The 54,457-nt window shown below is 39.6% G+C and overlaps 2 protein-coding genes across 2 annotated transcripts in view; both read right to left on the reverse strand.

The window, feature by feature from the left end:
• Positions 1–1,410, reverse strand: part of LOC133559365 (ras and Rab interactor 2-like) — an 87,642-nt gene extending 86,232 nt beyond the window's left edge. The window contains exon 1 of the mRNA XM_061911074.1: positions 1,217–1,410. The gene's annotated coding sequence lies outside the window, so the exon portion shown is untranslated. The remainder of the gene's footprint in view (positions 1–1,216) is intronic.
• Positions 1,411–11,916: 10,506 nt separating this feature from the next.
• On the reverse strand, positions 11,917–46,329 carry fam98a (family with sequence similarity 98 member A). Its single transcript, XM_061911075.1, has 8 exons — positions 46,173–46,329; positions 41,779–41,927; positions 37,706–37,840; positions 36,489–36,670; positions 22,972–23,052; positions 22,780–22,896; positions 21,018–21,185; positions 11,917–12,915 (listed from the first exon to the last, which is right to left on the reverse strand). Exons 1-8 carry the CDS (start codon positions 46,208–46,210, stop codon positions 12,313–12,315), a joined length of 1,473 nt encoding a protein of 490 aa, XP_061767059.1. The 5' UTR covers positions 46,211–46,329; the 3' UTR covers positions 11,917–12,312.
• Between the last annotated feature and the right edge of the window lie 8,128 nt (positions 46,330–54,457).

Genomic DNA, 54,457 nt, shown 5'->3' on the forward strand with positions numbered 1-54,457 from the left:
TTCTTGGGATGCAACTCAGTATTCTTCTTCCTCCTAACACGACGAGTTGAGTTTATACCAAAAATACTCTATTTTGGTTTCATCTGACCACATGACATTCTCCCAATCCTCTGCTGTATCATCCATGTATCCATTTTGGTATAAACACAGCTCGTGAGATTTTGAGCCAAAACCTCCTTCCATCAGTGAGAGCTTTGAATGGTTGACCAAATACTTATTTTCCACCATAATTTACAAATAAATTCTTTGAAATTCCAACAATATGAATTCCTGGATTTTTTTTTTCACATCCTGTCCCTCACAGGTGAAGTGTACCTATGATGAAAATTACAGACCTCTGTCATCATTTTAAGTGGGAGAACTTGCACTGACTAAATACTTTTTTGCCCCACTGTATACACACACACATATATATATATATATATATATATATATATATATATATATATATATATATATATATATATATATATATATATATATATATATATATATATGTATACATATATATGCATATATATACATATATACACACACATACATACATACATAGATACATACATACATACACATATATACACATACATATACATACATATACACATACACACACATACATATACATACATACATAATGTTACAATTTTAAAGCAGAGAAATATGCAAATATGCAGAGCTGTGACTGCTGTACCACAAATTAGAGAGTTTTGTCCTGGACATGTTAACTGAACAATACATCCACACAACAACATCCTACATCTTATACTGTATTATCTAATAACATATCTCATTAATAAGGAATGCTTATGTTGCCAAAGACCAACAAACACCTAATGTAGGCAGCAAACGGCCAATTAACCACACTTTGGACATTCCAATTTTAAAAAATATTAGAGTTTTTAAAAAGACATTTGAAATTATTTCAATCACTCCACACATTTGTGAGCAAAACAAACCATTGGTATGACTTGGTCATGTTTATTATGCACTTGGCGGAGTAATTTGCATACCGGAAGAATGCTCCCTCTGTCTCCTCACAAATCTTGGAGTAAGGGCACTATTAAGCTTTAAAACAACATTATGTGAATAATTGATGCCATGTTATCTTTTAACCAGGTTGGGTTTTTGGCAACATTTGTTGTGTGAGGCGAAGCTGCAACATAATTGATCCAAACTAATGAACTCCATAGAAGCGAGTAGGAATAACTTTACTTACTTTTGTCACGAACAAACAAGATCCACTGCTCGACGACTACAGCATGATGGTCGCGTTATCCAATCTTTAAAGCTTCCCGACTAATCAACTTTTCTCATCGTTTCAGCGAAGGAGAGAGAAAATAGCTGGAGCTTCCATGACAGCCTTTTCTCCTTTCTGGGACTTTTTTTTTTTTTTTTTGGTGTGCGAGTGTGTATCTTCAGGAGACAACTTCCGTTTAACTTTTTCAGAATAAAAAAAGATTTACAAGGCACCGGCTGAGATTATTTTCGTGGCTGAATGTTACGTACAACTCACATCGTTTGAAGCCACTTGGTACAACAAATCTTGATTATAGAATGATAGTGAACTATCCTGTGGATGTATGAATGAATGCTACAGTCTATAGTATAAATACATTTTTTTGAATGGATGGATTACTATCATGGTTTCCTTCTTTGAGTCGTCATAAGGAAACGAATAAAAAATACATCAGCTTTCCGTAAAGTCAGGACATAAAAAAATGCATTTATTATGCAAGTAAAAATTTAATTTTAATATACCTTATGTTACAAATCTCACTTTTTTAAGGTGTTGTGTGAAATGTTGTTATTTTGTTCTAAACAATGTAAAAAAAAAAATATTTAATTGAAGTTAGTTTTCACGGGGAGAACATGCAAACTCCACACAGAAAGATCCCGAGCCTGGATTTGAACCCAGGACTGCAGGAACTTCGTACTCCGGCTTCCTCCCACCTCCAAAGACATGCACCTGGGGATAGGTTATTGGCAACACTAAATTGGCCCTAGTGTGTGAATGTGAGTGTGAATGTTTTCTGTCTATCTGTGTTGGCCCTGCAATGAGGTGGCGACTTGTCCAGGGTGTACGCCGCCTTCTGCCCGATTGTAGCTGAGATAGGCGCCAGCGCCCCCCGCGACTCCAAAAGGGAATAAGCGGTAGAAAAATGGATGGATGAAGTTAGTTTTCAAATATTTATTAAATCTATAATTTCGAATGCAACTATTTTCCGTAGCAATTATTAAAAAAAATAAAATATTACGTTAATTATAAAATAAAAATTGATATTTCGTAAAAATACATTTTTGTATTAAAATTTGATTATTTTTATACAATATAAATATATGCACTTTTTAGTTCTATTTCGATCTTTTTTTAATATTTACTTATCAGTTTGTGCACATATACATCCATCCATTTTGTACCGCTTATTCCCTTTTGGGGTTGCGGGGGGGCTGGCACCAATCTCACCTCGTCGCAGGGCCAACACAGATAGACAGACAACATTCACACTCACAATCACACACTAGAGCCAATTTAATGTTGCCAATTAACCTATCCCCAGGTGCATGTCAAACAAATATTTAAAATTATTTTTCTTTTAGCTTAATTAAATATACCTTATACCATATAAATCATGTTTAATACATGTATTGCACAATATAGAAAATATCACAATTATGAACATGAAAATCTTTAAAATGTAGATTTTTTTATTCTTAAAACAATTGTTCTTTGTATCCAAATTTACATGTGTGAATGGATGTGTACTTTTTTCACATTTTTATGTTAACATTTAATGTATTGTTGAATACACTTATTTAAATATATGTATTTAAATGCATACTGTATATACAATGAGAGAGACACAAATTATAGACATTTACATAAATTTTTTTAATACACTTCATTTAAAATATCCTATCGTCATTATTGAGCATTGTCTGTAGAACAGTGGTTCTTAACCTTGTTCGAGGTACCGAATCCCACCAGTTTCATATACACATTCACCGAACCCTCTTTAGTGAAAAATAAAATGTTTTTAAATCCAAGACAAAGTTATATGTTTTTGAGAACACTTTAGTATGGGTAACATATTCTAAGTATCAAAGACTTAATTTACAGTTATTTGAAAACTAGGGGTACATATTCTAGGGCTTCACGGTGGCAGAGGGGTTGGTGCGTCTGCCTCACAATACGAAGGTCCTGCAGTCCTAGGTTCAAATCCAGGCTCGGGATCTTTCTGTGACTGCGTGGGTTCCCTCCGGGTACTCCGGCTTCCTCCCACCTCCAAAGACATGCACCTGGGGATAGGTTGATTGGCAACACTAAATTGGCCCTAGTGTGTAAATGTGAGTGTGAATGTTGTCTATCTGTGTTGGCCATGCGATGATGTGGCGACTTGTCCAGGGTGTACGCCGCCTTCCGCCCGATTGTAGCTGATATAGGCGCCATCGCCCCCCGCGACCCCAAAAGGGAATAAGCGGTAGAAAATGGATGGATGGATGGGAAAATATTATAACTAATAAAGACTTCATTCAGAGTTAATTGGTTAGGGTTAGGGTCAGGGTTAGAGGGTTAGGGTTATAATAAGGCCATGCCGAATAAGGCATTAATTAGTACTTAATGACTAGATAAGAGTCAATATGTTACTAATTTGCATGTTAATAAGCAACTGATTAATGGTGAATAGGTCCCCCATACTAAAGTGTTACCATGTTTTTTTTACTGGTTCACAAAATGAACATCACCTTGTTCAAACAATAAAACCAACACAGTGCATAAACTCACAACAAATTACACACCTGCAAATCAGTCAGCTGTTGCCGTATCCGTAATATGCCGATAGGGAGAAGTTTGTATTTACACGATAAGTCGAGTTTTGACCTTCGCCGAACCCCTGAGGCCAACTCACCGAACACAGGTTAAGAATCACTGCTGTAGAATATTGAAGGATTGTGTGTGATATATTTATATATATATATATATATATATATATATATATATATATACATACACACACACACACACACACACACACACACACACAGTGGAGCAAAAAAGTATTTAGTCAGCCACCGATTGTGCAAGTTCTCCCACTTAAAATGATGACAGAGGTCTGTAATTTTCATCTTAAGTACACTTCAACTGTGAAAGACAGGATGTGAAAAAAAATCCAGGAATTCACATTGTAGGGATTTTAAAGAATTTAATTTTTAAATTATGGTGGAAAACAAGTATTTTGTCAACCATTCAAAGCTCTCACTGATGGAAGGTTTTGGCTCAAAATGTCACGATACATGGCCCCATTCATTCTTTCCTTAACACGGATCTATTGTCCTGTCCCCTTAGCAGAAAAACAGCCCCAAAGCATGATGTTTCCACCCCCATGCTTCACAGTAGGTATGGTGTTCTTGGGATGCAACTCAGTATTCTTCTTCCTCCAAACACGACGACTTGAGTTTATATCAAAATGGATACATGGATGATACAGCAGAGGATTGGGAGAATGTCATGCGGTCAGATGAAACCACAATAGAACTTTTTGGTATAAACTCAACTCGTCGTGTTTGGAGTAGGCCTTTAAAGATAGAGAAGACATGTTTGGAGAAATCACTTGATGCTGTTAAATTGGAGGAAAATGCTGCTGCGGTGATGGCTAAAGTTAAAGTATTAGAGGCAGCCATGGATAATGACAGTGACTACGGCGGCTCCAATATTGGTCTTCAAACTCAGGATGCAGCACAGCCTACAGAATAATATGCAGAAGAGCAAGTAAAGCACACTACCTATCAGTCTACCCCTGCATTAGGGGGAACCTCTACTGACAGTGTTGGCCTACTCGAAGACTGTGGTACAGCGTACACTCAATGTTGCTGGACAAGCTCGCTACCAGGATAATAAAACGAGTTGAGACCGTCATTGTCAGGAGTGCCTTTATTTCACACATTACAGACAAGAAACCTTCGGAGGCAAGTTTCGGATCGCAAGCATAACACAGAGTTGTTTACTGACAGAAATTATCCTTATCCTCAAGCTGAACTTGTGTCTTCGAGGGTTTTGCGGTTAACGATCGTCCTAAGCGTTATAGAGCTTGGATAGCGTCATTCCTGAGTGCTAAAAGAGGTCTCGACCTCACACAAAGTGAGAAAATGTGCCTATTTGTGAAGTGGCTTGGTGCGTAGTCAGCTGAACATGTGAGAAACATAAGAGATGAGCATGTCCATCGTCCCGGGAGAGGACTCAGAATGGTCTGGAATAAACTCTACAAGGTTTATGGGTTACCAGAGATAATAGAAAATTCACTGTTTGATATAATGGACAACTTCTACTCTTAATTTATCCAACAAGGATCACAGAAAGTTACGAGACCTTAAAAACTTGTTAATGGAGCTAGACACTGCAAAAACTGATGGGGATCTACCAGGACTTGCATACTTAGATGCAGCCCATGGTATTAACTCAATTGTGCAGTTGCTGCAATATAATCTACTGGTGAAGTGGTTTTAACATGGCTCCAGGTTCAAGATGTACAATGTTCCTTTTCCACCATTCAACTCCTTTGTGGATTTTGTTTGCCAGCAAGCCAAGATGTGAAATGACCCCAGCGCCAATTTTGCTCCTCGCTGTAATGAACCTCCTCCACAAATAAGAAAATCAGCCCTTAAGTACTAGTAAACGGAGGTCTTAGATTTTGCTCCACAAGACTGAAATGTCACCACATGCCTGCTCTTCGGCTGACCCATCACATGGAAGTAAAGTACGGTAGATCCTGCAAAGCAATGACCTGTACATAACAAACCACACCCTCTCCAAAAATGCTGTGGATTTAGGGAGAAGTCCCTCGAGCAGACGAAAGCCCTTATAAAGCAGTATGGTATGTGCTTTAAATGTTGTGCATCGTCAGCACATCCAGTCAAAAAATGTGACAAATATACAAAGTGTGCTGATTGTGGAAGCTAGAGCCATATCTCTGCAATGCATCCTGGACCTGGACTTGAGGTCATAGAGTCAATGGACAGCTTAAGTTTTATCAACGCCCTAAGAACGTTCCCGGCAATCCGTAGGCCAGTCAAACACATTTGTTCTGACCATGTAACACATTTTCTTGGAGCATGCAAGGATCTATGAATCCCTCAAATGTTGATAAAGATGTCGAGAAAAGATACCTTTCAGGAAAGCCATTCAACCCGCCTCATTCTTCCCAATTGGGGAGAGCATGGGAGAGTATAATCGGCATCATACGCAAAACCTTAAACTCAATGCTTCTTTAGACAAAGTCATGTAGCCTCATTTATGAGGTGCTTATTACCTTTATGACAGAAGTGATGCCCATTGTGAACAGACTCCTTAACCCTTCTCACTCCTGCTGCACTTCTCATCCCGTTCCTCCAGGCGAGTTGAAGAGCACAGACTTACACAAGAGACCATGGCGGCAGGTGCAAAACTTTGCACGTACTTTCTGGGACACAGGTTAAGGTACTTAATACTTTTCTTACATATATTGTAGCAAGAAATTGGACACTTTGTTTACTTTTTGTCAGTTTTACTCTCCTGCCAGTTGCCTCATTAGAGACAGTCAACTTGATACATCGCTGTCTGCGTGGTAATTGGGGATGGAATATATCTGCCTGTTATGAAGATAAAATAAAACCGTTACGCCCCTAAGGATAAATATTTTGGACCTCGTCGCAAAGCCCTCAGTATAGAGCTGTTCAATCTAAGTCTGTGAGCATTAACTGACGAAGATTCACTTTGAGGAGTACGTCGAACGTCTTCACAGACAAACGGAAGAGTTCAGTTGCAATCGATTTAATGCCCTGAGAACAGCGCCGGTTAAAAAGGCTCCTAATCTGGCTGCTAACGTATTCAGTAATATTTTGTCATTAACTGTTGCAATTAAATTTAATAATCTACTTGTTAAGTTCCTGTTACGAGTTAGGTTTTTTTTAGTTGTAACAGGTTTCCATCTACACTTCTGTTAAAATTCAATACACATTTTCTTCTGTTGTTTCAACATTTCACATTAGTTTTGGGTGATACTACACATTTTGGTATGGATCCAATTGGGCAGCATTGGTCATACTAATACAGATGCGTAAAATGTTCAACATCATTAAATTACAACATTTTTAATCAAAACTATAATAACACAAAAACGCAAGATGGAGGTGTAACAATATCAATTATTTAAAGTATTATCTACTATTGGCTTTGATATATTAGACATATTTAGAGACAAACCTATATATACTCAAATTGTTCAAGTTTTTTGAGTTCTAGATTTTAAATAAAAGTACAACTATATGAATATATAACCTATAAATGTTAAAATTGTGACGATTTTAAATCATATTTACATTTCTTACATCATTAATTTTAAGATTTAATCTTTATTAGGGACAAACGGTAGAAAATGTATGGATTGATGTTGAATCCATTTAGATAAGAGGTATAGAAAAAATATTGTCATATATATATATAAATACAACAACGGCGCAACAGTATATACCGTTACAGTAAAACCATGAAAATATCAAGCAGATTCATCAATCAGTTTTATTTATTTTAACCCTAGAGAAGCGGCTGGACATTGAGTAAAAATGCTTTAGGTGAAGCGTGGTATTCCCGTTAAAAAGTTATTTAGCGAGCCAATTTTATAAATGTACTTGAACATTTAAAGTAGATCTGGTATTAGTTAAAGGGTATTCGGAAACACATCTTACTATTTTTCTTACTATTCTTTCATGCAGTACATTTTTTTTTAGCAGCAATGAAAATATGAACATTCTTTATGATGGCTTTGCATTTTCTTTTCAAAATAGTAATGATTTAAAGAGATAGGAGCATGCAAACAAACAAAAGGAACAAAAAAACGTAGTTCATATTGATGTGTTTCCGGGTTTTAACTTCATTCCAGTTTTCAGACCATTGGAAAAATATAAGTTTTTGTTTTAAAAGTTGTATTGCTTTTCTTTATTTGAACACAAACTTGTATGAAAACAATGTGACCTCTTCCCAAGAACCAAATGAGATAAGCTGGATAATTTTAATAGCACATTACGGTATTTTTTTTGCATGAAAAATATCCAAGTCTCCACAACTGTTGGAAAAAAAACGTAGCAACAATGAAAATGAGATATTTTAAATTAAAGGGGAACTGCACTTTTTTTTTATCAAAACGTTGCCTATTATTTACAATCATGAGAGACTAGAGCACGTTTGTTTTTTTTGTAGGATTCTAATGATTACAAACGGCCCAATATAGCCTTCAAAGCCCTCGAAAACAACTTCAAAGCCTCTATTGTTAACGTTTTGTATGCACGCTGTAAGTCTAATGTAGCAACAGAAACTTTCATAATAGTATGAAATATGTACAAAATTTACCGTATTTTGGTCATTTCATGCATTTCCAGAACTTCTTTTCTTAGCGCATTTATTTCCGTTCCCACAGCAACGCCTTTCCGACTTCTGGCAACAAATGTGTGTTCCTACTTCCGTAAACAAACGCTTGTGTGTTTTCTAATTATGGCAGATTTGGTAACAGACAACAAAAACAGCTATTTTTGGACAAAATGAGGATTTAAAGCCTAGTCTTTTTTAACCTTAAAAATACGGAGGATTAACTGTTGGTTATAGAAGAGAGCGCACAAAGAGAGTGAAATGTTGGAGCAGACGGAAGCCGAGAGAGTGAGGTTGGTGTGACTTGACTGTGTAAATTTGGAACTAGGTGCCAAGCTATGCCGACAGAAATGGCTTCCATACCCAAAATCAAGTGGAAAACGTCCCTGGCCACACTGTAAAAAAAAATAATCATTTTTTTATGGTTAATTTACTCTTTATTTCTACTGTAAATTTTCAATTTTTTTCAAATAGGTTATAAAACGGTAGAATTGAAGACATTATCTGTAAAAAAACAAACAGCCTGTTATTTTAAGTAATATGACGGTAATGACAAACTATGTATATTTCAATTTTTTTTTACAGAACAATACCAAATTATACATATAATTTTCTGTTTTCTCAAATTACTTTCAAATTCATGTAATATTACAGTAATTACCTTTCATTAAATATGTAACTTGTTTTAAAAAGTCCATGTCCATACTAACAATGTAACAGTTTTATATGTAATTTTAAGGTAAATCTTATTTTTTTTTTGTATTTATGTGGATTTTTACATTCAAGTCAAAAAATATAGGTAAATCTTTTTTTTTTATATTTATGTGTATTTTTACATTTAAGTCGAAAAATATATGTAGCCTGTTGTATAAAGGTTTATGCTCATACTAACAATTTAACATTTTTCTCTGTAAAATGACATACGTTGGTGACTGCAAGACATACTTGTTCAACAGCCATACAGGTCACACTGAGGGTGGCCATACAAACAACTTTAACAGTGTTACAAATATGCGCCACACTGTCAACCCACACCAAACAAGAATGACAAACACATTTCAGGAGAACATCTTCACCGTAACACAACATAAACACAACAGAAAAAATACCCAGAATCCCATGTGTTACAATATACACCCCCACCACCACACCCCGCCCACCTCAACCGACACACAGAGGGGGGCGGTGATGTGGGGGTGGGGTAGGGGTTGGGTGGTAGCCCGAAAGAGTCTGCAAGGGATTCTGGGTATTTGTTCTGTTGTCTTTATGTTGTGTAACGGTGCGGATGTTCTCCCAAAATGTGTTTATCATTCTTGTTTGGTGTGGGTTCACAGTGTGGCGCATATTTGTAACAGTGTTAAAGTTGTTTGTACGGCCACCGTCAGTGTGACCTGTATGGCTGTTGATCAAGTATGTCTTGCAATCTCTATTATATGTCTGTCAGAGCCATACACATCACGCATTACAGTCGGCACGCTGTTGGTTCGGTGGATGAGCGAACGCAGAGGGCGACAAAGCGCTGTCACTGTACGCCCATAATATATTTGTCCGGGCGAACATCGAGTCAATCCTACAAGAGGGTCATCGAAAGTCTCGCGGTAAGATCGCTAAGTATGTTGTTAGGGCGGGATAGCCATTCATAGAAGGTGAACCTACTTTGCACCAAGTTCCTGCATCCAGTGGCCCCTCCAGTAAAGTGAATGTGAGACCCCTGATCCTAACAATTCAGAAAAAAATCTGTTAAATAATGGTATTTTCCTGTGGAATTGCCAGCATTGTCACTTCATTAAAGTGGTTGATCGTAATAATTTGGAAAAAAACTGTAGAATAAAGGTATTTTTCTGCAGAACTGTTTGCATCGTCACTTTATTAAAGGTGGTTGATCTTAATAATTTTGTAAAAATCTGTAAAATTATGATATTTCTCCGCAAAACGTTTCATGAACATTTCTGTAAATATAATGTTTTTGATCATTATTTGGTTTACAATGTTTTACTTTAATTTTATGGTTTTCGTTTGGCAGCCATAGCTGCCAGCAGATTACCGTTTTTTTACAGAATTTTTTTTTTACAGTGCAGCTGGACCAAACGGACAAATGTTAATCGAGTGAGTCTATTATATTGTTCATGATACGTGCAGCACATCATGCTTGTTAATACAACTACATACATTGTTAAACTAGCTGTGTACAAAGAAAACATGAAATGTTGGCTAATACTTTACAGATACTGCAATGATTGTTCATGTTTTTTAGTCAGTACTGATTGGTGTCCTGTCGCGTTGTGTTGTGCATTACAAACTCAAAAGCCATTCAGCTGCTGATGCAGAAGCTAGCTTAGAGCTAATGTTGCAGCAAGCAATTGCTAGTCAATGTGTGCGTACGCTACAAAAACACGTCCTCAGTGTTCGCTCTTACAATAACGTTGTTCAAACTTGGTAATTATACAGGTTACGTGATGTAAATTATGTATTGTTGGCAGTTTTTGGATGCATTTTAAAGAGCTTTATAGGCAGAATGGATTGCTCTCATTTGCTGCATTGCTCGACACCTAGAACGGAGCTGATTATTATAAATTAGAATGCAAAAAAACCCCAAAACATTTGACTTCTTGTCGCATAAGGATTGTGAACGATAGGCAAAACTCCAAAATGAAAAGTGCAGATCCCCTTTGAGATCAAATCAAATTGACTTTACATTTCTACTTCAATCTACAGGGATATGCAAGTATACATTTGTACTTTTATACTTTTAAGTACAGTGGAACCCATTCTGTCAACACTCTTCGGACCGGCTGACTCAAGTCGACACAAGCGGTTGCTGACATAATCAAGACCAGCGGTTGCCAAGTAAACACTTTGTGTTTTCCTTAATTCCTTCACATATACACACACACACACACACACACACACACATATATACACATACATATACCATATACACACACGTGTGTATGTGTATATATATATATATATATATATATATATATATATATATATATATACACACACACACACATTTACACAGTGTGTGTAAATGTGAGTGTATATACAGTATATATATATATATATATATATATATATATATATATATATATAGATATGTGTGTGTGCATGTGCGTGGTTGTCTATTTGTGATGGCTATAAGATGGGGTGGCGATTTGTCCAGAGTGTACTTAGCCTTCTGTCCGAGTCCAGCTGGGATAGTGAGTGTCTAGCCTCCCTCAGCGACCCCGAAAGGGAGAAGCAGCAGAAAACAGATAGATTATTTTCATATAATTATTTCTTATCCAACAGAGCTTTTGCTAATTTGCTTGTATGTTTTGATTATTAAATGACAAAGTTTTCATCCACGCACAAAGTTGTGGAAACTGGACTTTTCGACTCTCGTCTTAGCAGACTTCATCATTTCATGCTCGCAAACTAGATAGGACCACTCCAGTCTGAGGGAACGGTGTAGGATCTAAGTATTTAACCTCTAAAGTGGCTGATAATATAGAATAGATAAGTGTGCAATTTGTCAGTTCCTGTGGTAGAATCCAGGTAAAGACTGGGATGCTTTTATTTTGAAGAATACTTTGCATTGAACAGGAAGTCATTGAGTGCAGGTTTTAACATTGCGTAATCAGACCGTAGTTAGGTTGTGGCTTTATGAGTATATTACGACAAATGTCGACAAACTGACCTTTTTAATAGAAATCACCTCTTTGGCACTTTTTATGTCGACAAAAACGGTCCACCTTGAATGTCGACATCGCCTTAAGGGGCACTTTTTAGTAATAATAAGAAAATGGTGGCTATGTCAACATAAACGGGGTCAACTTAAGTGGGTTCCACTGTAAAAATATTAAGCGTGATCATGCTGAAGATTGCTTGATAAGGCCTAGAAAGGATGTGTGCACAAAGTCCTGCCCAAATCTTCAACTGGTGTAGTGGCGGCTTTGATTGAAGCCAGCTTGGTTGTAGTGCTGTCCGCCATGTTGAAAAAACTGTTCAAATTGTCCTCCTTGGTTCAAATTCAGGCCTCCTCTCCCCCCTCGTCCGCCTCGTCCCCCTCGTCCACGGCCACCTCTACCCCCGCCTCGCTCCTGATGCCAGCCTCCATTCTGGTGCTGATTGTCATGGTAACCTGCCTGGTGGCTGGACTCCTGGGGGGCTCCTTGGTAGTTTCCTCTATAAACACCTCTTGTTCCGCCTCCCCCATGATGAACCCCTGAATCTTGATACTGGCCCTGGTTGTAACTGCCTCGTCCTCCTCCTTCCCCCTCCCTCCAACCTCCTTGCACCCTCCCGCCTCTGCCGCCTCCTCCCCTGCTCCCCCTTTCGGTGCCACTCCTATCAGATCCCCCTCGCCCTTGAGAGTACTGATCATAACCTCCTCTGCTACCGCCGTGCCCCCCAGCACCATAGTGTCCACTACCTTGGGGGGCATCCTGACGCTTTTGCCAGGTCGGCATCTCTGGAGGGGGGGCCTCAATCTCACAGGGACGGCCTCCCCTGTCTGGCACTCGACCCATTAGAACCTGTTGGGAAACAAAAGAAGGAAAGTTTTTCAGAAAGGCCTTATGCAGAAACTACAAAAGCACTAGAACGTAGACCTCCACCAGGCACGACCTCCCAATAGTAAAAAAGTCCTGAATCCAGACAGTGATCTGGATCAGCCTCAAAATGTAAGCCTCTTTTTTTTTTTTAAATCACATTTCTAACATTTCCTGAAAGTGTAATCAAGATCCACCCATTACTTTTTGAGCTACAGTCTATATGGCGGAATGAAAAAAACATTGTGAATGTTCTTGTTATTCACCTAATCACTGTTTCTGTGGGTGGAGGCGGCAAAACTAGAACAAACACACAGAAGTTGAGCCTTGCAAAACAAGAGACATTTAACATCGTAGAAATTATGTCAATCAGACCTCCCAATCGCAAAAGAAAAAGTCCTAAATCCATACAGAAATTTGATCAGCCACAAAATGTAAGCATTTGTTCCTTAAGATTGTTGTCCTATCGCATTATGTTGTGCGTTACAAATGTAAGCGTGTTTCGTGCTGACGTAGAAGCTACCTTATCTCTTGTTCTAGTTAACTTTTACAGCTAATACCGAAGCACTGTTATGATAGAAAAAGAGTTCTTCAGTGTTCTCTTTTACAATAACAATGTTGCAACTGTTTTTGAATTCATTTTTAAAGTGATGGCTCCCATTAACTACAAACCCCGTTTTCATATGAGTTGGGAAATTGTGTTATATGTAAATATAAACGGAATACAATGATTTTCAAATCATTTTCAACCCATATTCAGTTGAATATGCTACAAAGACAACATATTTGATGTTAAAACTGATAAACATTTTTTTTGTGCAAATAATCATTAACTTTAGAATTTGATGCCAGCAACACGTGACAAAGAAGTTGGGAAAGGTGGCAATAAATACTGATGAAGTTGAGGAATGCTCATCAAACACTTATTTGGAACATCCCACAGGTGTGCAGGCTAATTGGGAACGGGTGGGTGCCATGATTGGGTGTAAAAGCAGCTTCCATGAAATGTTAAGTAATTCACAAACAAGGATGGGGCGAGGGTCACCAATTTGTAAGCAAATTGTCGAACAATTTAAGAACAACATTTCCCAACGAGCTATTGCAAGGAATTTAGGGATTTTACCATCTACGGTCCGTAAAATCATCAAACGGTTCAGAGAATCTGGAGAAATCACTGCACGTAAGCGATATTACAGACCTTTGAACCCTCAGGCGGTACTGCATCAAAAAACCGACATCAGTGCGTAAAGGATATCACCACATGGGCTCAGGAACACTTCATAAAACCACTGTCAGTAACTACAGTTGGTCGCTACATCTGTAAGTGCAAGTTAAAATTCTACTATGCAAAGTGAAAGCCTTTTATCAACAACACGCAGGAACCCCGCCGGCTTCGCTGGGCCCGAGCTCATCTAAGATGGAGTGATGCAAAGTGGAAATTATATTTGGAAACTGTGGACGTGGTGTCCTCCAGAAAAAAAGAGGAAAATAACCATCCGGATTGTTATAGTTCAAAAGCCAGCATCTGTGATGGTATGGGGGTGCATTAATGCCCAAGGCATGGGTAACTTACACATCTGTGAAGGCACCATTAATGCTGAATGGTCCACACAGGTTTTGGAGCAATATATGTTGTCATCCAAGCAACGTTACAATGGACGCCCCTGCTTATTTCAGCAAAACAATGCCAAGCCACGTGTTACAACAGCGTGGCTTTGTAGTAAAAGAGTGCGGGTACTTTCCTGGCCCGCCTGCAGTCCAGACATGTATCCCGTCGAAAATGTGAGGTGCATTATGAAGCGTAAAATACGACAACAACTGTTGAACAACTTACGCTGTACATCAAGCAACAATGGTAAATAACTCCACTTTCAAAGCTTCAACAGTTAGTTTCCTCAGTTCCCAAACGTTTATTGAGGGTTGTTTAAAGAAAATGTGATGTAACACAGTGGTGAACATGCCCTTTCCCAACTACTTTGGCACGTGTTTCAGGCATGAAATTCTAAGTTAATTATTATTGTGCAAAAAAATATATAAATTTATGAGTTTGAACATCGAATATCTTGTCTTTGTAGTGCATTCAATTGAATATGGGTTGAAAAGGATTTGCAAATCATTGTATTCCGTTTATATTTACATCAAACACAATTTCCCAACTCATATGGAAACAAGGTTTGTACATTGCTAGCCACCGAGAATGAACCAATTTTTAAGTTAGAACGCAAAAAAAAAAAAAACCTTTTGTCTTCTTGTCTCTAATGATGATTGTGAATGATAGGCAAAATGTTTTTAAAAAGTGCAGTTCCCTTCAGACAGACAGAGACAGACATTGATTCCTTCAGGAAAATAAAAAATATGACTTTCTGGATAAATGGTGTGTGAATACTGGAATACTGTGAAAGCTGAACGGTCATCAAAAAATGTGAGCAAAATATAAACTCAAATGCTTCCTTCTGCCCAAATGTGCAGCTGGGATAGGCTCCAGCACCCCATGACCCACGAGGGACAGGCGGTAGAAATATATGGATGGATGCTGATAAACTTAGATGTCTTTTATGAAGGAACTAAAGAACAGCACAGCCCGAAGACGCAACGTGGGTCAGCCCTCCAATGGGCGAACCACCCATAGCAGGAGCTATAGAGGTCGGGTGCAATGTGAGCTGGGCGGAAACCGAAGACAGGGCACTTGGCGGTCCGATCCTCGGCTACAGAAGCTAGCTCTTGGGACGTGGAACGTCACCTCACTGGGGGGGAAAGAGCCTGAGCTAGTGCGCGAAGTTGAGAAGTTCCGGCTGGATATAGTCGGACTCACTTCGACGCACAGCAAGGGCTCTGGAACCACTTCTCTCGAGAGGGACTGGACCCTCTTCCACTCTGGAGTTGCCGGCAGTGAGAGGCGACGGGCTGGGGTGGCAATTCTTGTTGCCCCCCGGCTCAAAGCCTGTACCTTGGAGTTCAACCCGGTGGACGAAAGGGTAGCCTCCCTCCGCCTTCGGGTGGGGGGACGGGTCCTGACTGTTGTTTGTGCTTATGCACCAAACAGCAGTTCAGAGTACCCACCCTTTTTTGGGAACACTCGAGGGAGTACTGGAAAGTGCTCCCCCGGGTGATTCCCTTGTCCTACTGGGAGACTTCAACGCTCGCGTTGGCAACGACAGTGAAACCTGGAGAGGCGTGATTGGGAAGAATGGCCGCCCGGATCTGAACCCGAGTGGTGTTTTGTTATTGGACTTTTGTGCTCGTCACAGTTTGTCCATAACAAACACCATGTTCAAACATAAGGGTGTCCATATGTGCACTTGGCACCAGGACAACCTAGGCCGCAGTTCCATGATCAACTTTGTAGTTGTGTCATCGGATTTGCGGCCTTATGTTTTGGACACTCGGGTGAAGAGAGGGGCGGAGCTTTCTACCGATCACCACCTTGTGGTGAGTTGGCTGCGATGGTGGGGGAGGATGCCGGAATGACGTGGGAGGCCCAAACGCATTGTGAGGGTCTGCTGGGAACGTCTGGCAGAGTCTCCTGTCAGACAAAGTTTCAATTCCCACCTCCGGAAGAACTTTGAACATGTGACGAGGGAGGTGCTGGACAATGAGTCCGAGTGGACCATGTTCCGCACCTCTATTGTCGAGGCGGCAGATCGGAGCTGTGGCCGCAAGGTAGTTGGTGCCTGTCGGGGCGGCAATCCTAAAACCCCTTGGTGGACACCAGCGGTGAGGGATGCCGTCAAGCTGAAGAAGGAGTCCTATCGGGTCCTTTTGGCTCATAGGACTCCGGAGGCAGTGGACAGGTACCGACAGGCCAAGCAGTGTGCAGCTTCAGCGGTCGCGGAGGCAAAAACTCGGACATGGGAGGGGTTCGGGGAAGCCATGGAAAACGACTTCCGGACGGCTTCGAACCGATTCTGGACCACCGTCCGCCGCCTCAGGAAGGGGAAGCAGTGCACTATCAACACAGTGTATGGTGCGGATGGTGTTCTGCTGACCTCAACTGCGGATGTTGTGGATAGGTGGAAGGAATACTTCGAAGACCTCCTCAATCCCACCAACACGTCTTCCTATGAGGAAAAAGTGCCTGGGGACTCTGTGGTGGACTCTCCTATTTCTGGGGCTGAGGTCGCTGAGGTAGTTAAAAAGCTCCTCGGTGGCAAGGCCCCAGGGGTGGATGAGACCCGCCCGGAGTTCCTTTAGGCTCTGGATGCTGTGGGGCTGTCTTGGTTGACAAGACTCTGCAGCATCGCGTGGACATCGGGGGCTGTACCTCTGGATTGGCAGACCGGGGTGGTGGTTCCTCTCTTTAAGAAGGGGGACCGGAGGGTGTGTTCCAACTATCGTGGGATCACACTCCTCAGCCTTCCCGGTAAGGTTTATTCAGGTGTACTGGAGAGGAGGCTACGCCGGATAGTCGAACCTCGGATTCAGGAGGAACAGTGTGGTTTTCGTTCCGGTCGTGGAACTGTGGACCAGCTCTATACTCTCCGCAGGGTTCTTGAGGGTGCATGGGAGTTTGCCCAACCAGTCTACATGTGCTTTGTGGACTTGGAGAAGGCATTCGACCGTGTCCCTCGGGAAGTCCTGTGGGGAGTGCTCAGAGAGTATGGGGTATCGGACTGTCTTATTGTGGCGGTCCGTTCCCTGTACGATCAATGCCAGAGCTTGGTCCGCATTGCCGGCAGTAAGTCGAACACATTTCCAGTGAGGGTTGGACTCCGCCAAGGCTGTCCTTTGTCACCGATTCTGTTCATAACTTTTATGGACAGAATTTCTAGGCGCAGTCAAGGCGTTGAGGGGTTCCGGTTTGGTGACCGCAGGATTATGTCACTGCTTTTTGCAGATGATGTGGTCCTGATGGCTTCATCTGACCGGGATCTTCAGCTCTCACTGGATCGGTTCGCAGCCGAGTGTGAAGCGACCGGAATGAGAATCAGCACCTCCAAGTCCGAGTCCATGGTTCTCGCCCGGAAAAGGGTGGAATACCATCTCCGGGTTGGGGAGGAGACCCTGCCCCAAGTGGAGGAGTTCAAGTACCTAGGAGTCTTGTTCACGAGTGAAGGAAGAGTGGATCGTGAGATCGACAGGCGGATCGGTGCGGCGTCTTCAGTAATGCGGACGTTGTACCGATCCGTTGTGGTGAAGAAGGAGCTGAGCCGGAAGGCAAAGCTCTCAATTTACCGGTCGATCTACGTTCCCATCCTCACCTATGGTCATGAGCTTTGGGTCATGACCGAAAGGAGAAGTTCACGGGTACAAGCGGCCGAAATGAGTTTCCTCCGCCGTGTGGCGGGGCTCTCCCTTAGAGATAGGGTGAGAAGCTCTGCCATCCGGGAGGAAATCAAAGTAAAGCCGCTGCTCCTTCACATCGAGAGGAGCCAGATGAGGTGGTTCGGGCATCTGGTCAGGATGCCACCCGAACGCCTCCCTAGGGAGGTGTTTAGGGCACGTCCAACCGGTAGGAGGCCACGGGGAAGACCCAGGACACGTTGGGAAGACTATGTCTCCCGGCTGGCCTGGGAACGCCTCGGGATCCCCCGGGAAGAGCTAGACGAAGTGGCTGGGGAGAGGGAAGTCTGGGTTTCCCTGCTTAGGCTGTTGCCCCCGCGACCCGACCTCGGTTAAGCGAAAGAAGATGGATGGATGGATGGATGGATAAAGAACAGCATTGTATGTGGGAGATATGTGACGTGGTAACCTTGATGTATATGGTGACCTCACATAGCCCACATGACCATACTTACAGCTGAAGGCAATATATACTAATGAGGGTGATTCCACTCAAACGACTGTCGTTGGCTGGCAAAGGTCTCCCTCTGTTGTATCATAACAAGCGTCGTTTTGCGTCCCTAAAGAGTGAAACCATTCTAGCTTAAAAAGGTACCGCTCACCTAAGAGGTTAATATACTTGGCGCCAACACCATGGCCTCAACTCAACCCTTTCTAGTCTGTGAGCATGAAATTATATTGCCTGATTAGATAAAACATCAATTCAATCCCCTGAGAAAACAACGACTTGATGAATGACAACATTTAAAGTTTACGTCCACATTTTAGAGGAATATCTAATAATGGGTCAATGACATGACATGCATTTTTGTGTGTCCAATGATTTTGTTTTTAGATTATGTAACTAGTTTACTTAACGTCCCAGTTTTTTGATTTGAATAAAGTTCCACTACATTGGAATATTATACATTATTTTAATGTTTTGGCATTTAGAACCCCCAGAATGGCATGTGGCATACAGGTCCACACAAAAAAACTTAGTATTATGTTTTTGTCAAATGTTGGAGTGTCTCAACCAAAAACACCAGACTTTTATTACAAAGTTAAAAGATAATACCTGTTAACAGGATGTTGCATCATTTATTCTATAAGACCCCATCTGTTGTTCGCTTTCAAATATTAGTAAAGAAGTTATTTGAAGTCACATGCACGTTGGTACGCTTCTCATGTCATGTGGTACACAACCAGTATTAAACTATGAAAGTGTTATTTTATCATTAACCTATTTATTCTTTGTAAAATTGATATGCATGAACGTGTTAGCTAGAGATAAAGCTACATTTATTACAGGTGTCCAAACAGGAGCCTGTTTAATTAAAAAATAAGTTGCAAGGTTCAGGAATGTTACAAAAAAGAATAGTTATTTAAAATTCTAAGAATACATCTTGCAAATGTTTTTTACCTGTGTGTTAATTATGTTCTCTTCATAATTTTATTGTCTATATTTTCTAGATGCCACGTAAATAAGTAGAAATCAGCGCACAGTTTTTAGAAGGTTAACTGTCACTGGCAGTTGTAATGTCTGTTTTTATAATAAGCCGAGATCCAATAAAAAGAAGTGAGCAGACTTTTGACAGACCACATGATATTTTCTCCCAAGTAGGTTTTTTTGTTGGTTAAAAGTATTTTTCTAGGGTTTTCACAAGTTTTTGTGACGATCCCAAATGGGACAAGCGGCAGGAAATGGATGGATGGATAGAACGTAACAAAATTATTTTCATGTTTGTTTCAAATTCGATCATGTTTCTTCTTTGAAGACTGCCTCAAAGTACCTTTTTAATTACCGTATTTTTCGGAGTATAAGTCGCTCCGGAGTATAAATCGCACCGGCTGAAAATGCATGATAAAGAAGGAAAAAAAACTATATAAGTCGCACTAGAGTATAAATCGCATTTTTTGAGGAAATTTATTTGATAAAATCCAACACCAAGAATAAACATTTGAAAGGCAATTTAAAATAAATAAAGAATAGTGAACAACAGGGTTCAAATCCAGGCTCGGGATCTTTCTGTGTGGAGTTTGCCTGTTCTCTCCGTGAATGCGTGGGTTCCCTCCGGGTACTCCGGCTTCCTCCCACTTCCAAAGACATGCACCTGGGGATAGGTTGATTGGCAACACTAAATTGGCCCTAGTGTGTCAATGTGAGTGTGAATGTTGTCTGTCTATCTGTGTTGGCCCTGCGATGAGGTGGCGACTTGTCCAGGGTGTACCCCGCCTTCCGCCCGATTGTAGCTGAGATAGGCGCCAGCGCCCCCCGCGACCCCGACCGGGAATAAGCGGCAGAAAATGGATGGATGGATGGATGGATAGTGAACAACAGGCTGAATAAGCGTACGTTATATGACGCATAAATAACCAATTGGGTAGGTGCCTGGTATGTTAACGTAACATATTATGGTAAGAGTCATTCAAATAACTATAGCATATAGAACATGCAATACGTTTACCAAACAATCTGTCACTCCTAATCGCTAAATCCCAAGAAATCTTATACGTCTAGTCTCTTACGTGAATGAGCTAAATAATATTATTTGATATTTTACGGTGATGTGTTAATAATTTCACACATAAGTCGCTTATGAGTATAAGTTGCAGCCCTGGCGAAACTATGAAAAAAACTGCGACTTCGTTCGAAAAATACGGTAAATATGATTTTATTTGTATTCTGCACCAGGACTTAACGAGTTATTCCACATAACTAGGTACGGTTTATTGGTTTGGCCATGCTTTTTCCTTTTACTAAAATATGTTTTAAAAAAAAATATGTACCTTTTAATACAATAATGTACAGACTCTGTTCCTCTCACCTTATTAATGGAACAAGCGGTCTTCTCCCGTGACTTGCCGCTGCTTGTTCGTAGGATTTTTGACATGTCTTGTCGAGCAGCAAGAAGGTGGGCAACAGAGACTTTGCTTTTGCTGCCAAGGGCAGAACGAAGGGGCTGATAAACTTTGACCAACTTTGCAGCGTGTGCCTGTGGTAGGAAGAACAATCAGGTACTTACCATAGTGACACAAATCTGGGACAGTATTTTTTCATCAGGGTGTCCGGATCAGATACCGATATGGGCTCTCAGTCTAATATCATTAAAAAAAACAACTATGAGCTCGAATGTAATATGTGTGATATAATCTCTGATACAAGCAGTCCTGCAGCGTTTTTTTTATGCAAAACTGGACAGCCAGTTATCTAAATGTCCTTAATAAGCACACAAGGTGGGTCTTTTCTTCATGATGTTTGCAGTGAGTAACAACCAGTGATGAAAAGCAAAAAAAAAGCCAACATGATGCATTTCTTAATTGAATGCGCCGCATAGGTTAAAAATGATCAAAAAACGTTAATAAAATGTTATTATAAATGTGTTTGTTAATACATAACCCATATATTTATATCATGTATATAAAACCTTAAAGGTGTTTGGATGTTTTTTAAGGGCATTGTAGACATAATTGCATGTCTCCCATAGGCACCATTGTAAGCAGGATTTTGATTGTATTTATTTAATATTTAGAATGCAAAAAATATTTCAATCAATCAATCAAAGTTTATTTATATAGCCCTTAATCACGTTTCTCAAAGGGCTGCACAAGCCACGACATCCTTGGCTCAGATAATAACATCCATCGTCATGTATTTCATAATGATTGTGAACGATAGGCACATTTCCAAATAATGTCCAGTTCCCCTTTAATGTCTCGTTTCACAGTTAGCATCTAAGCTAGCAAGATGGCGCCTGCAGTAATCAATCACAGTATTTGGATGATTTTGATTTGAAACAGTAATGCTGACAGTCGGGAGTTTTACCACGGTTATCATTAATACCGTTTATTGTTACTTCCCTATTTGTAATACACTTGTGTCATGAAGACTTTGTATTTGTAAGTAATACGCACCAATAATTATTTGATACTTGTTTCTATTAACAAATATGCTGTTTTTGTCTGCAAAATTGTTCAGTGAAGGACTCTTATTATGTACAGTAGTCTAGCTTGTTTGCTTAGCTGTTGTGTAGCTGGCAGCTCCCAGTAACCTAAAGTCAACCATGTATGACGCTTGTAAATGAAAGAAAAGACCAACATTTTGTGTTTATTGGAGGCCATTTAGATGTTACTGGCTTTCCAGCGTTGCACCAGAAAAAAACACAGCAGGAAATTATAACGAACAATTTGCATGCAAAAATTATATGATCCCATTTTTTTGCTGATATCACACTGATTAACATTGGATCAGGACACAGCTAACCATTACATGTCGAAAAGGCATGCCTTTATACCGTGATGGCAGTGAGATGAAAAAAATGTGGTTAATGGAAGGCAATAAAATATTTTTGGCCAAGAATGAGTGTTAGTCGCTGTAGAAAAAAAAAATTGTTGCTAATCTTTGACATATCCACGATTGTAATCGCTGTTAACAAGAAATGTCACTGCAAAGCGTGAAAAAACTAATTGATGCTTATTTTGAACACTAAGTTTCAAAAAATCCCTGAAGTCCTCTACCAACCCCACCCTCAGGGAGGCATGCCTCACTTTCACAAGCGTGGGTCTGGATGTCCAAATGAGGCCACATACCTTTGCTCTTTCTGACCAACCGAAAGACTGCACCGTCACATCTAGACGTTTCAGCAACATCTTTCTCCGCATTTCATATTCATTCACAAGTGCTTGGTTGACGGCTTCTATTTTTTCCTGGGAAGGGAACAGCCAACACAAAAATTATTTCAGTTGAGTGTATTTCAACTGGTCTATTTCATCATGCGTTACCATGTGCACAGGTCCAAAGGCCTTCTTCAGCAAAGGCTCTCCGATATGATGTGGCGGTAAGCGACATGAGGCATCTTTCAGCTAACATGTAATAGATGCACAGAGTGAGAAAACACAGTTAATATTTATTTGAACGGTTCTTTTGCCATAATAGAATAATACAACGTGCCATTTCATGAACAAGAATTAGGTGCACATTTCAAAAGCTATTATGGATTATTTTTAAAATCTCACATGGTCGAATTAATATGTAGCATTTTTCTTTGTTTCTTGCATTGAAAAAAGTGAGCACAGTCAAGAGTAAAATTCATTGTGTGTTAAACATACTTGGCCAATAAATTTGATTCTGATATACTGCACTTAATTTACGAGCATAAATAATTCCAGGACTAAGGTCGGAACTCAGAACACTTATCTCAACGCGGCTCCTTTCATTAAAATTAATTTAATCTATTCTTGATCCTCCCAAAACACCACCATTTTTCCATGTAAAATGCCTTTTCATTAATAAAAAACTAACTTTCCTGATAATAGTGTTTGGAAATCAATACAACAGAGTGTATTACAAACAACCACATTGTTTTATGCAATGATGTAATAATATTTTACAGCATTTGCCAGGGGCGTCACTAGCTTTACAGAACAGGGGGGGCTATCCTGGAGATGCACAGGATGCGAGCGAACATAGCGCAAAAATATAAATATAAATATATATATATTCTCGGGTAGCAAGTTGTAGTTAGCTTTGTGTATAATTTTTGCTGTTTGCAAATTCACTATGTCGTGGAATTTCAGTATCTTTGATTCAATAAATAAAAGGGTTCGTATGTTCTCTATATCCAATATTATGTATTATTCTAACTGATCTTTTTTGTAACAATGTTAGTGAATGAAGTGTACTTTTGTAATTATTTCCCCATATTTCTACACAGTAACTCAGATATGGTAACACTAGTGAGCAGTAGAGAATATGAAGTGATTTTTGGTCTAGAACATATTTAGCTTTATTCATTATTGACGTGTTTCTTGCTACTTTATGTTATATATTTTTTACATGAGATTTCCAGTTCAATTTATCATCAATCATTATACCTAATAATTTGGTTTCATTTACTCTTTCAAATTTCTATTCCGTCTATTTGTTTTTGTTTGACTTTCTCTTCTATTGTTACCAAATATCATTGTTTTACTTTTACTGAGATTCAACGATAGTCTGTTTTTGTCAAAACAATTTTTAAATTTGTTTATTTCTTCTGTTATTATTTGTATTATCTGCTGTGTTCCCTCCTGAACAAAATGCTGTTGTGTCATCTGCAAATAATACTAACTTTAAATCTCTTGTAACTTTACAAATGTCATTTATAGAGAGATTGAATAATTTAAGTCCTAGTATTGATCCCTGAGGTACACCACAGGATACATTTAGCGTTGTAGAAGTGTGTTCACCAAGGTTCACGTATTGTTTCCTGTTCGTTAGAAAACTTCTTATCCAGTTTAAGACTAACCCTCTGATATCATATCGTTCTAGTTTTTTGATTAAAATATTGTGATTACTTGTGTCAAATGCTTTAGTTAGATCCATAAACACTGCTGCCGCACATATTTTACTATCTATTGCAATTGTAATTTCTTCTGAAATTTCAATTAAAGCCATTGAAGATTAAACATTACCTCTGTATCCATATTAGTTCTCTACGAGTATTTTATTTTTATTTATGAAACTCTAATCTGTGATTGAACATTTTTTCAATGATTTTAGAAAATTGTGGAAGTAAAGAAACAGGTCTATAATTTGTAAATAGGTTTGTTTCCAGTCCTATAAATTGGTGCAACTTTAGCTATTTTCATTTTGTTTGGAAATGTACCCGTTTGAAATGATAGCTTACTAATATACATTAATGGTCCAGAGATCTCTTCAATAACCGTTTTTATTGTTTCCATATCAATTCCGTTACAATCAGTTAAAGTCTTATGTTTACATTTTTTCACGATTGTAACTATTTCCTCCTGTGTCACATTACTGAGGAACATGGAGTTGGGATTTCGCTCTATGGTATCATTATAGTCCTCAATTGAAACTGGGTCTGGAATCCTTTCTTCCAATTTTGGTCCAATATTTACAAAGTAATTATTAAAGCTTTTAACTACTTCCTTTATGTTGTCATTATGTTTATTTCCGTCTAAGAAGTATTGGGAGTAATCCCTCTCAGTGCCATTTTTAATAATGCTATTGAGGATGCCCCATGTTGCTGTCATATTATTTTTGTTCCTGTCAAATACTTCACTGTAATATTATTTTCTACATGATTGTAGTATGTTTGTTAACATGTTTTTTATACTTTTTGTACTTAATTTCTGCCTCTGTAGTTCTTTGTGCTATAACATTTATACAGTGTAGTCTTCTTACAAGCATGTTTTAATCCTTTTGTCATCTATGGTTGATTATTCTTTCTCTGCTTACTACTGAGTTGTTTCCATGGACAATGTTTGTCAAAGTATTATGAACTTGTTTAAGAAATGTTCATATGCTGCTTCAACCTCTTTTTCATTGTACACATTGTCCCAATCTTGCTTTTGTAGCTCAATTTTGAAAGTAATCATCCTCTTCTCTGTGCACAATCTTCAAAATGTCCATTTGTCTTCCATGTTCTTTTTGCAGTTACCATCATATATTGTAAAAACTGGCAGATGATCACTAACGTCGGTTATAAGTAGACCACTTGTAGTGTTATCAAAATCATTGGTAAAAATATTATCAATAAGTGTGGCACAGAGTCCTGTGATTCTGCTTGGCTTTGGGATTTTAGGATATAAACTGATGCTGTACATTCTATCAATGTTGATAGACTTTTACTTGTTAAAGTCACCGCATAAGAAAATTATTTTTTTACCATTGTCCATGTAAGTTACCTTGATCCATTCTTCAAATGTTTCTATACTTGACTTAGGTCATCTGTATATACAATTGATTAATATGTGTTTGCTTTTTTCCCGACATTTCTCAATGGTAATACATTCTAAGATGTTATCTAAAGCAAATGACATGTTTTTTACCACTTTGTAGTTCAGGGTCTTCATCACATACACAGCTACTCCTCCATTTTTGTTGGTTCTGTTGATGTAGTTTAGTTTATATCCTTCCCGATCAAAATCTATTCCTTTTTTTTATCATCAATCCATGTTTCTGTGACAGCGGTCACTTTGAAGGGTTTGTTGATGTGGTCCAAAAAGTTCTTAATGTTGTTGTAGTTTGCATACAAGCTTCTGCTGTTAAAATGATTAATTGACTATTTGTTAGCACATTTAATGATGCTATTGCTCATCTGTGTAGTAAAAACAATTGTCACTGATGTGGGAGAAAATTTTTTTTATCTGGATCTATATCATTTTCCAAATCCTGGTTTTTGTTGCAGAAGTTTTTTTGTTCCATATTTTCTTGTTCAACAATCTTTGAATTTGTTTCAATAATTTCTATAGGTATAGGTGGATGCAATCCTGAATCTAGGTCTTCTTTTTTAGTGGTCCCTTGGAGCATAGTAGTGTTGATGTTGAATTTACGTTTTTGTTTTCTGTCCATTATCATCGTTGTTGTGGAAGCTGTGTAAACTTTAAACATTGCCCGGGTCCTTGATGTCATTGACAAGTACTCTCTTGCTTCTGGACATCCATTCAGCTTGATGTAGATTTTACAGTTGGCGCTCCAAGTTCCCGGGATTTTTCCCTGCTTTCTCAAGTCGCGCGCTTTATTGGCGATTCCAGCATTACGTTTTGTGAGATGCTCATTCATGTACACATTTGTTCCATTCAGCTTCTTTCCCTGTCTCAGCAATGTCATTTTAAATTTTCTGTTTACGAGTTTCACAAGTACGACTGGAGTGGCGTTGTTGTTTCTTCTGGTCAGTGGAATGCATGTTTCAAATGGTATTAATGTCAATTTCAATTTCCTTTGATTGCAGAAAGTTGAGACAAAATCCATTTCATCTGGTTCACCTTCATTATTCACAGCTTTCGCATAGGATCTTGGTTTAATTTGGTGCCCTGTCACGATGATATCATTAATTTGTTTATCCTGCTCCATTTCATCTATGACATTCCACAGCATGTAGTTGTCTTCTTGAAGGGTCTTCATTTGTTGGCTCATGTCTTCTTGATGGGTCTTTATTTGTTGGCACATACAGTATGAGCGACTTCATTTTTTCTGGTGTTGTTCTGAGTTTGCAGACTTTTCACATCTTGTTTGTGTTCTGTTGTTGCTTTTCTCAGATCTTTTTTTATTTCTTTAATGTCTTATTTCATTTCTGTCATATCTTCTATCCATCCACCCAGCATTTCTTTCCATTCTTCTTTCATTTCTTCTTTAAATTCATGGAGTATTTTTTTGTAGTACCCCTTCTTGATTCCCAACAAGTCCCGTGTCCAGTCTCAAATCTTGTTCCCTGTTGTGTCCTGTGTCAGCTGAGACCGAACGTTTCGGGATTTCAGTTCCTTTCGCTATTGGCATCGCAGCAGGTCGATGACGTCAGTGCCTCTTATGTCTTAAACAGCAGTTGCTTTAGCAACTTGCGGCACTTTTAACTTGTTTGTTTCAACAAATTCGTAACTTGCGCCGTTCACAGGTCAATTTGAGGTGTCAGTCTGTCAACTTATATCACTCTGCGATGTTGGAAGCACGTTAAAACAGCTGTAAACTCGCCGTAGCCTTTGGTTGCTAGGCAACCGCTTTGAATTGCGGTAAGGCGTCGATGGCTTGAGGGTAACGGCTCTTCCAACTTGCCTTATTTCAGCATATCAATGCCTCTCAACTGACCAAAATCAGGTTGAAGATGCCAGGTGACTCTCCTGTGGCTATGATCGCAAATCAGTGGTCAAAATCTTCAGACTTCCGGTAGCGGAGCCTTTTTCTTTGCATCCTTTCACATTAACAGGAAGTGACGTGTTTGAGTGAATAATGACAGATTATATGATTATTTATTTAAACTCATATTCGGGCCACTTTGTAATTAATATGTCGGCATGTATTTGTAAAAAAATTATGAAAAAATAAAACACCAAATTATTTAGGGGGGCTTAAGAATATTTTAGGGTGGCTAGACCCCCCTAAAATATGCCTAACAATGCCAATGGCATTTGCCTTGAGGAGCGGACTAATGCGCATCTCTTTTGCTGATACTTTGTCCAACGTTGCCAAGTGGGAGTATTATCCCCTCATTGTCAGGGTATCTTCAGGTATCAATATCTAATTTATTGCTTTTTAATGCGACTTAAAAATTGGTTATGCCCATGTCCTACCGCGTATAGTTATGCTGAATTTCCCCAAGGGATCAATAAAGTACTTTCTATTTTCTATTCTATATAGTCGAAACTTACAATTGCCTGCATACACGCGATTGCAAGCATTTGACAATAATAATCTTGAAAAGTTGAAAATTTTACAATAACTGTCGTATATTAGAATTGCCTCACAAGACTGTTTCATCTGAGAATGTATTTTTATTTATTTAATTTGTCTGTAGTGGTATCAGCAGCTTACAGTTGTGGTAGTGACAGCAAAAGTGGCTTTGTTGGTCATGAGAAATAAATTTTGCACCATTTATTGCTGCCTCCCTTTTAATTGCCAACTTGTGCCCGAATGCAGCTGAGATAGGCTCCAGCACCCCCCGCTACCCCGAAAAGGACAGGCGGTAGAAAATGGATGAATGGATAATTAGCTAATAGCATGTGTGATATTTGTAAGATGCCCATTGAGCAAAGTTTGGACACATTTTGCACATGCTGCAGAACGCCTCTGGTTTTCACGATCGTCAGCTTGACCAAATTTTCAGAAGTTAGCCAGCCAGCCACTTTTGCAGTTTGTTATTTTCCCGACATGCATTCATGTTCAAGCTGTCGCCTCAGCAGGAGTACGTCCACAGTAGGGATGAAAACTTTCTTTGTGATGAACAATTCGAATCGCGTAGCTATACATGGGTTACGATTCGATTAAAAAATTATTTCTAAAACAGAACAATTAGTGTATGAACGATTCGATACGATTCGATTTAGTGTATAAATAATTCATCAAGATTCCAAAAGGTGTATAAATAATTGAATTCTATGATTAGCATTTGTTGATATACTGCAAAAATGCATTCTCTGAAAATATGCTTTATAGTAGCCCCAAACTGGAGGATATATTTTTCAATCAGAATACATTTTAAAAAATGTTAAAAAGGTTTTATGGAATAATAAATGAACATCATACTAGGAATGCAAATGATGCATGCGTTATAAAATGGGTGATTGATTTAAAGATTTCAGAAAAAGACTTTGGAAAAATGCCAGAGGTACTGTGAAAAGTAAGTTGAGTCAATTTACCATCTTGAATATTGTATTTTACACCCTCACAGTTGTTTTTAAAAGTGGGTACATTAGCTCGCAAGCTATGTATAAAGTTTCAGGCAGCTGAACAAAACTCTTACACATTTACCGTGTCAGAAAATAAAAGTTGTGGTCGGTTGTGAAAATTGTCTTAGTTGTCCATGCTAGGCCATGTAGGTCATGTGAGGTGCGTCTTGAGAGTTGCTAATGTTAGCCAAGTTAGCTCACATGTATTGATGTGGAGAATGGCATAAAAGGAGACGTGTATGAAACAAGCCCACCTTCCTCATTAACATGACATGGTGTCAGAGTTAAGGACTCCATGCTTATAGTGACGAAATAATGGAAACGCTGTTTGATTTTGCGATCCAGCAGATGTCCATCCGCTTTTAACGCTTCCGGACCTTATAGCAGACCTCTTGTATCCAGCTTGAAAGCCAGAAGTAGCAATATGAACGATGACCGCAACATTACTCAATTCATTTTTATTCATCGTTTGATGGATTGACGTACTGACTATTGTCCCAGTCATACAATTGTATTACATTTTTAAATGCATCACATTTAATGCTTTTTAATACTATTTAAGGCCTTAAATTTCACAAAATCATTTAATGACATTTAATGCTTTTTAATGTGCTGCGAAAACTCTTGTTATAAAATACTTGTTTTCATAGTTATTGCGTGTTTCTCCCAAGGCATCTGGCAACAAACACTGATGCTTTTGCGGGCTGGAAAGAAGAAAACAACACAACAAGCAAGCTGCATGTTTGTGAACCAAAGCTAATAACATAACACAAAAATTGAAACAGCTTCTTCAGCTTTTCAATATTTTTTATGGATAAATGTTTGTCGTTTGGACGCATGTTGCCCCATGCATTGGACACTGGCAGCAGCTTGTGTGATGTGGACTAACAATGCTGCAGCGGGGCTGACTCACTGAGGACGCTGCTCACTGGTCGGACGTGTTTTCTTTCTCTGATTTGGTCTTACAGGGGTCATATTATGTTTAAAACACTTCCTTTTGGTCTACATAACATATAATGGTGTTTTTTAATTTAAAAAAAAAAAATTGTGCAAAGATTATGTTTAAGAGACCCTTTTCATGTCCGTTTCTCACTGTCTCTTCAGGTTATGCCATTTTGTGGGTGGTCCTTTTCCATCCCAATATTATTCACATTGCTTCACTTTCTCCACATTTTCTTATGTTGCAAACTTATTCCAAAATGGAATGTATTCATTTTTGTCCCCAAAATCTACACACAACAACACCCTGTAATGACGATGTGAAAAGGTTTTTTTGAATGTTTTTTTTTTTTTTTTGCGAATTCATCAAAAAAATATCACAAGTACGTAAGTATTCACAGCCTTTACTCAATAGTTTGTTGATGCACCTTAGGCAGCAAATACAGCCTCAAGTCTTTTTGAATACGACGCTACAAGCTTGGCATACCTATCTTTGGGCAGTTTCACCCATTCCTCTTTGCAGTACCTCTCAAGCTTTATCAAAATGAATGGGAAGTGATGGTTTTGATCTATAATATCTCTGTATATAACTGCTTTCATGTTAGTCTAGTCAGGGAGATGACCAAGAATCCGACGGTCATTCCGTCAGAGAGGAAAAGAACCATCTCTGCAGCAAATCACCAATCAGGCCTGTATGGTAAAATTCACCTGAAAGACTCTCATACCATGAGAGACAAAATGTTCTGGTCTGATGAGACAAAGATTGAACTTGTTGGTGTGAATGCCAAGCATCATGTTCAGAAGAAACCAGGCCCATCATTAAAATAGAGCAAAAGATAAATACAACAATGTAAAGAAACATCCTGGATGAAAACCAATGTTTCCCATCCAACCTGATGGAGCTTAAGAGGTGCTGGAAAGAGCAATGAGCAAAACTGCCCAAAGAGGTGTTCCAAGCTTGTGACATCATATTCAAAAAGACTTGAGGCTGTAATTGCTGCCAAAAGAGCATCAACAAAATATTGAGCAAATTTCTGTGAATTCTTATGTACATGTTATTTTTGTTGTTTTTTATACAAACCCCGTTTTCAAATGAGTTGGGAAATTGTGTTGGATGTAAATATAAACGGAATACAATGATTTGCAAATAATTTTCAACCCATATTCAGTTGAACATGCTACAAAGACAACATATTTGATGTTAACACTGCTAAACATTTTTTTTTTTGCAAATAACCATTAACTTTAGAATTTGATGCCAGCAACACGTGACAACGAAGTTGCGAAAGGTGGCAATAAAAACTGATTAAGTTGAAGAATACTCATCACTTATTTGGAACATCCCACAGGTGTGCAGGCTAATTGGGAACAGGTGGGTGCCACGGTTGGGTATAAAAGCAGCGTCCATGAAATGTTAAATAATTCACAAACAAGGATGGTGTGAGGGTATCCAATTTGTAAGCAAATTGTCAAACAGTTTTAGAACAACATTTCTCAACAAGCTATTGCAAGGAATTCAGGGATTTTACCATCTACGGTCCGTAAAATCATCGAAAGGTTCAGAGAATCTGGAGAAATCACTGCACGTAAGCGATGATATTACGGACCTTTGATCCCTCAGGCGGTATTGGATCAAAAAAACGACATAAGTGTGTAAAGGATATCACCAGATGGGCTCAGGAACACTTCATAAAACCACTGTCAGTAACTACAGTTGGTCGCTACATCTGTAAGTGCAAGTTAACACTCTACTATGCAAAGCGAAAGCCATTTATCAACAACACCTAGGAACGCCACCGGCTTCACTGGGCCCGAGCTCATCTATGATGGACTGATGCAAAGTGGAAAAGTGTTCTGTGGTCTGAAGAGTCCACATTTCAAATTATATTTGGAAACTGTGGGCGTGGTGTCCTCCGGAACAAAGAGGAAAATAACCATCCGGATTGTTAATATGCGCAAAGTTCAAAAGCCAGCATCTGTGATGGTATGGGGGTGTATTAGTGCCCAAAGCATGGGTAACTTACACATCTGTGAAGGCACCATTAATGCTGACTGGTCCATACAGGTTTTGGAGCAACATATGTTGTCAACTAAGCAACATTATTATGGAAGGCCCTGCTTATTTCAGCAAAACAATGTCAAGCCACGTGTTACAACAGCGTGGCTTCGTAGTAAAAGAGTGCGGGTACTTTCCTGGCCCGCCTGCAGTCCAGACCTGTCTCCCATCAAAAATTTGTGGCGCATTATGAAGCGTAAAATAGGACAACAAGACCCCGGACTGTTGAACAACTTAAGCTGTACATCTAGCAAGAATGGTAAAGAATTCCACTTTCAAAGCTTCAACAATTAGTTTCCTCAGTTCCCAAACGTTTTTTGAGTGTTGTTCAAAGAAAATGTGATGTAACACAGTGGTCAACTTGCCCTTCCCCAACTACTCTGGCACGTGTTGCAGCCATGAAATTCTAAGTTAATTATTATTTGCAAAAAAAAAACAAGTTTATCTTTTATTTATCTTGTCTTTGTAGTGCATTCAATTGAATATGGGTTGAAAAGGATTTGCAAAAATTGTATTCTGTTTATATTTACATCTAACACAATTTCCCAACTCATATGGAAACAGGGTTTGTACTTGATAAGTTTGCTAAAATGTTTAAAACAACATTGTCAGTTTTGTTGTAGTTTTCACTATTTCCACATCGAGTCTACTGACATATAAAAGTTTGAAATATATGCTGCTTTGTATTAGAAATGGAAACAGGGGAGGACGCATGTGCATGTACGAGCCGATGTGCCCCACAACGAGAATAGAGAAAAATAAGGACTTTACGGACTAAAACAGTGGACTACAATGGCGTACTCGAACAAAGATTTTTGGGTGAAACTTTACCATATATGGAGATACCAGCTGACGTCACATCTTTGAAAAACATCACAAGTCAGGCAATTTCCAAATGGCTGGTTTTGAGGAAGTATGAAGGAAGGCAAGATTATTTTATAAATATCTCCGCAATGCCTGTGGTTTGTTTTTAAATTTTGAGGACTCATGCATATCCCAAATACAGAAACACAGGTGCCAACCAACTATAACAGCAACTTAAACCTTTAAACTTCCTCTAATTTGCACTAACTTAGTTCGCTGAACAGTCTGGGAGTGATAAATTCGGCAGAGGGTCGGTCACCTTCCAGCCACCGCTAACCTTAGCACAAACTAGTAGTGAGGGGGGTCTTCAATCAGCTTTGATTCATATTGCATTCTTTTTCAATGCAAAACAGTTCTTACTGGCATATTTTGAGCAGCCTCGCCCTGCTGCACCAACGCTGTGAATGACAGCCCCTCTTTTTACACTTTTCCAAACACCCACGGCGAGCCTTAAATTGTTCATCCATGCTGGGTTACAGCATGGTCACTTTTGGACATCAAGAATAAATAAAATAATTGGTGAGCTTTCTCTCAAATGATAGCCTCTGAAAATTCTACTGCCGGCAAGCATACACTATCAACAGCTGTTACACCAGGCCTTGCACTCTCTCTACGTTCTTGCGAAGATATTAAACTCCTTCGGCAAAGTCAACAACCCTATAAACGTCTTTTTTTGATCATGCTTGCAATTGTGTACTTATTTCAGAGCACACAAAATGAATACATTCAGAAATAAATTAATGCAGCGATTGTACATCCAGACATGCGTCACGCAACGAGGCATGGTCGCCTCGATCTAAACAGTCGTGACTCGAAAAGCACAGAAACATGAGCAAATAGCAAGTGTGATGCTGAAAGCTGATGAGCCTGTTATTGAAACAAGTAACAAACAAAAACATTCTGTACGCTTGCATGCAGTTTTATACACACCAGGGTTTAAGGAGGCGGATTTGTGCTCACGAGGCGAATACATCGCTTTTCGTGACCACTTGTATTTAATTACTGAATAAATACACGGTGCAAGAAACACTCCTCCTTTAACTTATATTACACACGTATCCTTGCTAAATATAACGCCAAGTCGCAAAATTGGCACCATCGAAGCCTTCTGCCGCACCTTCTCTGGCAAAGCAGATGTCTATGAGGTAGGTAGTAATGCGGATTAACGATGCATCCGCCACACTTAATTATAATTTGCTTGTGTGTGAGGGCAAACCCAGAAGCGCCAAGCCTTTAGTTATTCATTTGGGTGTGGCCACAAATAAAATAATACATGGGAACCACTGACGTGTATGTGTGGGGAGCACCGAATGTCTATGCAGACTGTTAGAATAATTATATATAAGTTATGACACAACTCTTATGCTTAAAGATCATAGCTATAGTTATCTCTTGTGCTCTTTTCTGCTTCGTGCAAGGGCACACAACTTGTTATCTTCCACGGCACATGAGGGGTGGCCTCGCTGCAGATGTTTTCTTTGTTATAGCCCACTAACAGCCAAGGACGTACCAGGACTTCAACGAAGATAAGGCGACAGCACGCAGACCAAGCCATACTTGCCAACCCTCCCGATTTTCCCGGGAGACTCCCGTATTTTAGTGCCCCTCCCAAATATCTCCTGAGGCAACCATTCTCCCGAATTTCTCCCGATTTCAACCCGAACAACAATATTGGGGGCGTGGCTTAAAGGCACTGCCTTTAGTGTCATCTCCAACCTGTCGTGACGTCCGCTTTTCCTCATATATAAACAGCTCAATCAATCAATGATTATTTATATAGCCCTAAATCAGTAGTGTCTCATAGGGCTGCACAAACCACAACACAAACCACTACGACATCCTCGGTAGGGCCCACATAAGGACAAGGAAAACTCACACCCAGTGGGACGTCGGTGACAATGATTACTATGAGAAACCTTGGAGAGGACCGCAATTGTGGGCAAGCCCCGCCCTCTAGGGGACCGAAAGCAATGGATGTCGAGCGGGTCTAACATGATACTGTGAAAGTTCAATCCATAATGGATCCAACACAGCCGCAAGAGTCCAGTCCAAAGCGGATCCAACACAGCAGCGAGAGTACCGTCCACAGTGAAGCCAACAGGAAACCATCCCAAGCGGAGGCGGATCAGCAGCGCAGAGATGTCCCAGCCGATACACAGGCGAGCGGTCCATCCTGGGTCCCAACTCTGGACAGCCAGTACTTTAACCATGGCCATCGGACAGGACCCCTTCCACAAGTGAGAGTGGGACAGAGGAGAAAATGAAAAGAAACGGCAGATCAACTGGTCTAAAAAGGGGGTCTATTTAAAGGCTAGAGTATACGAATGAGTTTTAAGGTGAGACTTAAATGCTTCTACTGAGGGGCATTCCAGAGTACTGGAGCCCGAACGGAAAACGCTCTATAGCCCGCATACTTTCTAATATATAAACCGCTTTTTCTCATATATAAACAGCGTGCCTTCCCAATCACGTAATATATGGGGCTTTTACACACACATAACTGAATGCAAGGCGTACTTGATCAACAGCCATACATGTCACACTGAGAGTGGCCGTATAAACAACTTTAACACTGTTACAAATATGCGCCACACTGTGAATCCACACCAAACAAGAATGACAAACATTTCGAGAGAACATCCGCACCGTAACACAACATAAACACAGCAGAACAAATACACAGAAACCCTTGCAGTACTAACTCTTCCGGGACACTACAATATACACCCCTGCTACCACCAAACCTCGCCCCCCCAACCCCATCTCTCGAATTCGGAGGTCTCAAGGTTGACCAAGTATGGACAAAAAAGAAACAAGGCAATCACAAGACCCCCAGCAAATTCCGTCACGTATTGTGTGTGTACTGGAGCTGCTTTGCATAATGTGTCCCTTAGAGGCAGCTTCAGTGATGTTATCTAGGGAACGCATTAATAAATACAACGTGTGGGACTGCCCCTCAGAGCGTAGTGGGAGACTGTAACTGAGTGTGCAGCCCAATACATTTCTCCTTATGAGGAAAATTTAACTCTGTCTCTGCCTGATTCCTTGCTCCTTGTCTCGTTTAATACATAGTTCGGTGTTCAAACCTGACAATAGCGCTCTGGCAAAAAGGAGCTAGGATGATAAAACAAATATAAATTTTCTTTTGTTCACATCGTCATACTTTAATATGGAACTTTTAATCATATTACGATTAAAAAAATTGATTAATTGTGCCGCCCTGTTTCAAATAATCATGAAGCAATAATAAGTAAAAAAAATTGACCAAACTGACCTTCCTCTCTACGCCACTGAACAACTGGAACATGGTGATGTTGGCTGGAGGCTTGGACATTCCCAACGTCACGCAAATGCCCTTCAGTTCTTGGAAGGCTGGGCTTTCCGACTCCTTGTCTTTCTTTTGGGGTCTGTTTACCAGGATCATCCTGGAAGCCTCAAGCTCCGACACCAAAAACGCTAAATAAAAAGTTACCATTGGTTATTGTGAATATTAGAAACAGTGATTTAAACCATTATACATCAGAAAGTAACTAAACAAGTATGCATCTCCAATAGATGCTGTCTTTGTTAACATATAAACAAGGTAATATGGTAAGAAAGATACCTGTATTTTTCTCACTAATTCAGTAATATTCATTAAAAAAAATACTAGGGGTGCAAAATATATATTGAGTAAAAAATTATTGGGCTGATATGAGCAATGATGACAAATCAAGTGCTTTTTTTTCTCCGACCTCATAGGAAGTCTTAAACTTTCGCTGAGCTCCTTGTAAACAAACTGGCTCAGGGTCGCTACGAGTGTTTCAAAAGCCTACAACGGGATCTGCTGCTAAAGAAGCTGCCCCATAACCAGCAGAAAAAAAAGGTGAGCACAAGGGATGTAACCATATGAAAATGTCATCTATCACGGTTATTGTGAGCAAAATTATCACAGTTATAATTGCTTATTGATGAATGTGTTCAAAAAGTATTTTAACCAAATTGAATTAGAGAAAAGTATTAAAAGAATACAAACAGGATACTAATATACTATCTTTGCAAAATAAACATTAATTAAGACGTTAATTACGCTTGTATTCATGTTAACATTCAAGCTAGCTAACGAGCTAGCAAGAGTCCGTCTACGAGTTTATCAAAGTGTGGTTATCGATCAGTTTTTCGATAATTTTATTTCAAAAAGATAATACTAACCGTGGCAAGTTTTACCATAGTTATCACCGTTTATCGTTACATCCCTTGTGTGCACAAACTTTAAATCTTTGTTATTGGTATCAGTTTTAAGAAGCAGGAAATTATCTGTATTGGCATGAAAAAAAAGATTGTGTATCCTTAAAAAAATACAGGACTTATACAGCTTGTCAGTTAAGATTTTAAAAAGATGAGGTGCCTTGTTTTCCTCCAAAGTATGAGACTTGTTAAGTGAGTGAAGATAAATGTGCCATTTAGCTTGTCTCATAAAAGGCAAAAACACAGCAAGAACGGTAATCCTACAGAGCAACAGGAGACAGTGGTTCCTGTTTAGAAACCGTTGGGTGACATCCCCACTGGTGAGGACGGAATAAGGACAAGCCAGCTCTGACAACAACCCGCTCATCTCCAGCTGGAAGCTCTCTGCCTCACTTGGACCTGCAGCACATAGAAAAGCAAAAATCTCGTAAACAGTTCCCTGTCAAATATTAAAGGCCTACTGAAACCCACTACTACCGACCACGCAGTCTGATAGTTTATGTATCAATGATGAAATCTTAACATTGCAACACATGCCAATACGGCCGGTTTAGTTAACTAACTTACAATTTTAAATTTCCCGCGGAGTTTCCTGTTGAAAACTTCCTGGAATGATGACGCGATGATGACGCGTGTTTGTGACGTTATTGGTTGGAGGGGACACCACTTACGGCTAAAAGTCGTCTCTTTTCATCGCGCAATTACACAGTATTTTGGACATCTGTGTTGCTGAATCTTTTGCAATTTGTTCAATTAATAATGGAGGAGTCAAAGAAGATGGAGGTGTGAATATTTTAGCCTTTAGCCACAGAAACAGACGGTGTTTCCTTGTTTAAAATTCCCGGAGGTGAAGCTTTACTATGGATCAGAGCGGTCAAGCGAACGTGTCAACATGTCAACCGGCAGTTTTCGGTGAGAAAATTGTGGAAATGAGTCGCCTGTTACCGGAGATCAGCGGAGCCAGCAACCTCCTGCAGCTGCCGTGACTTCTATCAGAAACTCTGGCGTCAACACACCCGTGGACACACCCCTCTGACTTTAAGGTACTATTTAACTCCCTAAAACACTAGCAACACAATACAAAGATAAGGGATTTCCCAGAATTATCCTAGTAAATGCGTCTAAGAACATCTGTATCGCTCTCACTGCCCGCGCCTTTTTTTTATGCCATTTTGTCTCGTTTAGTAAACAATAGTCAAAGCTCACGTTTCGCATGGACTGTTTAGGTGTTGCACAGCATGTTTACATCAGAGATCATACGTCCCCTGCACAGCACAACAGTGCTCTTTTAAATACGCTTGAGTTTGGAATACTTTTTTGCCGACATAACTCGCAATGGCAGACGCCGCAGAAAGCAGTGGACAAGACCCACAGCAAAATGAGGCAATTAAGAAGCGACAAAAGTTGTATATGGTGTTGGAACACTTCACACTAAAATCAAAGGAAAACACAGTAGTATGCAAACATTGCTAAGTGTAGCTCGCATACCACAATAGCACAAGATCGATGCCGTAGCACATGTCGAGAAAGCATCCGATTGAGGGACGTCCAGAGGCGAGGTAAGTTGTCTATTATCAAATGTAAACGCAAAAGTTATGTACAATAAATGTTATTCATTAGGATAACCAGGATGTGTTCTCTTGCTCCTGCAAAGACATCAAATCCCGCCAAAAGGTGTTGAAAACGAACAAAACTATCCGAGCTGTCGTGTTCAATTAGCCTTTTTTTAGTAACCCCACGAAAGTAGTCATGCAAAGTTATTCGGGTTATTCAAGTCATACAACCATATGCTACTTGGATAGCTTGGACAATGTTGGCAGGCTGAAAACAGCTCAGCGGATTTGCGTGGAGAAACCACCATTTAAACGGCACCGTATAATAATCATCTAAAACGCACGAGAGACATGAACTTCATTTATGTGGTCACACTACAAAGCACATAGGGCTGTGAGCACACTTCTTTTTATTAGCACACACAAATTGGCACAATCAACCACGGACGTATATTAGCTGTGCATGTCAGCCTTCAATAATGAAAACCGGCGTTTAGGAACTAAAAGAAAATTAGGCCAAACGCTATAAATGAGGGCACATCTTAAAGGCCTACTGAAAAGAGATTTTCTTATTTAAACGGGAATAGCAGGTCCATTCTATGTGTCATACTTGATCATTTCGCGATATTGACATATTTTTGCAGAAAGGATTTAGTAGAGAACATCAACGATAAAGTTTGCAACCTTTGGTCGCTAATAGAAAAGCCCTGCCTTTACCGGAAGTATGCGCGCGTGACGTCACGAGTTGCAGGGCTCCACTCATATTCACATTGTTTATAATGGGAGCCACCAGCAGTAAGAGCAATTTGGACCGAGAAAGTGACAATTTCCCCATTAATTTGAACGAGGATGAAAGATTCGTGAATTAGGATATTGATAGTGAAGGACTAAGAAAAAAATAAAATAAAAATAAAAATAAAATAAAAGCGACGGCTCCGGGCGGCGGCAGTTTGAGCGTTTCAGATGTAATTAGACACATTTACTAGGATAATTCTGGAAGATCCCTTATCTGCTTATTGTTTTAATAGTGTTTTAGTGAGATTTTAAAATTTGTAGAGACATACTTCGAGGTTGGATGGCTGCGGTGAACCCGCAGTGTCTCAGAGAGAAGCCGAGGAGCCAAGCTCACAGCTGCCTTTTAAACAGCTGCTGCAGGACGACGAAAAATCCAATGATTTCTCCGGTAAGATATATATCACAATTTCCCCATTCAAAAACATGCTGGTTGACGTAGAGAAAACATGTTCACTTGACCGCTGTGTTAAAGCTTCACAACAAACACAGAAACACCGGCTGTGTCTCTGCAATCCACCGCTTTCCTCCAACAGCATTGTTCTTTATAGTCTCCATTATTAAATGAACAAATTGCAAAAGAATCAGCAACACAGATGTTCAAAAATACTGTGTAATTACGCCATGAACAGAGACGACTTTTAGCCGTGTTTGGCGCAGCGATAATATTTCCTTACAGTCCGTGGCGTCACGGACGTTTTCAACAAGAAAACTCGCGGGAAATCTAAAATTGCAATTTAGTAAACTAAAAAGGCCGTATTGGCATGTGTTGCAATGTTAATATTTCATCATTGATATATAAACTATCAGACTGCGTGGTCGGTAGTAGTGGGTTTCAGTAGGCCTTTAACATGTTTAATTACACCTTAATTAAGCAAAAATATGATTTATTCGATCACTCGATTAATCGATCGGTATAGAATACTTGATTACTAAAATATTCGATAGCTGCAGCTCTAGATTTAACATGACGTTAGTTTATTTGCACAACCAGTTCTTCGTAGTTATATTTAGGCATAAAAAACATAAAATAACAAACTAATGTGATTTATTGCCCCTTCTCCACTTTTAGTTCTGCCATCAAACACTAATAACATAGCAGAAAATAAACTGGATTGCATCACAAAGTTTTGTCAAACAAATGAAATGTTCAAACATTTTACAAAGTGATCGCTGCAGACACAAGCATGGTCCTATTGAATTTCACTAGATGATGAAATTGATATTTTAGAGAGCAATTTCCTTTGACGCAATTTCGTTTTTTCATTGACTTTATTACGTTCATAAAACACTTAATTCAGGACTCTATGATTGCTCTTTCCCATCTTTCTGTTTGAATGACTGGAACAGCCAAGAACGGAACATCAATACGGCATTTTCTGATCCAACTCTACACACACACTTTCCCTTGCTATGCTCGAGCTGGTTGACCATCGTGTGAATTAAGCCGCGAAGAAGAAAAAGGGATATGACGTCATATCCAACAATCCTATAGTGGGAGCTAATACAGATGAACTCTGTTTCTGGCGTAGTGACACAGCGCCTTGTTCACAGTCAGTATGTGTCCATACACTAAATTAGTCGGACTTCTCAAATAGTTTGGCTCTAAATAAGCCTTCTATAGCCCATGGAAACACCTTAATCTGATCGTGTTCTATTTTTTAAAAGTCGGAGTAACACACCTGGATTATGTGATTGGAAACCAGATATCTTAAGGGAGTGTGCGGCAGGAAATGGCATTTTTTTTGCATTTTTTTTGCCATATCGCCCATATTGATGTTGGTATACAGACCAATACTTAAGGAGGAGTGAAAAAGTTGTATCTCTACCGTAGACAGTTTATTGATATGAACGGGACTGACTTACAGGAGACTGGTTCCACTGTATAACACTGTCATTCAAATGTGATTCATTTTCTATAGATATTCTAGTAAACATTGCAACTGTTATTTGAAGCTATTTCAAAGACGAAAAACACATTTTAATTCTTACAGTTTGTGGCATGGACATTCTCTCCCAGTTGACAGTAAAGTCTGAGCTCTGATACAATCCAAGCACAGAGCTTTGTAAACTCTGGTGAAGCAGCACCACCATTCACACTGGTATCCAGAGCCCCAGCCTTCAATAGTGGGCCTTGATACCTACGATGACACAAAATGTTCAAATATTCAGTGAAAGTTGCAACTTTAGTCTTTCCTTATTAATTCAGCATTGTTGTGCTGCTAATATATTCAGTAGTTGTTAGTAAGCTCAGTCAAGATAAACCATGAAGGCATTAAACAGGACAAACCAACAAAGAATCAGTAAAAAGTACAAGAAAAAGTACAAAAACAACAATTGTCCCAGGCATGCATGTAGAATGTGGTTAACTATTTACTATTAAAAATTAATAATTAGTGAAAAAGATAGTAATACCCACTGCTCAAGCAACAGCTCGTTTGCCCTGCATTAGAAAAGTTGCTTTCCCCCCCCCCCATGAAACCCTTTTGCATGTAAAAAATATTTATTTTGAACCTTCCAGTTTTCTCTTTTTCACAACTGGAAGGTTCACTGTAATGATCACAAGAAGCCTAAAATTGTCTACAACGGAGCATTTCCGACACCACGTGCTGTGATATTTGAATTTTTTATCAATAGATTTATTATTAGTATTTATTAAAAAAACAAAAAAGAATAGCTAACCAAGTAGTAAAAGGGAACAAGACTATTTAAATAAACAAGGTGTACATTTAAAAAAAAATAATCATATAATCGCTGCAATTACAACCACATTCACTCTTCTATCATTGCAATGAATGATTGGTGGCGCCACCAACTCCCATTGCATAATTTACTTTTTTAATATATATTTTTTTTAAACAAGGCACTAAACTTAAAACCAACTTTTCTTACCTCTTGGTATCTGTGTATTTCGGATCCGCGTAGGTCCCGAAAACTTTAAATGAAACCTTGGAGGCATTGCGGGGCTATTTATAAAATAATCTTACCTTCCTTCATACTTCTGCCAAACATTGCGGGGCTATTTATAAAATAATCTTGCCTTCCTTCATACTTCCGCCAAACAAGCTGTTACGAATGTGCACAATTGGGAAAACCGTCAGTGGATTATTATAAGGAGCGCTATCGCAAGTCCTTTTTACCCACTGCCATGAGACTCTACAACGGACTTATGCCATTACTGTGATGTTTTTTTTCGTGGTTTGCAATAGTGATTATAATGTTTTTTTTTGCTGTATTTTATCTTATATCTATACATATTAGTGAACAATTCATAGTATTTTTTTTCATCACGCTTTTCTTCTGTTACTGTATGTGAAAATGTGCACTGGAACAATGTAATTACCCCATTGTGGGATAAATTAAAGTCCATCCCATCCTATCCATATACGTTATAAATCTACCCCGAGTATGTTGCGCGCGTCCGGTATTGTAGTCCGCGCTGTAGTCAATAAGCTCCTTCTTTCTCCCCTATCCTCTTGTTATGAGGAAGACATAGATACATCTTCAGATATGCATCTTCAGCTTTTGCCATTTCTAATAGTAAAATAGCGTACCAGATGTATAGTTTTTACTTGTAGACTGTTAGCAGACCTGCGATGGAAATGCTAAAAACTACAACAAAATGGGCAGGGAGAAGATGCAGTCGAACTGGAGGCACGTAAATAAGATCGGCCAAAATAAGGCGCATCCTGAAAAGACGGTCAGAAAGCGGCTTGAAGATGGCCTATAAAACATAATCTTTGCAACATTGCAGCCAAAGAAACACCATTACTAGTTATGTAGACCAGTGGTCCCCAACCTTTTTGTAGCTGCGGTCAACGCTTGAAAATTTGGCGGGTGGGGGGGTGTTTTGTTTGGGTTTTTTTTCATAAAGAAATACAATCAGGTGTGCTTACGCACTGTATCCCTGCAGACTGTATTGATCTATATTAATATATAATGTATGTATTGTGTTTTTTATGTTGATTTAATAATTGAATATATATATATATATATATATATATATATTTTTTTTTTTTTTAATTTCTTGTGTGGCCCGGTACCAATCGGTCCGCGGACCGGTACTCGGCCGTGGCCCGGTGGTTGGGGACCACTGATGTAGAGCACAAATAATAAGACTAGTATTGTTCACATTACATTGTAATGAAACAACTGGAATTGTGTGATGTATTACATTTTATTGTATGCATGTTCGATATAAACTGAAACTGCTCCAAAGACATGCACCTGGGGATAGGTTGATTGGCAACACTAAATTGGCCCTAGTGTGTGAATGTTGGCTGTCTATCTGTGTTGGCCCTGAGATGAGATGGTGACTTGTCCAGGGTGTACCCTGCCTACCGCCCGAATGCAGCTGAAATAGGCTCCATCGACCCCTTGCGACCCCAAAAGGGACAAGCGGTAGAAAGTGGATGGATGAATGAACTGACAACGGAGAGTTTTAGATGTAAACAATAAATCATAATATGACCCCTTTAATATCTGCGGCTTAACAAAAAGTAAAATTTTAATCTGTCCGTTATGTGAACTGATATATTTGATGTAAATAAAGTTGCAAAAATAATATGTTTTTTTTGCCATATAACGCTGCTGAGCACATTGTTTGGGTTTCAAAACAAATACTGTAGCATTAAATAACATGTTTTTGTTTTGTATGTTATGTTTTATATTAAATTGTGTGGAGTTTGCAATGACTCTGGCTTCGTCCCACCCCCAAAGACATGCACCCTGGGATAGGTTGATTGGCAACAATAAATTGGCCCTAGTGTGTGAATGTGAATGTTGTCTGTCTATATGTGTTGGCCCTGCAATGAAGCGGTGACTTGTCCAGCGTGTACGCCGCCTTCCGCCTAAATGCAGCGGGGATAGGCTCTGTCACGCCAAATTTCTTCCCCCCCACAAAAACCTTCCCCCCGGAAGACATTTGGTGTGACAGCCCCTCTAGTGCCTGAAGGACCCCAATGAGGGCGTGATAATACCAAGTTATATGACTCTCAAGGGTTACAGCTGCAAAATTAGCGAAGCAAAAATAGCTTGAAAGGTTAGCATGCTGGAATGCTAACATTTTTTCCTCACTGTTATTTTTCGCCAATGACAATTAGCCAATTATAATGCTTTTAAAACAGCCAGCTGTGTGGGCTGCTTTGAGCTAGTTATATGACTCTTAAGGGTTACAGCTGCAAAATTAGCGAAGCAAAAATAGCTTGAAAGGTTAGCATGCTGGAATGCTAACATTTTTTCCTCACCGTTAATGTTCACCGATGACAATCAGCCATTTATAATGCTTTTAAAACAGGCAGCTGTGTGGGCTGCTTTAAGCAAGTTATATGACTCTTAAGGGTTACAGCTGCAAAATTAGCTTAGCAAAAATAGCTTGAAAGGTTAGCATGCTGGAATGCTAATATTTTTTCCTCATCGTTGTTTTTCACCAATGACACTCAGCCAATTATAATGCTTTTAAAATAGGCAGCTGCGTGGGCTACTTTGAGCAAGTTATATGACCCTTAAGGGTTACAGCTGCAAAATTAGCGAAGCAAAAATAGCTTGAAAGGTTAGCATGCTGGAATGCTAATATTTTTTCCTCACCGTTTTTTTTTCACCAATGACAATCAGCCAATTATAATGCTTTTAAAACAGGCAGCTGTGTGGGCTGCTTCAATGTCCTTCCACCCTCATTGGGGTGCTTCAGGCATTTGAGGGGCTGTCACGCCAAATGTCTTCCGGAGGGGAAGGTTTATGCAGGGGGGAAGAAATTTGGGTGACAGATTCAACACCCCCCGTCACTCCCAGAGGCACAAACGGTAGAAATGGATGGATGGATGGATGGATGTTATTGAAATAAATTTTACAAAAGACAGAAAACCATGGAAACAGTAATGGCGTGCACCAGCATAACTGTCGTAAAACAACTTGGCAGGAAGTGACGTAGCCTTTGCGAATGCGTGGTCCGATTGGGTTTTCCGGGACCGGTCGAGCAGTGACACCGGACACTGCAGTCACATTTGATCCGATTCAAAATGGATTTGGACTACCTCCTTATGTGGCCCTTTGCTGATGAAAAAATATCATATTTGAAGCACTTTGAAGGGGTTCGACTGGCAAAAAATACCGATCTGTGTCCCGAGGTTAAAAAAAAATCTGAATTCCAATTACGTAATCTTACAAACCGTACTAAATAAACCACTGCTTGGTCATCACAACTTTAAATTGGACATTTGTAGATTACATGAAGGCAAATTAATGTCAGACCGCCGTTAGAAAGTACTGTGCCGCTTTAACTCGACCTGTCACGTCACGGTAGCTTAACGTAGACAGATATGGCTAACATTTCAAACACCAGATGTATGTTGATTAATACGACCGCATGTGTTTTTTTATTTACTTACCCTAAATCCCCAAGAGATGCGATTATATCATTCTCCATGGCAATATTTCTTATGCAGAGTGTAAATATTACAAATCGACAAACACGCCTGAGACCAGCTGGACTGAGAGTGGTTGGCTTCTTCTTCGCTGGATTTATATCGCTGTGGCGCACTTATATGTTTCTGTGTCTGAAGGACGGATGCGCTACCGCCAACTAGGGGCTGGGTGGTGGGTGACATTAAACCACAATAATTTTTATTTTAGCACCAATACACAGGATCAACGTTCCCTCTAAGGCATGGGTCACCAACCTTTTTGAAACCAAGAGATACTTCTTGGGTACTGATTAATGCGAAGGGCTACAAGTTTACACACTTAAAAAAAAATGCCAGAAATAGCCAATTTGCTCAATTTACCTTTAATAAATACACACACACACACACATATATATATATATACATATATATATATATATACATATATGTATATATATATATATATACATATATGTATATATATATATATACATACATATATACATATATATATATATACATATATATACATACATATATATATATATATATATATATATATATATACATACATACATATATATATATATATACATATATACATATACATACATACATACATACATACATATATATATATATATATATATATATATATATATATATATATATATATATATATATTAGGGGTGGGCAAATTTGTGCGTTAATTATGAGTTGACTCATCAATCTATTAACGCCGACAATTATTTTATCGCACATTTGCGTATGTTGTTTACATGCTTTTATTTTGTTAACGCCTTTTCTTAACAAGATGGCGTCACCCGGCGTTGAGGGGCTCTTGGTAAAGATGGAACATTTGGCAAAAATACCGGACAATTCTGCAAATTTCATGGCTGGCTTACAGCGTGGTCATTCCGGGATCACTTACGACCGCCGGACAATTCTGGATGTGGATAGATCGGGCCGTTTTGGACTGAATGACGCGTGCTTGCTAGACCGGCTAGCTAGCATGGGAATACTTTGCCGGCTACATCCAGCGGCCTGTGAAGCAGCGGAGTATATGTGTTGTCTGTCTATTTATGAATAATGCAGACGAGGCGTGTTGGCTGAGTTCTTAACGTTTGCTTTCAGAGCGTGCATATCACAACATACAAAATGCCGTCATGGCGACACAACCTATACCGGGCTACCGCGCATGCTCGTCGCTCCTGTTGCATGCTGGGTAGGGTAGTTCTTTTATTCCCTGGCTCATAACGTCACAATATAGTACCATGTATATGATGCGTTGAGTTTATCAAAGCACCAAGCAAACAATCGGAAAATTCCCAACATATCAATTCCTAGATATGGTCATAATTATCTTAGGTGCACTACGCAGAATAAACACAACATTATTAATATTGCTACTATGGATCATTTGATCAAAAATTCCCTAAAACAGCCCACTACCTATAATATAGGTTTTTTAAACATAAGATCCCTGATCAAAAAAATGTTTCTGCTGTTACCTCAGAAATTGCCTGTTCAGATGTTATGATTGTGGCTCAGAGATTTGTATGTAGATTATATTTATTTTCCATAACAAACAGGATAACTTAAATACCCTGGCAGTGGTAGTAATAAGCTTAAATGTTTGTATTTACATTTTTGAGTTGATTTTCATAAAATATGCTATTTAACTGCTAATGTTTAACAAGGACTGATTTAAATTGTGTTTGCACAACAAATGTTTTGGCGCTTTTGTTCATGTGGGAGAATATTCCAATAAAGGTGCACTACACACTACTTTTGAATTCATTATTGGGCTTTGCGTATACAATGCAGTTAATCGCGATTAATCAGAGAAATAGTGCGATTAACTTCGATTAAAATTTTTAATCGTTGCCCAGCCCTAATATATATATATATATATATATATATATATATATATATATATATATATATATATATATATAGATATTTAAAAATTAGTATTGCTGTCAGTCATTCCGACGTAAAAATGTTTCCTTTTACGGAAGGTTTTTTGAATAAATGATAAAAAAAAACACTTAATTGAACGGTTTAAAAGAGGAGAAAACAGGAAAAAAATTAAAATTTAATTTTGAAACATAGTTTATCTTTAATTTCGACTCTTTAAAATACAAAATTCAACCGAAAAAAAGAAGAGATAAAACAAGCTAATTCGAATCTTTTGGAAAAAAATTTAAAAATAATTTATGGAACATCATGAGTAATTTTTCCTGATTAAGATCCATCCATCCATCCATTTTCTACCGCTTAATCCCTTTTTGGGGTCGCGGGGGGCGCTGGCGCCTGTCTCAGCTACAATCGGGCGGAAGGTGGGGTACACCCTGAACAAGTCGCCACCTCATCGCAGGGCCAACACAGACAGACAAACAACATTCACACTCACATTCACACACTAGGGCCAATTTAGTGTTGCCAATCAACCTATCCCCAGGTGCATGTCTTTGGAAGTGGGAGGAAGCCGGATTACCCGGAGGGAACCCACGCATTCACGGGGAGAACATGCAAACTCCACACAGAAAGATCCCGAGCCTGGATTTGAACCCAGGACTGCAGGACCTTCGTATTGTGAGGCAGACGCACTAACCCATCTGCCACCGTGAAGCCCCTGATCAAGATTAATTTTAGAATTTTGATGACATGTTTTAAAAAGGTTAAAATCCAATCTGCATTTTGCTAGAATATGTAACAAATTGGACCAAGCTATATTTCTAACAAAGACAAATCATTTCTTCCAGATGCTCCGGAACAAAAATTTGAAAAGAAATTCAAAATACTTTGAAATTAGATTTAAAGGTGATTCTAAAGATTTGGTAGATTTGCCAGAATATTTTTATTTTATTTTAATCATAAGTTTGAAGAAATATTTCACAAATATTCTTCTTCGAAAAAACAGAAGCTAAAATTAAGAAATTAATTAAAATGTATTTATTATTCTTTACAATAAAAAAAAGAAATGTACTTGAACATTTATTTAAATAGTCAGGAAAGAAGAGGAAGGAATTTATATATGTGTTTGAAAATACTAAAATCATTTTTAAGGTTGTATTTTGTCTCTAAAATTGTCTTTCTGAAAGTTATAAGAAGCAAATTTAAAAAATTTATGAATTTATTTAAACAAGTGAAGACGAAGTCTATAAAAGATTTTCTTAGATTTTTAAATTCTATTTGAGTTTTGTCACTCTTAGAATTAAAAATGTCGAGCAAAGCAAGTCCAGCTTGCTAGTAAATAAATAAAATTAAAAATATAGAGGCAGGTCACTGGTAAGTGCTGCTATTTGAGCTATTTTTAGAACAGGCCAGCGGGCGACTCATGTGGTCCTTACAGGCTACCTGGTGCCCGCGGGCACCGCGTTGGTGACCCCTGCTCTAAGGCAGTGGTTCTTAACCTTGTTGGAGGTACCGAACCCCACCAGTTTCATATGCGCACTCACCAAACCCTTCTTTAGGGAAAAAAATATATCCATCCATCCATTTTCTACCGCTTATTCCCTTTCGGGGTCGCGGGGGGCGCTGGCGCCTATCTCAGCTACAATCGGGCGGAAGGCGGGGTACACCCTGGACAAGTCGCCACCTCATTGCAGGGCCAACACAGATAGACAGACAACATTCACACTCACATTCACACACTAGGGCCAATTTTTTAGTGTTGCCAATCAACCTATCCCCAGGTGCATGTCTTTGGAAGTGGGAGGAAGCCGGAGTACCCGGAGGGAACCCACGCATTCACGGGGAGAACATGCAAACTCCACACAGTTTCAGTTTCGAACCCCACCAGTTTCATATGCGCACTCACCAAACCCTTCTTTAGGGAAAAAAATATATATATATTTTTTCAAATTCAAGTCAAAGTTCCATTCATCCATTTTCTAGGGTACACCCTGGACAAGTCGCCACCTCATCACAGGGCCAACACAGATAGACAGACAACATTTACACTCACATTCACACACTAGGGCCAATTTAGTGTTGCCAATCAACCTATCCCCAGGTGCATGTCTTTAGAAGTGGGAGGAAGCGGGAGTACCTGGAGGGAACCCACGCAGTCACAGGGAGAACATGCAAACTCCTAGCCCGGGATTGAACCCAGGACTACTCGGGACCTTCGTATTGTAAGGCAAGACGCACTAACCCCTCTTTCACCGTGCTGCCCCAAGTCAAAGTTATATGTTTTTTTTACTGGGGCACAAAACGAACCGTGCGTGAACATCACCTTGTACAAAGAACAAAACCAACACAGTGCATGAACTCACAACAAATTACACACCTGCAAATCAGATGGAAAATTAGAGAGAACATTGTTTGGGGGCAGGGGCGCCAAAAAGGAGGGGTAAAGGACACAGATTCTAGGGGCCCAGAGAGGCCCCTAATGATGATGAAATTATAATACAGAGGGGTCCTGTAAAGATACAGGGGCCCTGTTAAAATTATTTTTATGGGGCCCAAAATCCCTAGCGGCGCCCGTTTGGGGGTATCCATAATACTCTATAGCATGGGTGTCAAACTCTGGCCCGTGGTCCAAATCTGGGCCGCCGTGTCATTTAATTTGGCCCTTGAGGAAATATCAATTTAGCATTAGAGCTGGCCCGCCGGTGTTATACAGCGTCGGAGTCGCTGTAACACCGCATTCACCGCTAATACTCATACTTGCCAACCCCTCCCGAAAATCTCCCGGGGCAACCATTCTCCCGAATTTCTACCGATTTCCACCTGGACAACTATATTGGGGGCGTGCATTTCAGGCACTGCCTTTAACGTTCTCTACAACCTGTCGTCACGTCCGCTTTTCCTCCATACTAATAGCGTGTCACATAATATTTGTGGCTTTTACACACACACACACACACACACACACACACACACACACACACACACACACACGCACACACACAAGTGAATGCAAGGCATACTTGGTCAACAGCCAAACAGGTCACACTGAGGGTGGCCGTATAAACAACTTTAGCACCGTTATAAATATGCGCCACACTGTGAACCCACACCAAACAAGAATGACAAACACATTTCGGGTGAACATCCGCACCGTAACACAACAGAACAAATACCCAGAACCGCTTGCAGCACTAATTCTTCCGGGAAACTTCCAGCAAACTGACCAATAATTAACGTTTTATTCATGCATTTTCTCTTGCTACTTCAAGGCTTGAATGTTTGGTTCAATCATTATTGTTATTTTATTTTTATTTTTTTATTGGCCTGTGGAAAAAATTTGATATTTACCTCAGAAGACTGCAAATAGAATAAAAGGCATTACATTTGTATCTAAATTTTATTTGATATGCCATTGATTATTTTTTTATTATTATTGTTATTATTTGAAACAGGATTTTGCATGTCACTAAAGTTATATAAGCCTTGCTTGTTCAATATTTAATGCAAAACTTGTTTGGGTCCCTATTAAGAGGTTAATTTTTTCAACCTTGGCCAGCGGCTTTGTTCCGTTTAAAATGTTGGCCCACTCTGTATTTCAGTTTGACAACCCTGCTCCATAGGGAGAAGTTATTATTTACGCGATGAGTCAGGTGTGTCTTGACCTCCGCGGCAGAGGCTCCGCCGAATGCCTGAGGCCGACCCACCGAACCCCTAGGGTTCGATCGAACCCACGTTAAGAACCACTGGTCTAGGTCCAGAGTATATAAAGTCACCATAAAAAAATGGACAATGAAGGTGACCTCCGCGGCAGAGGTTCCGTTCCGCCGAACCCCTGATGCCGACTAACCGAACCCAGGTTAAGAACCACTGCTCTAAGGTGCGCGCCTGTGCAATTGCGCACTGCTCACGACTCCTCTGCCCATGGCAAATCCATGCCGCGCACAAAATCCAATAACAAGAATAAATAAAGCTAGTTTCAAAGTAACTGACGACAAGAGGCCAAAACAGAGATAACAGTTTTCGTTTTCACTGTTCAATTATTTTAACGTCTGTCGAGACGCTTTGAGGAGGACATGAATTCCATCGATCACTTTATTGAGCAAAACTTTTTATAAACACATGACCCAAAACATTGCTAAACAATTTCTATCTAGCAAAGCTGGTCATTTTCTGCCGTACAAAGCAGACCAAAACCAACTTTGCCATCTGTCATATCAACAGCAGCCGCGATTGCTCTTTCTCACTTGTGCCAACACATGCACATATGGCACTGAGCCAGTGATGAGTTTAGAGCCACAAAAAAGTCGGACATTTCCCACACCGCACATTATGTGTCATTCTAGGTCAGGGGTGCCCATTACGTCGATCGCGATCGACTGGTCAATCTCAGAGGGTGTGTCATTCGATCTCAAGCCAGGCATTAAGAAATATACATAAAAATGAGCAATCATCAATCATACCAAGACTTCACTTTCGTCAGTTGTTTGACATTCTCGGCACCCGAGGATCTTGTGAGGTGACGCTGGCTGCTGCGAGCTCATATTTAAGAAAGAAATCACTAACAGGGCGGACGCAGAGAAACACATTTTATTTCTAGAGACTCCGTACCTACTGTCAAAACTCTAAAGACCGACTGCACAGTTCCTGTCTTCACCATAAAAGACCTGTTTCACCCTGCCTGTGCTAACAAAATAAGAGTCTCAGAAAGCTAGCGCACACAAGCTAGCAAGCTACGGAGTTTGATGCCAATGTATTTCTCCCCCGCCCTCAGCGACCGCTTTCTCACTTGCTTGCCCACCCGCACAGTCACTGACGTCACTCACCTGCTGCCAGACATTAAAGGGCCACACACATATGCTACTTTCATAACAAAGTGTTTAAAAACGAGTATGCAAGTTGGACAAATGAGATGCCAAATCCAACCACTTTCATGTGGTATTGGACAGAAAGGAGGACTTTTTTTTTCCTTCATTTGAAAATGCGGACGTTATCAGCACCACTGTCTAATTCCAATGAATGCAAGTCATCAGAATCAAATACACCAACTTATATTCTTGTCTTCATGAAAGAAAGGAATCTATGTGTGTTAAACATGCTTGTATTATCATTAAACACCATTAACTTGTTAACAAAAATGTCTCTTTCATAAATAAATAAATATAAATTATAAATAGGAATGAGGTAGATCTCCTCGACTTGGTCAATTGAAAATTAGCTCGCCTGCAGAAAAAGTGTGAGCGCCCCTGTTCTAGGTCGTTACACCATGAGTTACCAATCAAATATTTGCTCATTCTACTGTCATTTTTTAAGAATCTTAATTCATAAATATTAATTATGAAATGCTATTATTATATTAAAGACATACGGGCGGGCGGGCGGGCGGACGGACGGACAGACAGACAGACAGATAGACAGACGGATAGATAGATGCCAACAAATATAGATGGATATGTCCTGGGCCCCTGCTCTGTTGCTCCTACTCCTGGCCTTCTTCTTAATTTTTTTCTAGTGCTCGGACTTGTGCTTTTGGGGGGTAACCAAACCCTGCTGAAGTTCGCTTGCGCTCAATTAATTTCGATGAGGAAAGAATGATGGAGGAACCGAGCTGTATGGAGTCTTTGGATATAACCCTTTTAAAGAAGAGGCCAAGGGGATTATTGAAATTCATCCATCCATCCATTTTCAACCGCTTGTCCCTTTTGGAGTCGCGGGGGGTCGCTGGAGCCTATCTCAACTGCATTCGGGCGGAAGGCGGGGTACACCCTGGACAAGTCGCCACGTCATCGGAGGGTTATTGAAATTATTAAAATAAAAATATTGTATGACTTGTGGCTTTGTTTTAATTCGGATTCATATATATATATATATATATATACATATATATATCCATCCATCCATCCGTCCATCATCTTCCGCTTATCAGAGGTCGGGTCGCGGGGGCAGCAGCCTTAGCAGGGAAGCCCAGACTTCCCTCTCCCCAGCCACTTTGTCTAGCTCTTCCCGGGGGATCACGAGGCGTTCCCAGGCCAGCCGGGAGACATAGTCTTCCCAACGTGTCCTGGGTCTTCCCCGTGGCCTCCTACCGGTTGGACGTGCCCTAAACACCTCCCTAGGGAGGCGTTCGGGTGGCATCCTGACCAGATGCCCGAGCCACCTCATCTGGCTCCTCTCAATGTGGAGGAGCAGCGGCTTTACTTTGAGTCCCTCCCGGATGTCAGAGCTTCTCACCCTATCTCTAAGGGAGAGCCCCGCCACCCGGCGGAGGAAACTAATTTCGGCCGCTTGTACCCGTGATCTTATCCTTTCGGTCATGACCCAAAGCTCATGACCATAGGTAAGGATGGGAACGT

Source organism: Nerophis ophidion, linkage group LG09 (genome assembly GCF_033978795.1).
Source record: "Nerophis ophidion isolate RoL-2023_Sa linkage group LG09, RoL_Noph_v1.0, whole genome shotgun sequence".
Classification (NCBI taxonomy): Eukaryota; Metazoa; Chordata; class Actinopteri; order Syngnathiformes; family Syngnathidae; genus Nerophis; species Nerophis ophidion.

Excerpts from the sequence above, each read along its gene's own strand:
- fam98a (XM_061911075.1), bottom strand. The coding sequence starts at position 46,210 with ATGGAGAATGATATAATCGCATCTCTTGGGGATTTAGG. Across the intron at positions 41,928-46,172 it reads GCATCTCTTGGGGATTTAGG|GTATCAAGGCCCACTATTGA; the intron begins GTAAGTAAATAA and ends GTGTCATCGTAG. Across the intron at positions 36,671-37,705 it reads CCACTGTCTCCTGTTGCTCT|CGTTTTTGGTGTCGGAGCTT; the intron begins GTAGGATTACCG and ends CTTTTTATTTAG.